We start from the raw sequence: 72,089 nt of genomic DNA, 5'->3' as shown, positions 1-72,089 counted from the left end.
AATGGGCACACATACATTATATAGTGTTTCCATACTCAATGTCCTAGGCATTGTTCCATCATGAATATAAAGCTTACATATATATTATTCCATTTATTCATTGGTGAATTCGCCAATTATATCCTCTTTTTTGCCCTTGAGTTATCTCCATATGAAGTTTGGTTACACTTTAATTATTTGAGTTTTCTTCCATTCTTGCATTTGATCATATATTGCCTCTTCTTTCTCCTCACTATTACGAGATATGATACAAAATTAGGACCTTTTCATTTTCACCTTTTAGAAGCTTGAGCATTTTGAGGTGAGCCTCGCATTCTTCATTGAACCAAATGTTACATCAAATACTAATCATTTGATCTCCACCTACACATGCACTGAAATTTGACACCCTTCCTTGAGAATAACATCCTTTAATGCTCCTAATTTATTTTGATATTTTTACTAAGGGAGAGTTTCATGACATGATGCGCAACCTCATTTGCATATAGATTAGTGTTTTGACATCTAGGTCACATGGTGTACCTAGCTATCAAAACAAGAACTATCATTTAGAAAGGTCTTTGGGTGCCTTAACTTTGTGGATACTTGTTATCCTCATTCTACCCTCTTTGCATCCACTACAAGCCATTTTCCTGTGTACCTTTTTCACCCTATTTAATCAAGATATACAAGCTTTTTTAATTAATAAAAACCGAATTAATTGAGACACTTCATAAAACAACCATATTTCTTTATTTTTGTAGTGATTAAGTGTTTGTTAATTTTAGATTAGCTTAAGAAGCCTTCAAGGCATCTATAGTTGTATGGAGTGGAGATGTAAATGTGTTTATGTGTTGATATATGTCGTGGTTGTTGCCATTGATGGATGATGTCCCCCAATCCCTTGACTAACCCATTGTTGCAAAGATGACCTCTCGGGACTCAGTAGTGACCCTTGGTAGTGCAACATTCCAAGGTATGAGTCATGATGGAAAACTCAATTCAATCCTCCCTAAATGTTTACTCATCTTAGTCATGTGAGTGTCTCTTTGAGGACTTCATAGCCTTGAGGTGGTGTGTAATTCACCTCACCCTCTCCTAAGCACAACCTTAAAATCTCTTGGAATGTAAGTTTGATGTGTTTGGTTAGATAACATGGCCCCGACCTTTGTATTCAAAATCAGAGAGGCTGATCATCATATATGCTTCCCTAATGGGAATTGAGCCCTAAGGGCATGAATTGTTGTAGGAGGGCCACATTAGCTATGCTTTTGCCTTGCCCAAGAGTTGTGGTGTGTGACCCTTCAGACGTGGATGTCTCTCCTTAACATAAAGAGTATATATGGGGCTTCACTATGTTTTGTTGGGGATTTGCCTTTGGGATTAGCTCTAACGCGACGTGGACTAGCAATAGGCAATTATTTCTTTTGCATTGTTCAAATGGAAGATAGTACTGATTGTTTCATACAATGTCTGATTGCTTGTCACATCTGGAGTTACATTTCTCGAATTTGGCAAGTTTTATCACAATGTTATTTGACGCTTAGACAGTGGGTGTTTGCACAATTTACACAAGTTGACCCAAAATCAGACACGGAGATTGTTTTTTAGTTATGAGGTATTGAGGATTGTGTCATAATTGGGATATGTGCAATGCTTTTATATTTTATGGTAGGCATAAGGTCAAAGCATATCTATGAAAGTTGAAGGGAATACTTATGAGGCAAATTTCTTTATTGGAGCAAGTGGCAATTTTTTCCTTAGTGGAGTGTTTGTCTTACCTACTGGCAATTCAACATGTTCCACTACCCATGTAGTTAGTGTGTGACCATACTCCATTATGAAACCCATTGTAAGTAGTCTTTTTCACACACATAAATTTAATATAATTGTGTTTTCACCGAGAGAGAGAGAGAGAGAGAGAGAGAGAGAGAGAGAGAGAGAGAGAGAGAGAGTGCGTGCGTGCACACATGTGTTTCTTACTAGATCCGTGCGGCAAGGATGTCCACTAAGACCATTGTTATTTGTTATTGTTACACATCCTTTGTTAGTAATGTTGTCAAATCTTGCAGCTAGTGGTGAGATTATGGGTTTGCATCTTCCTTCTAGTGGACAATTGGTGGCACAAGCATTGACAAGGATCAATTTATCGACATTTGGGTTATCAATTGGGTGTTGATGTTACAAATGTTCAATTGATTGATTGGATTGGTAGTAAATTGAAGGACAAATTTATGTATTGGAAGTTTCAATTATGGCCCTTTCATGTACGACTCAAAGTGGTGCAATGTATCTTGATACCCATGTTATTATATTTTTTGCCTTTACTACCTTGGACTAAGAAGGCATTACAAAACATGTTATAACCTATTCGGTTCATGTTGTGGCGAAAGGGAGAAATGATGGGAGTTACAGATTTCATGGGACCATTTGGCTACTCCTAAAAGGTTGGGTGGTGCAGCAATATTGGATTTGGAAAGACATTTGATGACTCATAGATTTGCATTATTATGAGATATATGTCAATAAGATCAACCATGGCTATCTATGATGCAATATTTTATTGAGCATGAAGGATTGGTGCATGGGAAAACAAAGATTCAAGTATCCTGGTGGTCATTACTCAATGGAAGTATTCCTCTAAAGATTCGACATTCTGTATGTCGATAACATTTGGTAAGATCGTGGCAAGCTGCATTACCTCTTTTTGAATGGGGACCATCAAGAGAATATTGTAATTTATTACAAAATGAATTGCTTGTTTCTTCTCAAGTGTTGTTTTGGTATGGGAAAGAGAAGTTGAGATCTCAATTCAATCATTCATTTCGATTGGGGATTTTGTACATTTGGAAGATGTGGTTGATAATGAATCTCAAAGGTTGTCGGATTTTGAAGATGCCAAACGATGGTAATGTATTCCCCCAAATTATGGATTTATTTGGGAGAAATTACAAGATATACCATTATTGAAAGGATCTTTGACATTGAAAACAAATTTTGTACCTTGGGTGGATTGGCGGTTACAAGAAGGTACATGCTTGATACAGGTCACAACAAATATATTGTATCATCATGCGATGTCATCATTATCTTGGCAATCTCCTAAAGCAGCGAATTTGTGGAATGTATGTAAGTCACATGCAAGGTGGTGGAAAATATTACAATGTGGTTGGCATTCCCATCTACCATGTCATGCAAAGGTATTCATATGGAGAGTCATGATTGGTGGGCCCCCATTAGGTTCAGCCTTAAACAGATGAGGACTAGGGTCTGACACTTGTTTCTTTTGCGGCGTTCCATTGGAGGATAATACACATAGGTTCATTAAATGTCATATAGCGTGTACCGTTTGGAGGTACTTATCGGACATTTGGCAAGTTTTAATCTGTTGTTGTTTGTGACCTCAACAATGGGTTTTTTCTCAATATGTTCAAAATGGTTCAAATGATGAGATAGAGATATTGTTCCAATTTTTACATTATTGGGGTCTACAACACAATTGGAATATGCGTAATGCTTTCATGTTTGATAATAGACATGGGGTGAAAGCCTATATAAAGAAGCTGAAAGGTATTCTCATGTGGAATTTTTGGATATTAGAGCACGTGGGGATCATTTCCTCAAATGCATATTCAGGTTTTTTAATAGCATTACAAGACATCCCTCTCCCTACATAGGCATATGATAGGTAGAGGAGACTAAGAAGTGTTGTAACCAAGTGGATTTTACATACAATTAATATAATTGTGTGCTTTTACCGAGAGAGAGAGAGAGAGAGAGAGAGAGAGAGAGAGAGAGAGAGAGAGATTAACATATTCTAAGGCCAAATTTTGGCCCATGAGACAATTGGTGTACAATAAAATAGGGTGTAATCAGGGGATTTATAAGTGCCATAATGATTTTAATCTCTCTCTCTCTCTCTCTCTCTCTCTCTCTCTCTCTCTCTCTCTCTACGTTGATAACAATGTTTCTAATATTCACCAACATGTAACAAATGAAGTTTTTTAGGGACAGGGGGAGACGACGAATGTGGACACACCTGCACCACTCAACCTCTTCCTTGATGAAGCAAAAAACCAAAGAAGAATCAAATGCCCTCGGATGTCGGGTTTCAAAGCAAATCGACGTGGTGTAGAAGCAATTAAGAAAATAAGGGAATATGGGCTACACCACCTAGAAGCCATGGTTAGGGTACCTTCTACACCGGGACCACAGGTCACACCCACATCGAAACCCTTTGACCTCCCGTGTCCACCTGCACCACTCAGCCTCTTCCTTGATGAAGCAGAAAACCAAAGAAGAACCAAATGCCCTCGAATGTCGGGTTTCAAAGCAACTCGAAGTGGTGTAGAAGCAATTAAGAAAATAAGAGAACATGAGCTACACCACCTAGAAGCCATGGTTAGGGTACCTTCTACACCGGGACCACTGGTCACACCCACACCGAAACCCTTTAACCTCCCTCTTCTTTTCAAGAGGCTTCGATGAGAATGAAACTAGGCCTAGTACAAAGTCATTTCCTTTATCGAATATGTTACACCATAACACGTTTTGTACAATATGAGAACTCTTTTAGCTTAAGTTCTATTTTTATTTTATTTTATTTTTTGATGATAGGGTAAATACCCTATTTTGTTGTACACCAATTGTCTCATTGGCCAAATTTTGGCCTTAGAAGACATTACTATATCTTTCTTTTCTCTCAGTTTCTTGATTCAAGGATGACATATTTTTAGAACAAAGTTTTTTGAAGTGGCTAAGGAACCATTGTCAAAACCATCGGTGAGCAATGGAGGAATTCTGCTACTAGTTTTTCCTTTGTCTAGCATTTTTAGGGTTCGCATGGTCAAATATGTAAATCAGAGTTAACAAATGTATTTCTCCACTATGTAATTGAAGGAAAACTGAAGGTTGGGCTCCGATCACTAGCTATGGTCGATTCTTAAGCCTAACTAAGGAATGAACTAAGAAACATTAACAAACAATAGCGAACGCAAACCAACACATACATCCATACACATTATATGTATGTTGCTCCAGGCCTCAACACCCGAGCCTCGACCCCCAATTAGCCGAACCTAGGTTTCACAGTCTCAGCCTTCCTTTGGTTCATACATACATGCATACATGAAAGCAAGATACATTACACACAATATGTACATACATATAAAACACACCCACATACACACCTCCCTCGAGTATAATATTTACATTTACACATACAGGTGCATAGGCATTTCTCCCAAACATACAACATATTATTAGCACACACAATATCTTGATTTACAAGTGCGCCTCAAGAACGGAAAAGGGAAAATAATGAGGAACCTAATCACATGCCAATTTAAATGCTTGTGCTCTCAGAAACCTACATGGCAACATCATCAAATCCATTTTCCCTACTTTAGGACCTGAGTTGGTTCCGTTCCTTATCTTTCACACCCTTCTTGTGGATTCTCATGACATTGACTAAAGCAAAAGTGGAACCAATGGAGAATGTAATGGGGTTGACTATCACACGAGTGTCACTAGCTCCACAGTCAAGTAAACAACTTATAATAGGCTCAATTGAGCAATGTAATGGAGAAAAGATGGTAAGAGGAAAGGTGTCAATAGATTGAGCATATGCTAGTTGTAGAAAAAAATTGTTTAAGATTTACATGAGGTCAACATCATTGTCTTAGAGTAGCTCCTAATTGAAAGGGCAATAAAGGGAGGGCCTTTTGATCTAGGTTCAATACCCCCCTCATCGTCTTATAATGTCCTTCCAAATATCTTAAGGGCATCAATCAATATGGTGTCCCTCAAGTTTAAATATAGGAAGAATGCTATAAATGATGTGAGGATGGGTTTTAGAAAATGATTTGACGCTAGTTAAATTGTGTTCAATACCCCCCTCATCGTCTTATAATGTCCTTCCAAATATCTTAAGGGCATTAATCAATATGGTGTCCCTTAAGTTTAAATATAGGAAGAATGCTATAAATGATGTGAGGATGGGTTTTAGAAAATGATTTGAAGCTAGTTAAATTGTGTTGTTGTCTCATTTAAATTAGTTAACATGTCCCTCCTAACTTGGTGCATTGAGACCCACAACAATACCCTCTAGCCATTATGAATACAAATATATTCTACAACGATTTTTATGAATACAAGTTTATCTATAGAATCTAGATGCATTATATTGGCATTAGAATGTACTCTTTAGAACAATACCCTCCCGCCATTATGAATACAAGTTTATGAATGCATGTGTTTCATCTTCAACCTAATCTTGCAAAAAAGGGTTGCATAATTGTATGTATTGATGAGAGAAAAAATAGTTTTAGCAACATTCCTATCATTACATAAGCCTAGAAATTTATAGATGCCCCACAAAAATTGAAATTTGTGATGGAAAATGTGCATGCAAGAAATTTTGATGTTGTAAATTTGTTTTCATCTTATGAGAAATACAAATAATGATGAGAAAAATGCTTCAACGATTAACATTTGACAGAAATACACTTGCATCCAAAAACTGTTGTTCCCTGGAGTATGTTCTTATGGAAATCATTGTATCAATAAATAATGGTAGAAAGGTCACTACAAATATTATCTTTTGATGGAAGTATCCATCAATGTACTTGTATGCATGAGTTATCTCCTGATTGAAACAGAAATATAAATGATAGAAATGTTGTTGGAAGTAAAATTTATCTTTACCATTGAACATACACGTTTGTGGTGCCTATGCATTTTCATTAGAACATGCATTTGAATGATTAAAAACTACTACTGGACAAAAGATTAATGTGTTACCTACTATATTGGGTTGATGTTTTCCCCCCCTTGTGTGTAATTGTAGGATTAAATCAACCAAAGTGTTTAGAATAGGAAATTGACTCTTCATCATATCTGTCAAATCCACTTATGAAGATCAAAGAATATCAAGAATAGTGCTACAATTGTTTATGTTCATTACCCAAATGTTGTGGGAGAACGATGGTTCACAATAATAAATAGTGATGGAGTATCTATCACTAATATTTATGCTTCAAAAGTTAGAATTCTTGCAACATAGATTTGTTGTTTAAATAGATTTGTTCAGACTTTGGTGTAATTCAGTTTTGCCAGGTTTGATTCTCATTCCTAAATCCATGTTTTTACTCTTTTTCTTCTTCTTTTTTCCAAAAAAGAATATCCTTCCATTAGATAAGAAAACCAAGTTTGCTACAACATACAAAGTATGTGGAAAGAAAGCCAAGATACTTCCTAAAGCCCTCTTGTAAAATTCAATGGGCAACCATAGATTTTTGCCTAAAGAGGCTAAGGAGATGGATCTATATACATCCCAACTTACAACGGAGAACAACCAACAAAGGGGGGGAAACTGCTAGATCATCTTACAATCTACTCATTGAAAAACTAGAATACAACTTCAAAGCTTCTGAAAAGAAATTTGTAAAAACAATGTAGAATCCATATGTGTAGCAATACTATCATTTTGTCTTTTATCCAAATTAGAGAAATGCCCATGCTTTGTATTTGTTCAAATGAATCGAGTGTTTTTACTCATTCCTATACTCATATTTGTTAATTGTTGAATGCTAACCTTGTTTGGTGCCTTTTGTAGGGTCCATGGATATGAGAAGAGCCTTTTTGCAACTAGTGTGGTCGAGATTCTTCTCATCTGATATTTGACTAAGCTATGTACGATTGCTCACAATAATAAATAGTGTCGGAATATTGTATCTTCACTTTTCAACATCAATAAAATTTTTACTCAAACAATATATCTTTTTTCAATATATGATTCTTGAGGAAACTAATGTTCCATTTGATCATGTGTGTCTCTTGATTGATTATGGTATTTTCCAAAAAGGTATATTATATAAGTGTCGAATTTTGTTGAATTAGCAATAAGGAAATTTGAATTAGCAAATTTGTTGGGTTTTTTCTATTCTTCCAACTCTATAATCATATGAAATTCCTTTTTGAAAACATGTAGTATTGTGGGATATATATGATGCATGGCTTGATGCTACATGAGTTAACAATTAGTGATGGGTTCGATAAAGATTGAGCTATATAAAATCCTAGTTTGAAATGCATCTAGAGTGAAAACATTAGAGACACAAAAGATATTTGTTCAGCTAACAAAACACAACGTGGTTTCATGGTCGACATTGTCATGTGAATTTGCACAATCTATTTTAAGCTTGATAAAGGCATCAAAAGGGGGTGGGCCATATAGATATGTTGAACACTTTTTGTAAAGCTAATATTGATAATATGCATAATTCTTATAATTCTATGTGCCATTGTTTTGTAATATAGACCTATGATTTTGGGGAAAGCTCAGATGCTTTTATTGGTATGTACGATTGAGAATTCATAAAATGAATGAAGTCGGAATTTTTCTATGGCATCTTCTAATGTAGTAATGTCTTGGTACATTGTGTGTGTATGTGTCTTATAATCTTTGCCATTCAATGTATGATCCCATGGCGCCAACCAAGATCAATGCATTTCAACTAATTTTTTCCTTCGAAGCTACCTTCTACAATCTCAACATGAATAAGTTTGCAAAAGATAAGGAAAAGGTTTCAAAAAAAGAGATTCAATTTCCCCCAAAAAAGGGGTTTTCTCTCTCTTCTTCTTATTTTTTTGTTTTTGTTTTTTTTTTTTTTCAAATATTTCTCTATTTTACTTTTAGGTTTTTTAGTATATGTAAATATAACTATGTGGGCAGTCCTGATCATCCGAGATTCCCCAACCACTTCAGGGCCGTCCAAAGCCATAGATTCAAGAGCTCTCACTATTTAATGTTTTTGTATCAAATATTTTATGAAGGACCATAACTCACAAGGGAAGTACACTTTCTAAATGGACTTGCCTTTAGATAAGCTGGATTCTTGAAGGAGTTACATGAGCATTCAATGTTCAATGACCCGCGGGCCACTCCCTTATTTTGTTTTTTTCCCAAAAAAACACTGCTTCGCATTAGTTAGCAAACTGAATACAACAAAGTTAAACTCGAATCCATAATGGGATCAATATATACAGCACGGAGGAACAACTCCAAAACCCCCAAAAAAAAACAGCAAAACTTACACAGTCCTTATCCCCAAAAAAACTAGCAACGCTCCCTTATTTTGTTGCTATATCTTTGGCAAAAAACTCACTAGCTTTAACTATCTAACACCTCTCCTTTGACATATGTATTCCAATCATGTTACCAAGTTAGCATACCATGCCACGTTAGCATATTATATGTAGTAAGGTCGAAATATAAATGAATTAGGAATGTGTACAATCTGTTATTGGCAATCCGTTACATCATGTAAAAGAATGTATTTGGTGAAGCACATGACAAAAAACCAAATTTTTGTATGAGTCCCCTTGGTAGCACTTTACCAACCATGAATATTGAGGTAGCACATATTAGAATACTTATTGCATCATGATTAAAGACCATTGTGAGCATTGAATGAAATTGTTTGTGGCATCGTGAAAGTAATGCTACATACATGTAGTATAATCTATTAGTTTCAAAAGTGTCTTGCATCATATCAAGGATATCATGTAAACAATGTGACGTATCAAGTAATGTTAACGAAGTCTTAATCTACTGTACCTTGCAAAAAAATGACTAATTTGTCATCTTGGTCCATAACAAAAATTTACTAGAATGATCATGACATGATTGTGACTTAAAAAATATGATGTCTGTAGCAATTCATCTAGTGGCATATTTCTTGAGAATAACTATGGCTTTATCACGACTTCTTACCTTGCTACATTAAACATTAACTATAATCCTCACGATCAATCTTTAGTATGTCAAGCTATATGACAATAATAAAATAAACATATTCCCAAAGAGATAAATAAATATATAATTAGATACAAAAATTTTAATCGCGAAAAAATAAAAATGAAACGATTAGAGGATTGAATAGGATTATTAAACATATGATTAATGTAAGGCCAAAATAGTAAATGTGTTGTTGAGTGGCACATTTGCATGGTAAGCATTCTAGTTAATGCCACCTAAAGATGCAAACAAGTGATACAATTAAGCAATATGACTCTTATCTTTCCACATCTATACGTCTTTAGTCCAATAGACTTGGTTTGATGGCCATTCATTCATGGTCCATCTCAAGCCTCAAGGACTTTGAATGTGATTTGAAGAATGTTAAGACGAAGAAGACCCAACAACAATGCTTTCCAATGCATCTTTGAGCTCAAAAACATCTCCATTCATTCTAGCGCATTGAATGAACTTTGATAGCAAGGCACAAGACAACTAATAAAAACTATGGACAAGTATTAAAATCCTTTGATAACACTCAGGAAATAGCAAAAGTATTCTCGCTAATTTTTAAAATATCAAATGTTCACTAGAGTTGGGACGATGAAAAGGGATTTCTAGAAAGATATAAAGAAATAAATACAAAGAACATGCATATTTACATCGAGTGGATGCTTTCTAGACATGTGTGTGTGTGTGTGTGTGTGTGTGAGAGAGAGAGAGAGAGAGAGAGAGAGAGAGAGAGAGAGAGAGAGAGAGAGAGAGAGAGAGAGAGAGATTAACCCTATGCTTTATCGGTCCATTTTTGCCTTTGCAACTTTTCTTGTTTGTATTTGATTCGGCGCTTTTGAAACAATTGGTGCACATGCAATGATGTTTTCCACATCAACAACGTGGTGATGTGAATCATAGTTGCCATTAGAAGAGTTTTTTGTATGTCAATTTTCCGTGTAGCAATTGATGTGCTATGATCTATTGGCACAGGAAGAAACCATTATTTGTTATATTGTTCTACAATAGTGTAAGGGTTCTAGCTAGGTCCTTGATGATATATATTGGCAACCAATTTTCTATTTTGTTGTCTCATGTTGTACTTTGACATGTTTTCCAAGAAAAAGAAATAGATGCTAGTGCTTATTGGAGTTTGACATGTTGTACTTAATAACAATGTTTTTGCAATATCCTAAAAGACATAACATAAATACATGCATAGGAAACTTTGTAGAAAACAACTATTGGGGGAATTCATTTCTAGTATGTTATATGAGACGCATGTAAAAGCATATTGTTTATTGCAATGATGAGAAAGAAAGAAGAAGTAAGGATATTAACGACTTCTAAGACCAAATTTGGCCCATGAGACAATTAATTACAATAATGGGTATATGTACCCAATCATCGAAAATAAAAAGACAAAAGATGAATATGTCTATTTTATACCAATCTCAAAGATTCCAATGTGGAATGTGAGTCCGAAATATGTTATATATCCAATTGTTTGGGCTTATGTGAGTTGTGGGCTATATGAGTGAGGCAAAGTAACGCCGATGGCCCAATGTTCTTCCAATTGGTGTGGGAGTCACACCATGTCTTTCAATATAGCTTATATATTGCGCCTTTCAAGTTCCATGATAGAGATACCCAAACATTGTTGATCCTCGACTTGGATGACACAATGCAATTTCCTAAATCCTTCTTGAAATAGAAAGAGTGGCATCTACCTTCGAAGTCATCGTTTACAATACATCAACAAACGCAATGTTACTCTCACCCCCCTCTCACATAATTGGTATAGCTCACTATATGTTGTCAAAGAAAATATTCAATTTCTTGAGAGAGAGAGAGAGAGAGAGAGAGAGAGAGAGAGAGAGAGAGAGAGAGAGAGAGAGAGAGAGAGATTAGAATGGTGATGATATTTATTTTATTCCCCGTTGTGTTGTATAGGAGAGAGAGTGTGTGTGTGTGTGTGTGTGTGTTTGAGATGGATAGGGGTCTTGAGTCTTGACTCTCACTCGTACTTAAAGACCACATGATATACATATTTTGAACAAGGGCGGCAACATCCAAAAAGCTGTTGTTGCCGAAAAGATTTTGCTTTTGGTGTCGACTAATCGTCATCGTACTATATAGACATCATCATCATGACCATACCAAAGAAGATAATAGTAACTTTAACGTAGCAATATCAAAGTAATAATAGAACAAGTATATATACACACATACATACATATGTTGCTAATACTTCATTGGGGAAATGATCAAAATGTGATTAGGTTTGATTATAAACTCAAAAAGCAAATTGACTTCTGAATGTTAGAGGGGATGGGGGAATAATATATTATACATATTGATAATCAAGAACTACATTACTACCAAATGCTAAATATAAGACTTAATAACTAATTAATTGTCGAAAAAAGATTCTTACTTTTCATGAATTGTGTTCCTCGTTAGAGTTTGGCATGTGGTTTGGAGCTCAAATTTTCATGCCATTAGGAGCTCAAGTTCCACTTGGCATTTATATATACGTGAAAAACCAAGGGTACATTTTCAAATTTTCTATGCACATAACAAATACTTTCTAGGTTAAAACTAAGATGGTTATATCATGTGAGGATGTTAAAGGTGTGCGATTGGATCTATATCACGAGACTTTATTTCCATGCCCCAATGATGTAACCCCACAATGTGAGTGAGTTCCATTGGGTTCCTCCCTACACCTTACCTTGTGAACCTCACGTCAAACAGTTTCTACATGGGGGTCTTGGTAGATGCCCTCTTTGGAAGCTCATGGTCCCATAACTCAATAAGGTTTTCTCACCCCAAGATGTGAGCCATGGCCACGTGCTTAGACTAGTCCATATTTTGGAACCAACGATGGAGGGCTGCGTGTCGTCAGCACGCCTCTCCACTATGTTTCGGGCCAGCTAGCGAGTGTGAACGCGGCCCGGGCTTAGAAGTATGATAGAGTTCCGGGGTACTATGCGATGGATCGGATCGCATTAAAAATGCTTACACATGTGGGTCAATGAGCAGGCGTCCGTGAAGCGTCATCATGGGGTGCCCAATGAGATGATGTCATGCCCATAATTCTTTAAGCAAAGGGTTTCCCTAGTACCTAGTACCCAGTACCTACCCACAAACAGTGAGAGAGTACGTGAAAGTGAGAGTGACAGTGACAGTGACAGAGTTCTCTACATTATACATTAATCTTGTTCGGTCCATGACTGTAATTGAAATTCCCCAATGGCATAGAGCCAATCGAATTCTGTATAATAAGCTGCTGCCTGATTGTCTGAGTATTCACGAGGGCAATCGATAGATCCATCATCAAGGATCTGCGAGGTCTGATTATAATTTGTTCAGCCAGGCCAATTGATCGTTATGACTAGGTCGTCCATCAATTATTAGATCGATCCTCCTCCTCACCTTTCCTATTGATCCATCATCATCATCATCATCATCATCCTCACCTCGATTCATACTGATCCATCATCATTGCCATCACCACCATTCATACTGATCCTTCATCATTGCCATCCATCAACACCATTCATACTCTAATTCTAACTCGCTCTGCCAGAAAATTATATCGCCTGATTCATCATCTTCACCAACTGGATCATTTCCAAAAAAGCTCCCCCCCCCCCGCCAATCTGAAAGAAATAAACCATTAAAAAAATTGTTCTTTTTTGGAAGAAAAGACACCAATCTTGGAGGATCAAAAATCCATGTCCTCAAACAAAAAGCTCGACGATCAGTTCAATAAATATGCAAAATTAAGCTCTCAACGCAGTCCAAAGGCTTTTAAAAAAAAAAGAAGGCTCAACAAAGGTAGGATTTTAACTCTTGAAGTCTGATTAATAGTCTGAGTTACACAAGAGTGAAGTAAACATCTGAGGCGAGAGAGAGAGAGAGAGAGATCTACGAAACGAGATATATGGAGGGAGGGAATTTCGTGAGGAGATGGACAGGGTTTGTGGCAGCCATGTGGCTCATGATATTCTCAGGTTCCTACGGATTTGCGAACTACTCCACAGCGCTGAAGGCGGTGATGGGGATAAGCCAGGCGCAGCTCAACCGCCTGAGCGTGGCCAAGGACTTGGGAGACTCGTTGGGCGTGGTGGCTGGGATCCTGTCCAACCATCTGCCACCGTCCGCCCTTCTCTGCATTGGGGCCACTGTCGCTCTCTTCGGCTATGGCCTCCTCTTCCTTGTCATCTCCCAAACCATCCAGCCCTTGCCCTATTGGATGGTAAATCAATCAACTCCACTGTTACAACAACACCACCACCAATTTTATCATTTCATATCCATCACACCACTTGATTCACTCTCTGCATTCCATATGTGGTACATACATTCATACATACATACATTCATTCATACATTCATACATACATATGTGATGGATATGAAATGATAAAAGTGTTGTTGTTGTTGTAACAGTTCACTCTCTGCATTCCATATGTGGTACATTCATTCATTCATACATACATATAAGTTAAATGGAGTTTGGATCGATGATGGATTCGATCGTTAGGAGAGGAAGGCAGATCAGATCCACTGGCTCAATCCCATGGATCCATTAGTTGAACATCCAGTCCATATAATTTGTGCTTATAAATCGATTCAATTATTATATGCACAATCATCTTACATCTGTGCTACAGTTCAGTAGAAATTACCAACTTATATTCTGGATCTATCATGCATTATCATCATGGATTGGTTCCATCATGCATCATGCATCATCATCCTGGATTGGTTCTATCATGCATCATGGATTGGTTCCATCATCATGCATCATCATGCATCCTCATAACAACTCATCTATGTCATCATCCTTGTGTTGGTTCAATGAACTGTACTGTATATGTATAACAATTGGATCTATCATCTTCATCTAATGTTATATATACCATGGCACTTTCTTTCCATAATGAACTTTTTTTTTTTTGACAGTAGTAGCTACATAATAAAACAATGTTGAATCAATAATTAGGACAATTTTGTGTAACTAACTGAAACAAACTAGTATGTATATAATTTGGGAATTGGATAATATAATGTGGATGAAAATTGCTGCTGCATCAGATGTTCTTGGTGAGCATGACGGCCGGCAATGCCATCTCGTGGATGAACGCGTCTGTGTTCACGGTGGCGGTCCGGAACTTCCCTCGCAACCGGGGTCCCGTGGTCGGCCTCTTCAAGGCCTACATGGGGCTGTCGGCCGCGCTCTACTCCAACCTGTGCGAGAGGTTCTTCGACAGCTCCTCCTCCATGTTCGTGCTCATGCTCCTCGTGCTCGTTCCGTCCTTCACCCTCGCAACCGCCCTCTTCTTCCAGACCGTGCCCCCCTCGGACACCGAGCGCGAGGAGAACCTCGAGCGCCGGGCCGTGGTCGCCTTCACGGGCATCGCCATGTGCCTCGCCTCCTACATCATCCTCCAAGCCTTCGTGCCCGTCCTCACCGACAACCCCATCCTCCAGAACCTACTCTTCGTGTTGCTCGCCGCCCCCGCCGCCGTCCCCTTCTTCTTGTACTTCCAAATGAAGAGGCTCACGAGCCAAGATCATGACCATTCCATCGATCATCATCAACATTATGTCCCGGCCGATCAAGGTGTGAAACCAAAACTTATCGGCGATGCTACTAGTAGTGATGGACCGGAAAGTCATCACGACGACAATGATCACGAAAAGAACGACAACATTAATAATAGTTACGTCGAATCGGATTTGGAGAAAGACAGATTGACAAAGCCTTTTTTGGACAATGACAATGATGATGGAAAGGCTAAAGGAAATGCATTAACTAGTGACATTAGCTATTACAAGTCAAGAGGGTGTTGTTGCCATATGATCGATTGTGCACATGAATTGTCCCTTGTGTCTCATGGGCTAGGAGAGGACATCTCCACTCTCTCCCTCCTCAAGACATGGCATTACTATGTGCTCTATTTTGCCCTCTTTTGTGGAGCAGGATCTGGCATGGCATTTGTCAACAACTTGGGTCAAGTCGCGCAATCCTTCGGGTATAGCACAACTACAACGTTCACTTCGCTCTTTAGCTTGGGCAACTTTATGGGCAGGATCCTTTCCGGCTACGTCTCCGAATACACGATAAGGTGCACCTCTTTTTCCTTTTCAATGTACCCTTTCAATATGCTATAATCTAAAGTGAATGTTTTCATTGTATTCCTACTGTCATGAAGAAAGCATCCTACTTAATGAAGAAAGTAAATGCACTTCACAAGAGAGAGAGAGAGATGGGTCAATGGATTCCATTTAATATCTCCCTTTTCTTTTTTCATTTTTCCAAAAACGAATATACTCCATTAGTTAAAATATACACAAACTCGATCCCTTTCTCGGGTAGGCCGTGCAAGACTATCCTATCCTACATAAGAGATCTCGCTTATTTATCTTACACTTTCACAAATGTCTCTAGCCATCCTTTCATACACTTTACCTACATTCACTATCCCACATGCCATGTTCTTGAACCCGACAAATGATAAAAATTGAGACAACTAATCTTCCATGCCCAATTTTGTGGAAGCGTTGTTCTTGAAGTGACAATCCAACTAGGCAACATCACTAGTAAATGTCCACATAACCTCACCAAGGGTAAAAAATTTGTGACAGTTAATCACTATTCCCCAAGCCCATTTTTGTAGATGCTTTTTTTGTGCAAACAATCCAATTGGGCAACTAACCATAGACCTAGTAAATGTCCTCGGAACCTCACAAAGAGTAAAAATTATGGCGGCTAATATTCAGTACTCCCCCAACCCATTTCGGTGGAAGCTTCTATCCCCCATGCCTAGTTTTTGTAGAAGCTTTTATGCACGGTCAATATACAAACACATACATTGTGGAATATGTTAGAAAATGGACATTTCGGGTAAGAATTGAAAAAGAAACCTCTCTATGAGCAATTGTTTATGTGAAACTTTTGAAGCCAATTTAATGGCTTTTCTTCTATTATATTTCTTCAAAATCATTTAGCTTTCTCTTATAGTCGAAAGATGGTCTTGAAAATTTGTCATTCCCAAATATTGTACCAAGACTCTTGGGTTGCCTTCAAACACTTGTCGGTGGCATAGAGTGTTATATGAAAGCATTTGCTTTACCTTGATGTGTAATGCGATCCATGTAAGATAACCCCTATCAGTTTCATGTCACAATTGGGATCTTCGAGTTTTGTATGAAACTATTTTATTTGTAGGTTGTGAAACATTCATTTGGAGAAGTGAAATTTTTACTGATCAATACACTAAAAGGAGTCGAAACTTGAGCCCATTCATAGCTTGTTGTGACCCTTTTTAAACGTGCTCTAAGACTTGCCACATGGCATCAAATGACCATTGAATCTCCTTCACCACTTTAGTATCCGAGAAATTTTGAGGCTTGTTTATCACTTTGTGATATTATCTAATGTCGAATCATGTCCTTGTCTTTTGCCACAACGAACAAACTTCATTTATAAAGCAACTTTTCAAGTAGTCATATAATAAATGCAAGTTGATTTGTAGAAGAACATTATTATTTTACGAAATACATACAAATTTTGGGCATCGTCTCACTATTTCCTATTATTTACACGAGGAGGAGAAGGACATTCAATTTTTTAGTGAATCAAAACTCTTCACGTATACAAGAGATGACAAACGTCTTGAATACTTATACATAAAGCACATGCAATAAGGCAACTTTTTCTATATTGTGACCTTTTCTAAATAAATAGAGTTACAATAGAGCTTGGAAATGTGATAACATCGACATTTAAGATATTGTTGCAAAGTACATTTTCCTTTGGGATGTGTGAATTTGTAAAGAGAGGCACATCTTATCATTCTAGCATATATTCGCACTTCCATAGCACTACCTAAGCATGAAACAATTGGCAATGGTTTGTAGTGCTCTAATAAAAAACATCAAAATGACCATAATGTAGCTATATAAAATGAGTAACATCAAGTAAATTGATCAAAAACATCAAAATGACCATAATGTAGCTCTATAAAATGAGTAAGATCAAGTAATTTTTTTTCCAAAAAAACCACTACTTCGCATTAGTTAGCAAACAAAGTACATCAAAGACCAACAAATTTCAACAAAACTCACTCTGGTTTTCTCACCAAAGTGATCATAGTCCCCACCCCCTCATTTACAACAAAAGTATCCCATCAACTCTTTTAACATGGTCACAATCCCCCAACCCCTCATTTACAACGAAAGTATCCCATCAACTCTTTTTACATGGTAACTACCTTGTAACTGTCATATATATATACGTCAAGTCAAGATACGTTTCGAACCTACGACTTTGTTTATGTAGTCAATTAGTAATGTCATATATACGCGTCAAGTCAAAATAGGTTTCAAACCCACAACTTTGTCTATGTGGTGAATGTCATATATATACGTCAAGTCATGATGGGTTTTGAACTCACAACTTTGTCTATGTAGTCAATTAGTCTAGTAGATTGATCAAACATAGAATCATGATGTAAACACGAATACATATAGTCTCTTTCTGTTGTTCCAGAAAGTTCTACAACTTTCTAGAAGCTTGTGCATGAAACTCCTTTTGCTTGCATGCAGAACTCCTAGAATTGTATAAATACAGGGGTTCACCTTGATCCCAATCAAGGTGAACAACCTCTTTTGTATGTCCCAAGCGGTCTGTGTCGGACCAGGGTGCTCCAAGAGTGTCACGATGATCCACTTGCTAGTCATTTTGGCGTTGCGAAAACCTTGGAGTTGATATCTCAAGGGTATTGGTGGGCACAACCATTTAAATTGGTCAAAGAGTTTGTTAAGTCATGCGACACTTGTGCTCGCTCCAAAGCATCTCATCATCGACCATATGGTCTCCTTCAACATCTCCCAATCCCCAAACGTTATTGGGCCTCTCTTTCCATGGATTTCATCACTGACCTTCCCTTTGTTGGTGGCTACAACTCGGTGTTCGTCATGGCCGATCACTTCACCAAGATGGCCCATTTTGCTCCATGTGCCAAAACCATTTACGGAGAGGAGACAACCGACTACATGGACTCCCGGACAATATCACTTCTGATTGGGGACCACAATTTGTTTCCAATTTCTGGCGGCGCATTCTGCAAACCTTAGGTTGTACTGTGAATCTGTCTTCAGCCTATCATCTGCAAACCGATGGATAAATGGAGCGGGTTAACCAAATCTTGGAACAGTACTTGTGGTGCTCTCTTAGCTACCAACAAGACGATTGGGTTGACCTTCTCCCACTTGCCGAGTTTGTCTACAACAACTCTCTACATGCGTCTACGTGAGTTACTCTATTTATCACAAACTATGGTCTCCACCCCCGTTTCAACATTTCTCTTCCCTTTGACTGTGTCAATCCTTTTGTGGAGGATCGGGCACGTCTCTTGGAGGATGTACATCGTGACCTTTCCTTGGAGATCACCCTTAGTGGCGAACGCTACAAGGTGCAAGCTAACCGTCTTCGTTCAGATGCCCCCCGATTTGAGGTGGGTGACTTTGTTTGGCTTCTCTGTCGCAATATTGCCACCACTCGTCCTTGTCCAGAGCTTGATTACAAGAAGTTAGGCCCTTTCAGAATCATTGAGAAAATTGGTTCCATGGTTGTCCACTTAGAGCTACCATCTTTCGTATTCATAATGTATTCCATGTCTCCCTTCTTGAACCTCACAATCTATCTGAAATCCCCGGTCGAAACCCTTCTCCTCCACCACCAATCTAGCTCTCAACCAGAGAAGAATATGAGGTTGACCAAATTCTCGACTCTCGTCTCTTCTATCGCTAGCATCAATACCATGTCCTTTGGAAAGGGTACTTGATCTCCGAAGCAACATGGGAGATGGCACAACATCTCAAACATTTGCCGGACGTAGTTCGGGCATTTCATGAACGATATCCACAGAAACCAGGGCAGAGTTTTCAAGGGCGGCCTTAAAGGGATGATAACATATATATATATGATGGGTTTTGAACCCACGACTTTGTCTATGTAGTCAATTAGTAATGTCATATATATACGTCAAGTCATGATGTGTTTCGAACCCACGACTTTGTCTATGTACTCAATTAGTCTAACCGATTGATGAAACATAAAATCAGATGTATGCCAATACATATAAGTTCAATATCTCTTTCTGATGTTCCAGAAAGTTCTAGAACTTTCTAAAAGCTCCTGCATGAAACTCCCTCTGCTTGCATGCAGAACTCCTGGAATTGTATAAATAAAGGGGTTCACCTTGATCCCAATCAAGGTGAACAATGCTAGTTACAGAGTCAAATATTCAGCTTCATCTATCTTCTGCTTCTCGCTCATCTCTCAATATTCCGTCGTCTGCCCTAGCTCTGCTCTACTTTGCTCTTGCCTACCTCTGTTCTGTTCTACCTTGCTCTACCCGTGTCCGGGATAGTAAAATAGGTATACATATTTATAACTCCTAGTCACTAATGGAAGCCATTGGCAGAAACAACCATCTAGGTGCTTGGAAGTTCCATTTAGGCCTTGATGATGATCTGACCACCATAGGAGAATTGTCGCATTTCAGTAGAAGCTTTGACCGAGCTCTTGTTGCTTCATCTGATTCCCCCTGAATCGAATTGTACTGTCCCTGCAACCAAGATACCAGGTCGAATAAGATGTTTAACAACACCTCACCACTTGGGAACTTGGGAGCTTGTGCTGTTGAAAAACAAACTTACAACACTTGGTCAAAATGTGCTAGACCGTTAAGCAAACCACCATCATCCATATCTCCTCAAAATATTCAGATTTTGTGCTAGGTCGAACTCCAACACATTGAAACACATTGTCAGCCTGCACTATAAATCCATGACCATGGGGGTTTAACTGTTCCGCCCAGCCTTCCCCCTGTTAACTTTAGCCCTTGGAAGGACCCCCCATACAACTCTCCCATTCACACCACATGTTGCCACGATCCTAAGACTTTGACCCGAAATGTTAATCGCCTCTACGCAATTCCAAAAACAGTGAGGAATCGATTCCAAAGAGTCTCCACATATCTCGCAACCAACCTCCCCACCACGATACCTCAACGACTCCCCGACAGGTATCGCCTTATGGCTAAGAAACCACAACCAAAGCTTTATTTTTTCTGGCATATTGAACACTCATAGTCTCCTCCAAAACGACTTCAACAAGTCATCAGATATGCCCTTATCCCTCCAACTATTGCGAGTTTGAGCAACGGTCATTGATTTAGGGCCAATGATTTGCCTTCCTAGCTTAGTATGGTACTCGAAAAACCCTTCCAGTTTGTTCGTTCCCGGTTTCTACCACCATACCTCTAGTGGATCCCACTCCAAATCACATAAGGGCTTGTTGTCAAATATCCAGAGTTTACAATTAGTTTCCAGCTTCCCGAGGTCCGAGTTTACTTGCCACTTCTTACCTTCCAACACTGCCACTTGCATTGCCAACCACTGGCCATTGTTTGTGAAAGCACTTAGGTTGCCCCACAAACGATACTCATTATATGGGCACCTACCACAAATAATTTGTGCATCACCATCACCTACAAACCACCCAAACCAGACCCACTCTTCGTCATTCAACCTAACTAGACCATCAACAACCTTATCTATCAACTAAGTCACCTTTTCCGGTCTGCCAATAAATAAAGTACTACCAACCTGACCCTCCCTCCTCTTCATTTTGAAAACTTCCCAGTCTCTTACTGAACTAACATTGTACCCTAACATCTACCCCCATGGCAAATATATTTTCTGGCTAAGAATCATACCGTCTTCACTTCTAATCCGCAGGTTCCAAAACAATGGTCATCGGAGTTGTTCCTCCATCGTTTTCGGTTGCATTAAGACCAACCCTTCTCTTAAACTCGACCCGGCCCTCATGATGGTGCATTTACTAACTATTGAATGTAATTTCATAGATAAACAAAGAAAAGGATCTCAATTTAAAATGGTTATTTAAGTTTGAAGTTCAATTTAATAATGATGTGTTTGCGAACTAAAATTTCTCAGAGTCAAAATTAAAACAAAAACAAACAGATCCAATGGAATCAGATTCTTTGGAGTGAACATATTGCCTTTTTTGTTTGAGGAATCAAATCCAATGGATTAAACTCTTGTTCCAAACTTAAACTACAAACAAGTGCATCTAACTCTTGTTAGTTAAGTGTAGGATACAACTAAGCTCCCCAAAAATGCAATGAATTGAGTGAGTGACATTGATTAAACCAACACACTACATTGTACTTGCAAGCTATAAAGAACATATTACATGAGAAGTAATACGAAAAGTGATTGCATCCTATGTTGGAAATTGAATACATAGACCTAGTCAGTGTTGGGCAAAGTCCCAGGAACAGTGTCAGCCTTCCTGTTGCATTGGGACTTTTGTCGGCCAAGGTGGGGGAATGCCGGAATTTATTCCGGCCAGGTTATCCTACCAACAGGAATCTAGCCGGTTGATATTTTTTCAACCGGCTAGTTATATAGTTTTTTAAAAATATAGGTATGTATATATAACAAAAATATAGTTTTAACTTTCCCCCTCTTTCCCCCTTTCTTCCCTCCTGAGAGTCAAGAGTCGAGACTCGAGACCTTACGTTTCTTGATCCCTGTTCGCTGCTCACAGTCGCTATTTGCTTATCCCTATTGTTGCTTCCCGTTCCCTGCTCCCTATTCCTTGGTCTCTACTCTTTGATCGATACTCCTTGTTCCCTGGTCACTGCTCCCTACTTGTTCTTCCCTGTGCACAAACCACCACTCTCAGGTATGGATTTTGCTCATTTTTCTTATGAGGTATGTATTTTGGCTTTCCTCTAGCTAAACAATGTCTTGTCTCTTGAGGTTGTGCTCATTATTGTTGGAGATGAGCTATAATAAAACATTCAATTATCTAATTCTTTCATAATTATATTGCATGTTGAGGTCTTTATGCATGGCTAATAAAAGCTCTATTTTTGTGCAAAAATGAAGAAATTAAATCCCCATTGTTGTATATATGGTAGTAGACTTCATAGGTTTTTTCATGTAAGAATAACAATCATATTGTTCCTTCTCTTCTTCTTCTTCTTCTTCTAGCATTACATCAAGGCCTTCACAAGATTTGAACCTCCTATGTTGATGGTGAGGATGCTGCATTTTAGGTTTTTGTCTTGTGAAGTCATTATAAGGTTTCCATAGAGGTGAATTAGCCTCTCGATCAAAGCAAGATTCCAGATCATGGATCCTATTAAAACATAAAGACCTTTCTATATTTAGAGGCTTTCCTCCTTCTTGACCAAGACCAAGACCATGACCATCCCAATGACCATGACCATCATCAATATCATCATCATCATCATCTAATCCTTCCATTAGCTCCCATGCATTAATAATTTCCAATTGATCTACACCATTATCAGCATGAATGCTATGTTGATCAGGGTGACCCATACCTTCTTGCTCTTCCTCTTGTTCTTCTTCAATGATCGGATTAAGCTCTGTTCTGAATGATTTGAGGTTATTATAAATGTGGCCCAAATCATCCTTTTTGTCACTGAGCTTGAGAAAACCATAGCTTGATCTAGAAGCAAGGGGAACGACATGATGCCTGTCTTTCACTTTGTTTCTCTCACTTTCTTCTTCTTTTTCTTCATCTTCTTCTTCAATATGATGATAATTTATGGGTTCTGATACAGTTCTTGAAACAGGGGCATACCAGCTTTTATTCATAACATTACTAGAGTTAGTACTAGTACTAGTACCATTAGTAATGGTTTTTTGTGGAAATTTTTTACTAGTACCATTAGAATTTTTTTTGGTAAATATATATCTTTAGTTTTTGGGTTCCAAAATTTTGTGATTGATTTGATTTGGTATTGTATTAGATTTTTTTTGGTTATGCGGCCAAAAAAAATTTCAACATGTTCCGGTTGACATTGTCGTTGGTAGGAACGTGGCCGGCCAAAATTTTAAAATTCCGGTTAGGTTCATGAGAAGCAGGAAAATTTCCGGTAGAGGCTACAAACTTTGCCCAACACTGGACCTAGTGTGTCTAGAAGCCCCACATTGTAATAATGGAGTTATACATTAAACGTTTTTAGACTCACACCATACTAATTGACCTAGGCTTCAAAAATAATTTTAATGTTCTCCCTCCATGTCCCAAATGGTGGTCCATAGAGAGAATTTGATGCAATATGTTGCATTCTTTCCTACAAAATCCCCATTAACTAGTGCACTTTCCAACAAAAACACGATGCACAATAATTTACATTTCCCACATCCATGTCCCAAGTGGTGGTCTATAACAAGAATTGAATGCAATAATTTGCCTTCTGTCATTCAAAATCCCCATCAACTAGCACATTTTGCAACAAGAATGTGATGCACAATATTGTACATTTCCCAGTATTTGGAAACACATCACAAATGTGCCATCTTATACTCACAAGAATATACAAAGCATTTGATGATATAGGCTACATATTACTTTCTCCTTTTCACTCTTGAAAATGATAGTATATCAGATGATCAAAGACCATCAATAGCATCTTCTAGAAAATCAATCATGGTGTCATTAATGGAGGTTGGGAGAGCTACATCCATCATGATTCATTAGTATCCATGTTCATTGAAAGGAGTTGTTGAGATGGGAGTTATAGTCGTAAAGGGATCTCTAATGTAGCAACAAATGCTTCACAAAATGTCCTAAACCCTCTTATATTGTGTGGATATTAGTATTTTGATTTCACAAGTTATTATAAGGAATCTCAAAGGTAGAACATTAGTGGTGCATCACTTTAGGGATCCATTATGTAGCAACAAATGAATCACAAAACACCAATACTCCTATATCGTGTGGGTATCTATATTTTGATGTCACAAACTAGTATAAGAAATCTCAAGGATAGAAAAATAATGGTGCATAACTTTAGGGTGAACATTTTGAGCACTCTACAAACTAGTGAATGAAGACAATGTTTGTCGTTAGTGCTATCCAATTAACTCGTAATTTTGTGATTCTGACCTTCAAAGAAATGCATTTGATATACATTGCAATTTTTCTATTTGCAAATTGAACATTGATCAAGTTACTAGAAGTTACATACTTAGACATAAATATGTTTGACATAAAAATGTTGTAATTGGTTATAGTTCAGGTTTGGATTATATTCCCAAAATTAATGGAGATTAGAGTTTGCAAAAGGCCTTTAAAATTCTGAAAGCTTTGTGATTAGAGGTCTATTGGCTTTCTACCATAGAAGTTGCTCCTACCTTATGCTAGTATGTTGACAAATATAAATTAATTTATGGTCTATCAAGTATATATCATTTGAACTAAGCCTTTAATAAATCATTACTCAAGTGATCATTAATCTCCACATTTAACAAGCATTGTAACATAATATAGGGACTTATTTTTTACTTGGGTCCTTTCCCAACACGGCTTAACCAAGTTCTCTATTTTACGCTTTTTAATTGCATGTATGCCTTAGGGTATTAATCTGAAAATTGTTTATAAGCAATCTACACTTTGATCAATAATTAACTTGTCTACTTGCAAATTAGATAACTTATTATGTGTTTAAATGTTTGAATGTTTAGGCAAGCTTATTATATATGACTTGGCAACCAAAGATTGTGTTCTTAAAAGCACAATTTTAAAAATTATTCTTAAATACAACATGCGAGTGAGTGTTTAGACAACCCTAAATTGTCAATAATGCATTGGGAGGGTGTCTTATAAAATCCCATGGTACCTTTGGTTGCCAATAACAGATCTATCTTGTTTGCATCTTTGTTCAACTCGTATTTCACATCAATGTCAAGTCATAAATCCGCATTGAAATTTTTGCCAAGTTCAAGTCTTAACCACTTCTATTCTTTACCAATATTACTTGTTTAGGTTGATACTCAATCTTTCATTCTCTAGAGTAAATAGCCTTGTGGGACTAGTTTTATGTTGGCCTCAATAATATGGTAAGATTCAATATAGATCAAAAGAATAACGAGAATCCTTTCATTAACAAACTCAAAATTGTGTAATACGACACATGAACTAGGACAAACGAAAACCATGAATAACATGATGAAAATTCAATGAATATTTCATCAAAGCACGTGCAATAAGAATGACTTAAATAGAAATACGTAATATTTGAAGATTGATGACAAACCTAATAAACTAGATTTTGTTCTAAATGTAACATTATAATGGATGTATATTTACAGGAGGTTTGGTGTGCCAAGACCAACATGGATGGGGGTGTCAAAGTTACCGATGATAGCTATGTTTTTATGGTTAGCAATGGGAAAATTGGGAGGATCATTATATGTGGGCTCATTCTTTGTGGGTCTTTGTCATGGCTCCCTTATTTCCTTAACTATCCCAACCGTGTCAGAATTATATGGCCTTAAGTTCTTTGGCACCAACTTCATGCTCACTAACACACATCTCCTTGCGGGTTCATCCATTCTTTCTGGAGTCCTTGCAGGCTATCTTTATGATCTCCATGCTTCTTCCGACACACTCGTATGTTATGGTTCCGATTGTTTTGGGACAACATTCTTCATCTATGCTTCCCTCCTCACCTTCGCACTCTTCCTTGATGCTCTCATTGCTTTCTTGAGTCGTCCCCTTTATCGCAAGGTCCAAAATTTCATCATCAACTTCATTGATAGATCATAGAAGTCCATCATAAGTACAAGATGAAGGCCTTGTTATTCTTTCAAATGCAATGATCTTCGCTGTCTCAAATAGATATCATATTTATTTTGCACAATAGATCAAGAATAAGCTTGTCTAAGAAGAAGTCATTTCTTTTAAGTTTCTATAGCTTGTAGTTTATTGGTGGATCCACTTATTTAGTTTTTTAGTTTGACCTCGCAATGTATCATTTGAAGTACCCCAACTTTGAAAAGAGTTTGTAAAGGCTAAATTTTACGGGAGAATCTAAATTTTGACTAGAATCATAACATTCTAGCATAGACTTAAAATTTTGCGGATAAATGTAATAAGTGCACTTTCGAGCAAACATTTTCGCTTTCTTCATAGGACAATAAATTTACAACATCATTATTTTGACTCATTATGTTTCAATCTCTGTCTTAAATGTCATCTCATACATTATCCATATGTCAACACTTCGTGTTTTTGTATCATATTTGCAATAGTACACCATGTCCCTTTGTCTCTCTTTTGTAAAAGTAGCATGTATGCAAAAATAAATAAGCACCACAAGAGATCGATCGAATCAATATTCTAGTTAGCCTAGGTATATGTAGTTGTACTTGATGGGGAACCATCAAATAATAACTTGTTTCTCATACTCTTATGAAAAGGTATCGGTAGAGCTCAATAATGAGATCTGCCAAATCAATTTTTGATTGAACCTAGGTGTATTCAGAGAACCACCAAATAATGTATTCTTTCTCGTACTTCAATTACTTTTACCATATCACGACAACTAGACAATACCAACGAACCTTGTGCGAGCGCCGAGCACCACTATAATATAAAGAATCTTCATGGCAAGATAAGCACTCTAAGGACAATAAAACTAGATTATATGAAGAAAACTCGCCTCCTTGAGCAATGAGAACATGACGAAGAACCCGATTGCGAGACATTGCTGAAATCATATCTTCTGGTTCAACTTGGGGAAAGCAACAAAAAAGCTTTGGGAGTTCACACTTACCATGGTGTCAATGTTGTTGTGACCCCCCCCTTTCCATGATCGCACATAAAAGGTTCTCTCTTTTGTCTCCACTTTGTACCTGGTGTATTGTTGGTTGGCCTTTTCTATGGGTTGGGAATGAGTTTTTAAGTAGTTGTCTAGTATGCTTGTCCTCCCAAAACAATGGGAATCACCCCAAGCTGCCACCAACCCATGGATTGATCGATCAGTCAGTTGGGGGATTGCAGGCTATAGGGTTTCTCATTCATGGTGGTCCTTAGTTCTTGTTCCACTCCGCCTCAATCCTGCACGAGTCGTGTTCCTTGATCATGTGCTTGCATGTGAACTTGTCGGGCCCGATGCTCATTCGTGGTCTAAAATGGAGGTTTGTGCGATATTTTCTCTGGCCTCCCTACCTCCTGTGTAGCCCTTGCTAGCTGAGATGGAGGAGTTGTTACTTCTGTTCCTCCACTCCTAGGTTAGGGACACAAAGCATGATCATGTCATGGCACTCAAGACTGCCTCATTCTTATATATATATATGTATGGTTTCTACCCCCACTTGGAGAGGCCACATTTCTACCTCAGCCATGCATTGAGACAAGACAAAGACGTGCCCTCGGTTCTATCTAGGAGCCCATGTTGCTTCAAATGGCATGGCGACTTTGTTTTCGCCTCTACCTCGTAGACTAGCCTTTTGCCATGTGACTCGATGAGCATACAAATCGGATCTACTATGGGTGCCACCAATGGGGGTGTGGAGTTGGTCCTTCCTCCTTTCACACACACACATAGTGTAGAGCATGTTCTGTTGTGCAAAACTACTCTCGCCCCACCCTGCTCAAGACGTGATATGGGTCTGCTTGTTCACACCTACTCGTGGAAACTCATGATATCTTTTTCATGAACCTGGTGTGAACAAGGGAATGAGGGGAGATGGCAAACAACCCAACCATCACAAAACAACAACAACAACAACAACAAAAGACACTACAAGAATTACAATAACAACCACAAAAAGCATCAACAACGACAACATTGTCATTGTCATTGTCATTGAACAAGGGAATGAGGGGAGATGGAAAACAACCCAACCATCACAAAACAACAACAACAAAAGATACTACAAGAATTACAATAATAACAACAAAAAGCATCAACAATGACAACATTGTCATTGTCAATCGGATTTGCTCCTATACTAAAAACAATCTACAATTTTGAATTTGCCTTACAATATTCATATTTACTTATAAGATGGTTACTAGCTCCCTCTTTAGAATGCCATTTTTTGTTTTTGAAGTGGTGTATTAATATCCTTCTCGCTTAAAGCTCCTAATAAGAGTTACTCTTCTATTAAGTAGAAGGGTGCCATGTGACCACAACCACTAAGAAAAAAATGGACAAGCTTTTGGAAGACAATTGTAGATTTTTGCCTAAGTAGAAAGCTTTCATAATACCATAATTATGACTCGTCTTAAGATAATAATGCACATTGAAAACTAAGTTACAAAGCTTTTAACACCACCATTGGTTGACACTCTTGCGAAAGAAGACGATGACATACTATCCAAGAAGACATCTAAGAGAGTGGCAAGGATGAACGAGCCTCAAATTTACTCTTGAATCTACAAGCTTTTTTGCTCACATAACCACATAATAAATTGAAGTATAAACATTAATGCCAATGGCTTGGGATTCTTAAGCAACTTCCTCTTGAATATATAAGCTCTTTTGCTCACATAACCACAATAAGATGATGTATAAGCACAAATGCCATAAAAACAAGTTTGTGGGTTCATTTGGGATCATGCACACAAACATTTAGACTCCTGATAAGATGGGCTTACACCATCTTTAGTTGCCCAAGTATTTTCTAGATATTTGACATGCATTTGGTGGGAGTGGAAATAAATCGAACTTGATTTTCATTAGCCATCGATTGCTCACCTAGTTTACAATGTTATCTACTAGTTTGTAATTATTTTGATAATGTGAAGATGCACTTTCTAGTAGCCCGTCAATATATTCTTCCAAACCTAATAATAAGGTGATGTCTATTTAGTTCTCCATTCTTGAAATCTCTCAATTTTCTCACAATCTTGCTCTCAAGTTCTATTATTATCGATCAACACCTTCCATTTGGTGGGAAAGATTCACACTCAAGTTTTCGTCCTTAATAATTTGCAAATATCATTCGGCAATCACTTATGAGCAACTATATTGTGGTTTAGTGAAGCTACATAATATATATGGGTCTTCGTTTAGAACTGGTATGATCAATTCATCCCCCATTTCTAAGTTATATTAGCTAGTTAAGTAACTTTATGTTGTACCCCCCATTTTCGTTTTGTATTCCACGTGGTTAACGAAATTGTTGATAACAAAACTTAGAGGGAACGTGATTTCGGAGTTCCCCAAGTATCAAATGGCCAAACCATATTTATATTTATAATTTTATTGCTTACTTTGAGTAAAATATAAATGATATATTTTTTTATGGGAGTGGTGCTTTAGACATTGAACAATGTTAAATCATTACATAGCTAAATGCAAAGAATGTCCCGAGATCTCCCCATTGACTTCCGAGTGAAGCACGACGCTATGTTGTATGTATGGACATGCATTAACAGCTAGAGTGACTACTATCTCGATGAGTTACTCGACGATCCAATCTTGTTAGTGCATGTTCATTTCACAATTTCATCGTGGTGGGTAAGGTGTTGGGCTTCACCAAATCATGTGACCAGATGCATGTATCAGTATGTATATATATAAAAATGAAGGCAGAAGCAAAGAGAAGACAAGGCAGTGAAGTGTGTATATTTACATATTTGCTCTAAATGTTTTGCTTTTGAAGAAAGAAAAAGCAAAAAGCAAAAAGCAAAAAGCAAAAAGGAAGGAAGACGTATGGATCCACGGAAAAGAAAAAGAAAAAGGAAAAGAAAAAGAGAAAAGCGAAAATGAAAAAGAAAACGAAAAACAGGAAAGCAAAAGCAAAAGCAAAAGAGAAACGCAAAAGCAAAAGAAAAAGGAAAAGAAAAAAAAGCAAAGCCAAAATAGCAGAAGAAGAATAAAAATAAAATTAGAAGATCAGAAATGCAAAATATATTTAGATCGAGAGATGGTGGAAAAGAAGAAGAAGAAGAAGAAGAAGAAGAATATCTGCTTCCCAACCTCAGTCAGCATCGATGGCGTTAAATCAGAAACCCTAATCCCGATCCTTCTGCAACAAGCAAAACTGATCTTACATCCTTTTGTATCCACCTACTAATGGCGCTATCTCAGACACCCTGACCCTGATCCTAATCCTAATCAGTCTGCAACAGGCAAGCTTTGCTTCTCTATCCTCATGTATGTATGACTTTATTGATTGTCTATCTTATTTTCCACCGTTCTGCTTTTCCTTCTTCTGATCGTTTTTTTATCTGTTTTTATATTAATTCCAACGATGATGATGATGATGATGATGATGATGATGATGATGATGATGATGATGATGATGATGATGATGGATGGATCGTCTTCTTGTTAATCTTGGGTTTTTCCCCTGTTATCTTGTTTTTATGCAGTAATGATTTGATCGTACTATAGAGAGATTTTGGAGGCGTTTTGAGTGCATGTAAAAGAAGAAGATTAATAATAGAAGGAAAAGAAAAGCGATTTTTGTGCTGATTGTTCCAAGAGCTCAGAAGGTGTGGAGAAATACAGGGATACTATCAGGAGGAGAAGTACAGTGAAGTGCTTAAGAACGACAAGACGGTGAAGAATTTAGGAGGAGAAGAGGGCGAAGAGTTTTAAAGGAAAAGAGAATAACAGTGTGAAGAAGAGCAAAATCTTTTGGGGTTTTAGACAGAGGTAGGCAGAGAGAGAGAGAGACATAGAGGGATTATGCTGGGGAGCATGGTTAAGAAGAATGCTGGCACTGGCCCAGGCACAGTGGCCGTTGAGGCGGACAGCGTGATGGAGGCAGTTGCGAATGCGCACTTCTCTGGCCTCCGCCTTGATGAGGTCACCCAGGCCCCCTTCATTGAACAAGTCCCCCGACAGCCATTTGTTATTGGTATGTCCAAGCCCTCTCATATATTTCCCTTGTATGCTTTTTCTCTTGTGACATGTGACAGAGAAGAGCTCCTTGGTCATTACCAAGCAGCCTTTTTTGTGATTGGTATGTTTTAACTTATTATCATATCCCACAAATAGAATTTTGGTTAATGTTTTGCTTCCTCGTGGTTTTCTTTCAACTCAAAGATAGTTCATTCAACTTCAAACTCTTGGTTTTTGTCTTATGACCACATCCGTTAATAGCTTTTTGTTATCAATATGTTCCTCATTTCTTTCTCTATTGATGGTTTTAACTCAAAATGTGAGATAAAGACTCTCCTATAGTAATTTATTTTAGTGACCAGGTTTATAAAGCACACAGAGTTCTTTGCTGTTGCCTTTTTTGTGATTATTGTCTTCATTAGGTTTGAGCTCAAATTTTATAGCTGTATCTATGATCATGTCGATGAGCAGCTTTTCGTTACTGGCTTATTTCCTTACTTCCTTTTATTTGGAGTAATCTTAACTTAAATGTGAGACAGAAGATAGTTCAAAAATCTTGGTTTTATCTTATGATAATTTTCAAATCATTGATATGTGTATTCAAATCCCTCTATTGGTAATTTAACCCGAACATGTGACACTCGTAGTCTTATCTTGATTCTTATGATCAAGTCTCAAAGTATCCTTTTGTTATTTGTATGTGCTTATGTATTGATCTAGTTTGATAATATCAACTCAAACATGAGATAAAAGATAGCTCAACCTTTTGGTTTTATTTTATGAGTGGAAATCCATATTACATAAACAGTCTTGTGTTATTGTCATGTTTACTCATTCCTGATTTATTTGTGCACTTGTTTCTGATTTATGTTTTCATTATTTCTAGTCTAAGATGTGAAATAAAAGACCATCATCTTCAGAAATTCCAGTTGCATCGTTTAACCAAAGAAGACACTCCCCATGAGGATCCAGTTTACGTCGTATATTTGTACCCACCCTTCAGATTCATAAGCATTTTGAATGCCTGAATCCGTTTGTAGAGAATATCCTCTACCTATGTAATTTCAAATTTCTTCCTGTTGGTTATTTTACATTAATTGTGAGAATCTCTGGATGGTAGCTGTTGTGTAGGTATTGAATTCCAAATTCCTTTCTCTGGTAGTTCTTTTACTTCAAAATTGAGAATATTGGATCGTAGTTCCAGCTCATTAGGTATGACAGATGTACGAGCAGATTTTGTAATTGGTATTTGTTTTTTCTTCTCTTTGTGTGTGTTGGTTTTCTTAGCTCAAATTTAAATTGAAAAGAATGTTCTGATGGATCAAACTATTGGCACAATCTTATGAAGTGGACGTTTTGTCTGCATATTGGTTAAAAATGTTCAAATATATATTAAGAATGTTTACATATTGGTTAAGAATATCTATGTATATCAAGGGTTATCATCCTCTCTCAAAATATCAAGTGTCTATATGTGCGTGTGTGTATGTAACATATTGATTAAGAATGGTCTCTCTCTCTCTATATATATCAAGAGTTAACGTCATGTCTCTATGTAGCAAGAAAGTTCATATGTAATATACACATGTTAACAATGTAGATTGATGCTTAATTTAGTTTTGCTCAGAAGAGTAGAATGGTCATGCTGTAGGTGTTGCTGGGGGTACAGCCTCTGGGAAAACGACTGTTTGTGACATGATCATTCAGCAGTTGCATGATCACCGTGTAGTTCTTGTCAATCAGGTAGTTCTCACTGATTAGTTAGAGCTTGATTGTGATATGAATGCTTGAAGTTCTATGAAAATTCCTGTGCTAGAGAACTCTGGCTGAAATTCTTCTTACAGCTGTTATTCATTTTTATAGGACTCATTCTACCGTGGATTAACCCCAGAAGAGCTCCAGCATGTCCAGGAATACAATTTTGATCATCCAGGTGATTTTCTTGATTATTTCTCCTCTTACCAGGAGGATTTTTTATGCTTTTACTTGTTTGATACTATTAGACTAAGCGAGGCTTAAGAGTTTGTAAATGCAAAGGTTTAGAGCTAGAACAAGAAACATTGTTGATGTCATGTATTAAAGTGGCTTGAAATATCTCCAAAATACCAAATACAGTGATAGGTTCATGATATTCATGATATTAAAAGGAGTGCATGCAACTTTCTGGTTCGTAATTTGAATAGACATTGGGATCTATCAGTACAGGTTGGTATTCTATACAGTGTGGTATTCAAGTGATCATTTCCTAAATCTGTCTGATAGGTATGTAATTGTGTTAAATCTTTATCATATGTGGGAGAATTGGCAATGAGCCTTTATTGTCACTCAAGGAGGTGGCCTTATTGACTGAAAATATGAAGCAGCTAGAAGCTAGATCTTAATTTGGATATCTGGTCTTAGAGTGGACAAGTATCATACACTACTGAAGAGTTTTTCTTGGATCACTACATTGAGAAGGTAAGTGAAGTAAAAGAGAATGAAAGGAAAACGGATATATGTTGCTGTAGCTGGATTGTAGTAAACACCTTTTATTGTATACTCATTCGTACTGATGGATTACCTTAAAACTTACTGATGAATCACTTCAGACTATGAGTCAGCGTTCAAGGTGAATTATGTGGGTGATGATCAACAAATTACAAAGCTGATCTAGATGATGCAGTGGAGGGTGGGAAACAATCAAGGGAATGTCTGTGTATGAGTACAATACTAGGTGTAATGAAAAACTTACAAGGACTTGAGCAGATCACATTGCAAGTGCTGTTCTGAAACTATAGGGTGTCTGATGTGTTCTAAATCATTCTGTACAGCCATTTCACTATTTCTGCTTTCATTGCACCCATCAATTTTATCTGTGAAGATTAATTTATTTTTAAGGGCTCATATGAGGGTCCTATGGTGGTGTCATGCAGATGCATTTGATACAGAGCAACTTCTTGAGTGTGTTCATACACTTCGACGAGGAGAATCTGTTCAGATACCTATTTATGATTTCAAGACACATCAGCGGTACACAGATACTTTCCGCAAGGTTCAGTATTGCTGTTCAAGCTCTCCTTTTAGTATGCAGGGCATAATTGTTCTCACTGTCAAAACATAAGGAATCTGAACCAACATGTTTGTATGCTCATGTTTCTACTTGTCTCTTAAGTTCTTGAAACTGATTATTGCATGTGCTTTTCCAGGTCAATGCGGCTGATGTTGTAATTTTGGAAGGAATTTTGATATTTCATGATCCTCGACTTAATAGCCTGATGAACATGAAGATCTTTGTAGATACAGGTTAATCTCTTCTAGTTCTGGGTCACTTGGATAAAATCGATTACTATGTTTCTTGTGGTGCTATACTAGGTTTGAGCCTATTGATCACATTTATCTGCTATTGGTGGCATATAGTCGAAAACATGTGCTACTTAACTAGGAGTAGCTGATATAGCATTTATATGTTCTTTTAATAAGTCAATGTACAGTCTACAGAATGTAGTTATGATTATAATCCATGTACAGCGCAGATGCAGATGTAAGACTAGCGAGAAGAATAAGGCGAGACACAGTACAAAGAGGAAGAGATGTGAACAATGTGCTTGAGCAGGTGACCTTTACAAAACTCGTAGCATTTGTCTTCTCTGAGAATATAATACTCTAACTGCGTAATGGATATAGATGTTTATGCATGCATTTGATTCTATAGGAGGCTACTTAAAGTGACAATTTCATATTGATGTGTTAGTAGTATATATTCTGAGATTGGGCCATCTTACAAATGTATTAAGTGAATTAGTTATCAGAAAGATGAAAGGGTATTTTGGTTTTTGACAAGTGTGACATCCCTGGAATTTGTTGCAGTATGCCAAATTCGTAAAGCCATCATTTGATGACTTTGTGCTTCCAACAAAGAAATATGCAGATGTTATAATCCCTCGTGGAGGGGATAATCATGTTGCCATTGACCTCATTGTGCAGCACATCAGAACAAAACTAGGGCAGCATGACCTCTGTAAAATATATTCAAATGTTTATGTCATCCAAACAACATACCAGGCAATCATTTTATTTGATCAAACTTTCCATTCATGCCTTCGTTTCCACCTTCCGATAACGACTATTAATATGATGTCTTGACTATCCAGATTCGAGGTATGCACACGCTAATACGAGACCAGGAAACAACAAAACATGATTTTGTGTTTTATGCTGATCGATTGATACGGCTGGTAATTCTTGCACGTGTTTAATTTTTTATTTTGCTCATTTACTTTGTAAATTGAACTAGACTGGTTGTCTAAATTCAAGTTCACTTTGTTACTTGTTTTTTTAACACAAATTTACGTTTGTAGGTTGTGGAACATGGTCTTGGTCATTTGCCTTTTACAGAAAAACAAGTTGTCACTCCCACTGGTGAGTTTTCCATTCTAAACTATCCTATATTGATTGGTGACTAAACAAAGCAAAGCATACAAGGTTTTGACTTCTTCATGTGTAATCAACCCTTCCTTTTGATTGACTTGATTGAGTTTTCAGATAAATAAGTAATCATAGAACTCCATTGACTTTACCTGTGGATCTTAGCTCTGCTTATATCTGTTTGTTGCATAACAAGAAAGAAGACCTTCCAATAGAAGATCAGGAAACTTATCTGTTTATTCTCTGGGAGTTGGGGATCAAGCCAAATAAATTATATTTATGGGCGATTATTTTGTATTACAGAAGACAATTTAGTGAGGCCGGACTGACATTGGAACGGGGATACTAACTTATGAATCTGACAGGAGTATCCAAAATGAACTACTTTTATTGTTAGTGTTTTGCTGGACAAATGTTGCTTGCTTTTTATGCAAATGCTTGTTTCCATTTCGTCTGTTTTGTGTGTACAATATGCAAAATACTGAAATGTCCCTTTGTTTTATCGAGTCAACTTTTATCTTAAAATCCATTACTTTATACATTAAAGTATATTAATGGCAAAGTCTTCTGCCTAAATACAGGTTCTATCTACACTGGAGTAGACTTTTGCAAGCAACTTTGCGGCGTTTCGATTATTAGAAGGTTAAAATGCGTGTAATTTTTGTGTGCCTTCCGTTTCTGTCTGTGTTATATGTCTTTGAAATCTATTTTGATTCTAATCGATAAGATCAGATGCATATAGAATCTGTCCATGAGTGTGTTAAAAATATATTGGGAAAAGCAATGGCCACTTACCTTGTAATATGCGTGCATCTATGCTCTTGCCATGACTCATCTGTCCTTGTGTTATTAATCTATGTTTTAGGAAATCCATGACGTTAGTATATGTAATTTGTATTTGAACATCTTCTAAATTGAAGAAACAGCCATTGCCTGCTGGTTGTAGGAATGTTCTGTAAGCAAGGGCTATGTACCTCATAATATGCATGCATCTACTATCTTGCACGTACTCATCTGTCCATGTGTTATTCATCTATCTTTTTAGGAAGTCCCTAACATAAGTGTATGTGAAATGCTTTGGAACATCTTCTAGATTGTAGAAGTTGCCAATTGGTGCTAGTTGTAGGACTGCCCTTTCTGCTTCACAGCATGTGTTAGTGTTGCGAATCTTGCTAGGTTGTTTGGACATCTTCTAAATTGTCGAAGACAGCCATTGGCTTCTGGTTCTATGAATTTTCTGTCTGCTTCACAGCATGTGTTAATGTACCGAACCTTGCTAGGTTCTTGGTGTGACATAATGATAACGGCATTAAAATAAGATTCTTACCTAATTATGGAGATCTTGAAAAAGTTTAATATCCATTAGGTTGATGGGCAATGTACATAGAATGTTGTTTCAAAAACATTATTTTCATATCTTCTCTGTTAGTGGGGTGTATGTGGGAGGGTGAGATTTGTTGTACATGTTAGTCTTAGGACTATGTTTTTGGTGGTGTAGTGTTTTGTGCTCACATAATATTAATGGCAGTGGTGAAAGTATGGAAAATGCATTGCGTGCTTGTTGCAAAGGAATCAAAATAGGGAAAATTCTTATCTATCGCGATGGAGATAATGGTAAACAGGTGAGAATCTCATACCAATTATCTGTGCACTTGTTCTGAGTGATGCAATATTTCTCTCTAAAATCTGGTGCCACAGTTGATCTATGAGAAGCTACCTCGAGATATTGCGAAGCGTCATGTGTTGCTGTTGGATCCTGTACTTGCAACAGGTATATATAGTAACAAGTGATTCCAGATAACTTATATACTTGAGTATTTCATGTTTCACTTCACTTATTCAAAAAGTAAATTGCATTTCTACTAGTCCACTAATGAAGCATTTCTCTATATTATTAATAAAATCAATTTTCATTTCTAATTAATCCACCATATTAAGGTTTGGAAACATATTTTGGTAGTTGTGAATCTATGATGTACCCATATAATTATGTTTATAGCCATATCCGTGTATATACAATGTATAGTGTACATTCATGTATATAATATAATATACATATTTTAGATGTATTTATTAAAGGTTACTGTTGCAGGGCATTCAGCAGCTCAAGCTATTGAGTTATTGGTGCGAAAGGGGGTACCAGAGGATCACATAATTTTCTTAAACCTAATCTCTGTAAATTCCTTGCAATCCCTACAATATTTTGCTGGTTCTCAATGTTTTCAATACACTCAAATTAAATGCATTTTTTCCTGGAGGATCAGATAATGTTCTTAAGCCCAACGTCTGTAGATCCCTCATAATCTCTTTACTTTTTTGCTTCTCCTCCAATTTTTCATTTAAAAATATTACACTCAAAGTAAATTTTATTTTTCTTTATATACATAGGCGTGGATCCACCTATGATTATCAACCAATATACATAATGGTGTTCTTACCATTAAAACCAATACACGCTTCATTTAATGAAAATATTTGGTCTGTTTTGCTCTTCTGACAGTCTCCTGAAGGCATCCATGCTGTTTGTAAGCGATTCCCATTTTTGAAGATTGTGACATCGGAGATTGACTCTGGTTTGAATGAAGACTATCGAGTTGTTCCTGGAATGGGAGAGTTTGGTGATCGTTATTTCGGAACTGATGATGATGCACCTGATGTTCCTTATGCTATTGCTACTACGTTGCGAAAATCCCATAACAAAAACTCGACGACAAAATTTTGATTCCCCAATTAAGTTTCAATATTTCTTCAGGATAAGAGCTTCAATAATTTCTTCAGTTCTTACTAAAATCCTCTGAAAGAGGGATAAAAAATGTATCGAATGAGAAAATCTGATATTAATTTTGATTTGTAGGTTCATTCAATGCCAAATGTTCCGGTCAATTTGCTAGACATGGGAATAAGAGTTTTTTCTTTGTTTCTTCCTTCGGCAAGAAGGGATAGAGAATCCATTGTTGGATGTTAATTGCATTTATATGATTATTCTATGAGTTTTTATTCAGTGGCCGCCCACCCACTAGTTTTATGCTGAGTTTTTTAGTCTGTCTGATAGGGAAGAGGCATATCTAAATGGATAACGAGCTAACCTTCATCAAGGGGAATGTTTGCCAACTTGGTAAATTTTGTATATTGTTTATGAGAGTTTTGATAGAATATAGGAAATTGGGTTGAAATTGAAATCGTTTGTGGGAGTTGATAGAATATAGGTAGACTTTTCCTCTTTAATTGATTGAATGATAAATCCTTTGCTTTTGTTATTTGTGAGTTGTTTCGTGTCATGAGGTATATGTTTCATGAACTAAAAATAAACCTCACTGTCTTTCTATCCATCTATATACTTTTTGAAGGTATTTTTCTTTTGCCAAAAATGAGGTTCCCAGGAAAGGATTTAAGAAATTTTTGTGCCTTATTTCTCGCTGTAGAGTTGTATCCTTAGTTGTGGAAAGATCCATATTTAGCCTATGAATCTAATGCTCCTACTCATGTTCCAGTTAATTAAATCTTGGTCGACTTAAATGAAGGGCTATGAGCATGCTTGATATTCTCAAGTACAACATTAGAATAATTGCTATTTTCAAGGGCCGAGCTATTCAAGATGTTCCTTGTCATCATTGATTCGTTGTGCTCCCAATGAAGTGTGTTGGATTTTCTGTGATTGTTCCATTTGTATCTTTGTATTTGGTGGCCAATGTTTTATGTCATTGGAGATCAATAGGTTACATATTAATATTCCAAAGCATCTGATCCTTTTGAACTTTGTTAACTAAAATTGGCGTTGAATATTGATCGGGATCTGAAATGATTTGCATGGGTAATGGATACAAACAAGTACAGAGTGATAAATTTAACATAAATGCAAATGCTTGAGCCGTAAACGCAATGGCTAGTTACTCATCTGCTACTACCAAATAAGCTTGTCACTATTTTGGGTAGTGCATTAAAATACTTGCCCACTTTACATTAAGTATATCCAATGGATCCAACGAATTGCTGACATTTGAGTGATTTGACTTTATTGACTAAACAACTAGCAATTTACTTTGAGCCATTTACTTGGTGCATTTAAGTATATTGTTGTAATGGTCTTTGCACAATAGTGAAATTTATTATCATTACCTAGACTAATGGGACGCATGTTCGAAAAGTCTGTTGTATCTTACTCTTAATGATTTTCAATAACTTTCATGCACCTAAATGTATTGGTTGTTGATTTGTGCATGTGTGTTGTGAGATATATTCTTGAACATCATAAGATCAAAATGCATCCGTCTTAGTTGATGTAATCCAAAAATCAATAGAATGCTGTAATATGGATGTTGGAATAGTAATAGAATGAAATGTATATAATGGTGGCTGCACACTCAATGTTATCTATACCTATCACTCTTGATGGTAAACTCATTGAATTCATAGGTATAGTGCCCTTGCAACCCAAAACATCTAAGGGTTTTCACATACCTCTTAGTGCTTTAAACTTCCATGGGCTAAATGGCCACACTCCCTCTAAGAAGTTGGCCGCGAAAAGGATCCTTCTAGTTGGTCTCGTTTTTAAGGTAACTAACATGACAAATCACTCCACTAGCTAAAAGAATGGGGTTATATTTTTAAAAGAAGGTTGATCAAACATAAATAGAGAAGGATCTTAACATCAGATTGACATATTGTCAATCCACTTGTGTTTCTTAATGCCCAATTTACATCACGATGTAACAACAAGGACAATGTATTGTTGGTAATAGTATACATCAAGCCAAAGATGATCTTGTCTTTGACATATTGATATATCCTTTTGAACTACAACCATGTGTGCATGTGTAGGTGCTTGCATGGATTTGATGACAATGCTAACAACATATGCAATATCTCGAGTTCAAATGATAAGATCAATAAACTTTCCTACTATTTGTTAATATCTCTTTGCAAAATCAATAAAACATTAATACCTCAGGATTTCCAATTATTTCCATTGGGGTTTTAATGGGTTTACAATCATGCATGCCAAATGTCATGCACTATCAGTACATAATGACATGCATATGCCCAAAACACCTTTATAACATTCATTTCAAATATCATGGCTCTCATAAAACCTTAAGAAATGTGGATTTTCTGTTTAGTTACTCCATCCAATTCAGGTGTATACCTCAATGTTATGTATCTCATTATTTTGGATTCTCATAAAGTTTGTGTCAAAGACATTCACCACCACCACCACCACCAATTCTAAAAGCTTTTAATTTTCTTTTTTCCAAATAAAAAAACTACTTCCTTTAGTTAAGGCAATGTACATAGGATAATTTACAACTCATATCTTACAAGCCATCTTGCATGTCAAAAGAAAACAATATGTGTAGAGGAAACAACAAAAACAACTCCAAAACACCACATCATTCGATGCGCATAGCATTACCCAAACGCATACTCTCCATGTGAGCCTCATACAACCCTAATTCAACATATACGTCCTCCATTCACTTCTCATGGCAACACCCATCTAGATGTTAGGTACACTCGGAGGGAACAACCACTGTGGTGGTTGATAATTCCACTTCGCTTTACCATCCACCATCTGCAACATTGATGAACTGCTCCATTTTAGAAGGAACCGAACTCTAGCTTCTTCACTTGCGTCAGAGGGCCCTTGAAGACTTTCAAACTCTCCTTGTAACGTAGAAATAAGATTAAACCAGATCATCATTAAATTCTCAGCCGGTGGGGTTCGCTTACCTGCGAAAGTCTCCTTGCACCTAGATACCCACACTTGCCAAACCGTAAGGCCGACCACTAATAACCACATGTCCACGTAGCATTCATGTAAGAAGAATGAACCTCCTTGCGCTGGTTGTACAGTTCCTTGCATCACCTTTAAAGAAGGACTATTTCCATTCCTTCCTTGAAACCATGAAGCCGATTCAGTGGCCAAAGAAGGATTATCTCCCGTTGGAACAACTCGATGGGTGATTAACCAAAAGAACACTTTGACCCGCTCGAGAAGGGATGAGTTCCATATCATGCTCTTGGTTCTATCCACGAAGATTGAATTGACAACTACATGGGCCAACTTGTTGGCACACTTCTCACTGTCATGATATGGCAAGAGTCGAGTACGTAGCATATTATTTTGATTTAAGTTTTAATATAGGAAATTAATGTATATTCCAGATTTCTCTGGAACATTCTAGAAGCTTCAGGATTTCTCCTGAGAACACTATAAAAGAAGGCACTAGGCATTATGTTGAACCAAATTGGTTCAACGCCAGTCTTAAGCCTCATAGTCATCTTGTACTTACTCTTCCTATAATATATCATCTGTTATCATCATCTCTCTCTCTCTCTCTCTCTCTCTCTTCTCGTCTCTTTCCTCCCTCTGGGGAGTCTTACGCAGTCCCGTCCCCTTAGTACTAATAATACTTCCCTTCTCTAGTACTAATTCTCTCTCTGTTTTAGTACTATTCCTAACAGTTTGAACCAATTTTGCCTCTCTAGTCTTTCTTTTGTTTCCCTCATCCTCTTATCCTTTTTCTATACAATGGCTTCTGTTAGCGCCCAAGAATACCAATCCGTTTTCTCCGAGCTACAGTGTCTAAAAGAAAATTTTGTTGCCTTGGAACAAGAAAACCAACGGTTGTTAGGGGATCTTCAACAAATCGCCCTAGAAAAACAGTAAACGCAGCAACAACATGGGGAGTTGCAACAGCAACATGGGGAGTTAGCGGTACATGTGCAACAACTCGAAGCAACATTGCAACAATAAGGATCAAGTCCCCAAGGATTTCATAAAGAGCCCAAGATTGGACTTCCTGTGAAATTTGATGGAATGTGATCGCAATTTAGGGGATTCCTCAATCAGGTACGCTTAGTCATTCAAATGCATCCTTCTCGATACCCCACTGATGCATCCCGAGTTGGCCTAATAGGCACGTTGCTTAGCGGCTCAACTTTGGCATGGTTTGCTCTGCTTCTGGAAAAGCAATCGCCCTTACTTAATAACTTTGAAGACTTTATTAGTGAGTTTAAAGCTTGCTTTGGAGATACAGACAACATCCGGACGGTGATCAACAAAATCCGACGATTGCGTCAAGGCGATCGTCCAGCCTCTGCCTACGCGACGGATTTCCGTCTACTCGCTTCAGATATCCCCTGGGATGATCAGGCACTAATGGAGTAGTTTCGCTACAGCCTGCGAAACGATGTCAAAGGTCTACTTCTAGCCTTCCCCGAAGAACCAAAGTCTCTTACGGAGGCAATCAGTCGAGCGGTCCGATGCGACAACCGCCTTTTCGAACGGCGTTCGGAAGGTCAATTACAAATACCACGCTCTAGGCCGGAGCCCACTTATGCCTCAGTCGCGGCTAAACCGTTTGCACGAGACATACCTCAAGCAAATACTCTGACACCGATGGAGATCGACACCATGCCTCAACGTGGCCCGTTATCGGAAGAAGAAAAGCAACAACGACGTGAAAATCGATTATGTCTTTATTGCGGTGGACCAGGGCATATCGCAATCAATTGTTCCCATAGGCCAAGAAGATAGGTAAATCAAATCGTAGCCTGTACTAAACCTGAGTCAATTCTTCCCTTAGGAGTGTATGATAGTATTAATAGTACTAATAGCCCAAGTATCTCAAACAAATTTGAAATCCTTAGTCAATTAGATGAAGAGTTAAACGATTGAGTCCAGCCAAAATAGGAGCCGTTTGGTTGGACAGCCCTAGATCTGTACAACCCATTAGTGGTTCCATTCCCTCCAAGCAAGTTAGCTATGTGTTCCTAGCCCAAGTCATGGTTAGTACTAAAAGTACTCCCCCAGTACACGTCCTAGGACTTCTAGATTCCGGAGCTAATTCCTGTTTCATGGATCGAAATTTTGCCCGAGCTTCTCAGATATCCTTAAGAAAACTTCCTTGCCCCACATCTATAGTAGTCATTGATGGTCGTCCCATTGCTTCCGGGAATATTGTAGAAGAGTCAGAACCCATTCAAGTTGTCCTAGGTAGTTTTGTGTGTGTAGTAGCATTTAATATAATTAGTAGTCCAGAGCATCCCATTGTCATGGGATTACCTTGGTTTGAATTACATAATCCAGACATAGATTGGAGAACAAGAGAAGTCGGACATCGACAACCCCAAGAATCTACTCATCGAGTTTCGACCATTTCACTACGTCAATTACGCGAAGAAGGACACAAGGAGGCAATGTTCCTATTTGCAATATTAGTACATCCTTCCATCACTATTAAGGAGGAATCCTTAGTGCAACTTCCGACGAAATATCATCCTTATGCCGATGTATTTGACAAGGTAAAAGCCGGTACTCTTCCTCATCATCGTCCCTATGATTGTCCCATCGATTTACAACCAGGAGCAGAGCCACCATGGGGACCGATTTACAACTTGTCACCCACCGAGTTAGAAGTCCTTCGAGCCTACATAGAGGAGAACTTGGCAAGCGGGTTTATTCGTCATTCGAAATCTCTGGCTGGTGCACCCATCTTCTTTGTCAAGAAGAAAGATGGCTCACTTCGTCTCGTCGTTGATTACTGCGGCTTGAATAGGTATGCACTTCCTCTTATATCAAGTCTTTTAGAGCGAGTTAATGGTGCCAAGTTTTTTACAAAAATCGATCTACGAGGAGCATATAACCTCGTGCGGATCCGACCGGGAGATGAATGGAAGACCGCCTTTCGCGCGCGGTATGGGCATTTCGAATATACTGTCATGCCGTTCGGTCTAACCAATGCACCCGCAGTCTTCCAACACATGGCAAATGTTATATTCAGAGACCTCTTGGATATTTGTTTGATCATCTATCTGGATGATCTATTGATTGATTCGAAGACCCAGGAAGAGCATGATTCTCATGTACTATTAGTACGAAAACGACTCCGCGAGAATGGTCTTTATGCCAAGCTAGAAAAATGTAGCTTTGATTGCAAGCAAGTGGAATTTCTAGGCTACGTCATCTCCTCAAAGGGCATCTCCATGGATCCAGCTAAAGTCCAAACTGTGCTAGAGTGGCAAATTCCACGGTCGGTACGAGATGTACAATGTTTTCTAGGTTTTGCTAACTTCTACCGCAAGTTTATACAAGATTACTCGAAGTTTATTTTACCTCTCACACAACTTACAAAGAAGGGACAAGCATTTCTTTGGTCCAATGAAGCGGACATGGCTTTTCGACATCTTAAGAAAGCCTTTACATCAACTCCTATTCTAGCTCATGTGGATACAAACAAACCATTCATCATGGAGGCCGACGCATCGGATTTCGCCCTCGGTAGCATCCTTTCTCAACAAGGAGATAAAGAAGAGTTACATCCTGTGGCTTTCCATTCACGCAAATTTGATGCAACGGAAATCAACTACGAAATACATGACAAGGAGTTATTAGCCATCGTGGATTCCTTTGTGCAATGGCGGCATTTCTTAGAGGGCTCTCCACATCAGGTCATCGTCTTTAGTGATCACAAGAATCTTGCTTATTTCCAGAATGCTCGGGTGCTAAATCGATGACAAGCTCGGTGGGCTCAATTCCTCACGCGTTTTGACTTCAAAATCACATATTGACCGGGGAAGTAGCAAGGAAAAGCAGATGCGTTATCACGGCGTTCATATCTTGCACCTCGTCCTCGTGATCCAGTGTTTCATAATCAAAAGCAAGTAATCTTGGGACCAACACGATTGCACACAACGCGGATTTTTCACACCCTAATGGATTCCCGGATTACCGATTACATATGTGCGAACTTGAAGACAGACATCAAGACATTTTGGCGCACATTGATACCTCTCGGGCATCCTGTTCGCAATCTCAACAACCAGACCTATGGACTACCGACAATTCGAATATCATGATGGTTTGTTATTCTTTAAAAAGCTTGTATATGTCCCCGATTGCTCCTGTCGCCTTCAAATTGTCCAAAATTGTCATGACACCCATACGTCGGGACATTTCGTTTGGATCTTGTTCAACGATCTTTTTGGTGGCCCCATATGCGACGTTTTGTCGAAGACTACGTTCGGACTTGTGATGCTTGCTGCCGAGCAAAGATGCCCCGACACCATCCATATGGCTTGTTGGAACCCTTATCGATTCCAAGTAAGTCGTGGCAGTCTATTTGTCTTGATTTTATCACTGATCTGCCGGTCTCGAAGGGGTTCGATGTTATCTTAACCGTCGTCGATCGATATACTAAGATGGCACATTTTGTGTCGTGTACTAAGGCCATCACTAGCGAGGACACCGCCGCCCTTGGCATGCGTGAGGTATTTCGGCATCATGGCATGCCAGACAGTATCATTAGTGACCAAGGACCTCAATTCGTCTCCAAATTTTGGCAACATCTTTTCAAGATGCTCAAGGTCTCTTGCAACCTCTCCTCCGGCTACCATTCCCAGAGCGATGGGCAGGCGGAACGAACAAACCAAACGCTGGAACAATATCTCCGGTGTTTTCTGAGTTAACAAGACGATTGGGCCGAGATTCTCCACTTTATGGAGATAATGTCATGATATGGCAAGACTCGAACCCATGACCTTATGTTATATGGGTCGAGCTCTTGACCATTATACCATCTATTGTAATATGTAAAATATTATTTTGATTTAAGTTTTATTATAGGAAATTAATGTATATTCCAAATTTCTCTGGAACATTCTAGAAGCTTCAGGATTTCTCCTGAGAACACTATAAAAGAAGGCACTAGGCATTATGTTGAACCAAATTGGTTCAACGCCAGTCTTAAGCCTCATAGCCATCTTGTACTTACTCTTCCTATAATATATCATCTATTATCATCATCTCTCTCTCTCTCTCTCTCTCTCTCTCTCTCTCTCTCTCTTCTCTTCTCTTTCCTCCCTTTCGGGAGTCTTACGTAGTCCTGTCCCCTTAGTACCAATAGTACTTCCCTTCTCTAGTACTAATTCTTTCTCTGTTTTAGTACTATTCCTGAAACTCATGATACCAACCTAACTTTCTCCCCAAGTGCTTCGAGTATTCGAAGAAACCTAATGATTTAACTTGTTCTCCCTTCCACATGTATTCAGCGGGATCCCATTCTAAGCACTCGAGAGGCTTGCCTTCAACCACATACAAGATCCAGTCCTCCTCAACCTCTTCAATTGGTGGATTCACCTTCCATTTCTTCTATATTGATTCTCACCTATGGATATGAACTCAAGAGATTTTTGGAAACACGTTACCTTTATTTTTCATCAAGTATATCCAAATCACGCAAGAAAAATCATCAATAAAGAGAGCGAAATACATGCATCTTACATTTGCTGGCTCTTGTGATAGTCATCAAATATCCATATTCACAAAAACTTAGGAGGATACTAAGATGTCTCTTAATAGCTTTATAGGTCTTATGAGTTTAGTTTTGCAACACAAGCCACATATTTATAATTTTGGTTTTTCTAAAACACAAACAAATTTCTCACATTTCATTTACACTCATATCAAATTGACCTAAATGATTAACATGGCCAACCAAATATTTTATGTCACGATTGAAAATAACTTATGTTTATTATCCAAAACAAACATATAACTAACTTTACTTGGAGTCCCAACTAATTTATTATTCAAGAGTTTCACAACTATTATTTGTAAATAACTCATTGATTTGTTTTTTGAGAAGTTGAGCAATTGTATCATGATTTTAGTGGCTGAACGCACACGTGACACATATTTTAAGCTCTTCATTTTCTCATTTGGCATTTGGCATAAAATAACTTCATATTATTTGTCAAATACAATGTCACTCATGATATGCTTTTATTGATATTTCTCACATTTTCGATGTGAGTTCCTTATATAAAATTATCTGTTTAGTGCATGCATGACCATTGATAACGTGGAAATGGCACTTATAAAGCTATCTAAGTACATGTAGAAATTATATCAAGTCATTATAAATGATTCAGCGTACATTAAATTTATTTGAGTAATGACTACATTTAATGTAAGAAGTGTAGGAGAGATTTCCTCTTAATATTTTTTATTTATTTTTGTTTTCTACCAAAACAATATGAATTTTATTTTTACTTACTAGTACTACATATGTATATGGTTGTATACTTTAATTCAACCCCAAACCAAATACAATATGAGCATTGAGCATATGCAATTGATAACGTGGGTCCAAATAGTGAAGTTGATTATATATATAGTCAGAGGATTTCAATGCTCTAGATCGAAGTCAATCCTGATGTGTATTCCTTGGCACTTGCAATAATAGAACAAGGATATGCTGATTGATTGACTGATTGATACTTCCATGTGCATTTTTATTTATTTATTATAGGATTGATGGAGAAATCTTCTGAATTGTTATCACATATTTTTCTCCTTTCCTCTTCACTAGATATCACGTCAGAATATGATCGAGTTTGTGACACAAATTACAATGTAGGTTAGTTACTTCGCAATGGAGAATCAAACCTTCTTCATATGCAAGGTAACTGTTGCTTTCAAAGAGGTATATACCATTATAATGCACTAGTCAGTTTCATTGCTAGATAGATCACATTGTTATATTGGAATCAACTGTATTCTGACCATTAATTGAGTGCACATGTTTGGGCGTTCACAACTTTTATTTTAGATTATATTTTGATTAAAAACATCATTTAATAAGGTACATTGATACTTCTTCATAAATTTACAGTTAAACTTTCAACCCTCAATCAACTCGACATGCCTTCTATGGTTATGGAAACTGGTGATTATAAAGCTGCATTAAAAACTGTATTTAAAATATTTTTTTCATCACGATGAAGTGACAAGGAGAAGGATCAGGTACCAGATCTCTATGCCAATTAATAATTTGTAAATTGGATCACATTTTGCAAAACAGTTCAATTTCTGGATCAATTATCTTCACCAGATCATTTGCTCTCTTTTTATCTGTTTTTCATTGAGGAGATATGGAAAGACCGATTTTAGGTAATACCCTTCACATTTGTTTTTTAGTATTACAGCCAAGGCTACTTTATACGTTACGGAACATCTATTGAATGCATGCTGTAAAACTGGAAAGAAATGATTTTCCTTGCATAATTGATTATCCGGATGATGAAAGCAGAAAGGAATGAATGATTTTCTTTCTTTTCGAAATGAATGAATGATCGAGCTTTCACACATCCAGAATAATATTGCCATTCGGAATTTAATCTCCTCCGTCCCAGAACCCTAAATCACCATACATATTTCCATCCTCTAAGAAGGGTGCTGGTAAAGTGGGATATTGCTTTATTGTAGCAATCCTCTCATGATCTTCATCAGTAAGCTTCCAATCGAAAATCTGCGAGTTCTCAATAATTCTCTCTTTGTTATAGCTCTTTGCAATCACACTGACGCCTTTCTCCAATGCCCATCTCAATAACACCTATCAGAAGGTAGCAAAATATGTGAATCCATTCATCACATTCATGGTGATTGATTATAAGCGATATAAATTAGATTATAGAGGAAGGCTTCCTCTATAGTCTAATTTATATCACTTAGGATCATTACATTATAATAACACACCATGTTCAATTCTTTTAAAAGCGAGAATTTGCCTAGATATAGCTGTGTGTGCTAATTTAGACATTTAAAAAGAACTGTTACATTTACTGTAAAAACCGCAAGTAGATACTTCCGTTAGAATCTAATCAAAGCTTCTAATCATATTCAGAAGTATATTCGATGAAAGAGATTATATATCGAATTATCATAATTAAGGAATGAAGGGAAATTTTAGAACCGTAATTGTTCAGTAAAATTAGAAAGTCGTCTAATTATCCTAACCAGGATTGTCAGAATCTTATTTGTTGTAATTAGAAAACATGCCTGCTTCCACGGATGCGAACATTATTACCTTTCTTTGCATGTGATTTAAGAGCCTCAAATTTGATCCGAGAACATGCATTTTAAGGATTTAAAAGTGAGAATTCGCTAACTCTTTGCAATCTGTTTTCGTTTCCGTCATTCTACATCTTAATCATATTGCCAGCATTAACCGATAATTCCAGAGTTTTCGGCCACAAATAATTACCCTGGACTTATAAATGCAACCATAATGATTCCTCTACTACAAGGTCTGCTAGTAAAAAATTTGGAAAAAACACAGTAAAACCACGGCTCGTTTTAGGGTTTCTGTACATTTTCTCCGCATTTTTAATGGTTCCAACGGTTTCTTTCATCCATTATATCTGTCCACATGTTTAGGGTCAAACCTGAGCTGGGGTTTTGCCATGCTTGATCGATATTTCCTCGATGACAGGGTCTTCCAGCAATTCATGAGAGCCCCAATTTTGCTTTGGAGCTCCCAGGGGCGCCCAAGCACTGACATGAATATTGGCTTCACTGCAAGTCTTTCTGAGATGCGTTTGATGCCGCCTAGGGTTCATTTGGATCTGCACATTACATATATTTGTATAGTATCCTTAGCAGAATGAAAACCCTAAACCAGACTTACAGCAGAAGAAAATGCTTAGCATTAGCGATGGAAACGTGGCGCAGTAGTAGTAGTAGTAGTAGATCACCTGATTTACTGCAGGAACGATTTTGGCTGTTTTCAGTAGATCCCGGATTTTCTTGGAGGAGAAATTGCTGACGCCGATCGCTTTCGCTAACCCTAATTCCACACATTCTTCCATCGCTCGCCATGTACTGTGGATATCCAAAGGTTGTATTTCCTCTGGCTTAGGCCTCTTCAGGACCCGTATGGTGTACCTCAGAGGCCAGTGTATGAGGTACAGATCCAAGTACTCCAGCCCTAAAGATCTGCTGTAACGAAAGATGATTAAATTATACCAGGTATTATACTATACAACGAACGATTGATGAGCCATGGAATTTATTTCACTGAAAAACCCTAAGACGCCTCCATAATCTGCAGATATCCTCAGGATATGTCGTCACAATGTGAGTTTGAAAAAGAAAGAAAAAACCCTAAGACGCCTCTATAATCTGCAGATATCCTCAGGATATGTAGTCACAATGTGAGTTTGAAAAAGAAAGAAAAAACCCTAAGACGCCTCCATAGTCTACAGATATTCTCAGGATATGTAGTTACAATGTGAGTTTGAAAAAGAAAAGAAAAACCCTAAGACGCCTCCATAATCTACAGATATCCTCAGGATATGTAGTCACAATGTGAGTTTGAAAAAGAAAAGAAAAACCCTAAGACGCCTCCTCCATATATGTTGCTTCTTTGAAAGCTAGATTATTAAGCGAAAGGCCTTTTAAAGATTAAAACCTAATTAATGAGCTCCATTTCCATATTATAAAAGGAAATAACAAGGAAATCGAGCTAAACTGATTTTCAGAAGTGAATTGATGTCTGACAAGCAGGCAGTGATGGATTGTAAGCATAATCAATGAGTCTCTCCAACCCTTCAATTCTCAGGAGTAAAATCTCTCTAGGACAATGAAACAGACGATTGAATCTCCATCTCATGACAGTACCTCAAACTCCTCTTAATTGCAGAGAGCACATCATCCACCTCAGAGCACCAGACTTTAGATGTAATGAACATTTCTTCACGTCGGACCAGACCTGATTGAAATGCTTCAGATAGGGCTTCGCCAATGGCTGCCTCGCTTCCATAGGCGCTTGCTGTGTCGATGTGTCGATAGCCCACCTACACATACAAAACCCAGAAATTTAGACGTACAGTCAGTCAGTCACACACACACACAAGCGTATATGTAAGATTAGATTTTAGGGTTAGGTTTGGTGAGAATCAGTTAGGCCTGGCAATATATAGGGTTTTTATGTTGACCTAGCGTTAGGGTTGGGGTTTGTTTCGCATTAGGCCTAAGCTTTTAGGGTTACAAAGGTTACCTAGGGAGAGTGGATGGCTTAGGACTTGGATTGGCATATTATACGGAGGTTAAGGGATTCATTCGGGTGAGGATTAGGATTAGGGTTAGGGTTAATCTTGGGCATGGGAGTGGAGGGAAGATTGCTTCATTTAAGGTCCATGAGTGTCGTTGAAGTTAGGAGGGTTTTAGTTTTAGGGATTGTTGAGGGCGAACGAGATGATGTATGTAGGGTTAGGGTTAGGGTTAGGGTTAGGGTTAGGGTTAGGGTTATGTATGTAATGTATGTCATTTTATGTAGGTAATGTATGTGTAATGTGTAATGTATGTGTATGGATGGTATGTGTTGTACCTGAATGGCAGTTGTGATGGAAGATTTGATGAGGGTATGATGGGTGCTAGAAGAAGAAGAAGAAGAAGAAGAGGCAGCAGTTCCCAAGCCAAGCAATGGGATTGTAGTAGACCCATTGTTCAGAAGTTGGGTGGCAACCGCCATAGCTGCTCCTTCTTCTTCTAAATTCTTCTTCTAACACTGAATCTTCTTTCTTCTTCTCCTTCTTCTCACACAATTCTATTCTATTCAATTCTGATGGTGGTGGTGGAGGTGATGACGATGATGAACAGATTCTCTCTCTCTCTCTCTCTCTCAATCAAACTAAACTACGTAGGTTATCTCGAATACAATAGAGGTAGAGGATGAGTATCACTTTACATGTTACATGCAAGTAACTGTCCAACTTAACTTATATGCAGAGATAAGGGCGGAATAACAAGACATATTAGGACCCCCTCCGAACTATTATTAGATACCCCCACCCCAGTATAAAGAGCCTAGGTATGTATATCTTAGAGCTAAAACAACATAGGGAGAATAAATTACAAATTGTTAACCATTAACCCTTTTACTATTCATCAACTTGTAACTAGTGCGATTCTTCTGGAACACACCGGGGGAGACGTTGAATGTGGGATACATTTACGCCACTCGGCCTCTCCCTTGAGGAAGCAGAAAAATGCAAAGAACAACCAAACGCCCTCGGACGTTGGGCTTTGAAACAACTCGACGTGACGTGGAGTAGAAACGATTAAGAAAATAAGGGAATATGAGCTACACCGACTAGAAGCTACGGTTGGGGTACCTTTTACATTAGGACCACAGACCACATCCACATCGAAAACTTTTGACCTCCCACTTCTTTTCCAGAGACTTGGATGGAAATGAAACTAGGCCTAGTATAAAGCCATGTTTTTTATAGAACATAATTGTTATTTTACTAGAACTATTTAGATTAAGCTCTATTTTTATTTTATTTTATTTTATTTTTTATTTTTACTTTTGATAAATGGGTAAATATCCCATTTTTGTTGTAAACCAATTGTCTCATCGGCCAATTTTGGCCTTAGAAGAACGTTAATATTTCTTTCTTTCTATATATGTATGTGTATATGGATATGTATATGCATATGGACATGTATATGTATATGGATGTGTATGCCGAGAGAAAGAAAGGAAGATATACATTTATCTTATAATGTCTTTAAAGAGGCCAGAATTGATATACATACATACATTATTGTATGTATGTATATCAATACCAATATAATGTATTGAGTGAATAGCATACAAACTTTTGTTGTAATGTATAACACACATGTAAGAATACATACGCAAACCTATTCACTCAATACATCTCCAGAAGAAGAAGAAGAAGAAGAAGAAGGGCACCATAGCGGCTTACTTGTGCTTTTGATGGGGTAAACAATGGTGCCACAAAGCGAAAACTTCTTCATTTTTTGCATCTTTACAAATGTATGTACTTATATCCATCCATGTGCTCATGCCTAACAAATTCTTAAATACAAGTATACCACGTATCTATCTACAGCTAACACTAAATAACATGGAAGGATAACTTGGATATATTGGTCCTATTTGATATTTCAAAGGTCACAAGAGCAAAATGTCATCTAGAAATTAGTTGTGAAACCAACAATCAACACACAAATATATCACCCACATCAAGTGATCGACAAATACAACATTGATTGAACTTAATCTTGACTTTCGTCTAGAACAAATGCAATGCAGCTAATGCATTCCACATGGCATCAACTTCATCCACCACCAAATCTTTAAAACTTTAGCTCCACACAATTGATTTTAAAAAACTATAATCTAAATACATTGTAGGATTGTCTAAGAGCATCGTGGATTTGTAATCTAAATTTACAACATTGTTATTTGCCAGAGATGTGAAGAAGAAGAACAAGAAGAAGAAGAATGAATACGTTTTGGACATCAACTTGTCCCAACTCCCCCCACCCCCCCCACACACAAAAAAGGAGGGTGGTGGGTCTTGATCTTCATTAAAATTGATGTCTCCTTTTTGCTTGTCTATCTCCCTCTCCATGATAACCCTCGCCATCTATCACACGAAGAATCCATGCATATTATTGCTTCCCTATTGTCTCGACAAGGAGCAACTTGTTGTTTCAAGTCAATGCTTACTACGTCTAGTTTTGGACAGTTCATGCATTTTCTCCCTCTATTATCGGTATCGTCCCTTTGTAGCTTCCATGAGGGGCCTAGTTTAATGAAAAGCTTCTTGACCTCTTGGTTTTGTTTCGATTATAATAAGCTACTCAATCTTCATCTTTTCGTGAGTTATGGTTATATAGACCTCTTTTCACTACAAGTAATTATCTTCTTTTGTTTTTATTTCACCTTCACCTCATTGTATGAAACTTCACAAATTCCACTAAGTAATGAGAGAGTGGCATATCACACAAATGCTTGACACTTTGGTATCTTTGTGAAACTTTAGTGTAGTACTTTGTAAGTTAGTAAAATTACTAAATATATTCCTCAGCTCTTATTTATTCCATCATTGTTTGTGAGGGTCATGTGATGGATACAAATAACTAGACAAAAGCTCAATTACTTAGAGGGACAAATTCATATCCTTGGAATCTCTCTCTCTCTCTCTCTCACCCTTTAAGAAACACTCAAATTGTGAATCTACTTTTTTGAAGAGTAGTGTGATAACTAACATGTTTACCTCCACATTACCTTGCATTCCTTCTGTCATCTCGGGCAGTTGAAAAAAGTTAATGTCAATGCACCAAAACTTGGGTATAGTAAATTTAGACCATATTTTAATGTAATAATACAAACTATTCGTTCATGGGCGAATGTATATCATTTACAAATTGAGATATCGCAAGAAACAATATGGCAACAATTACACTTTTGGTACATGGATGAACACAGTTCACATACAATATATTATATGTATCCATTCCCCAATACTAGATGCCATGTGAATCCAAGTCGATGTTAAATGTAGGTCTTGGCGTGCCCAATATTACATGCATATTCCAACTTGTTATATTTTATACAAGCCATACCCAAAATATGTCTAGCTTGGTATTACCGTACACATACTCCCCTCCCCAAGAGCCTAGTTAATACTAAATGCCACGATCACCAACATGGCCTAGCCAACCCAGTATTCGAAGTGTTGGTTCCCCACATTGCAATCGCTCCTCGTTACCCAACAAGCCATATCTGAAATTAATCTAAAATATCATACAGATACATCTAGGTCCATATCATAGCCTACCTTATTGACATGGAAGATACATTTACAGAATCACTTCCCAATGCAATGTTTAGAGTGTATTTAGATAATGGGCGGCCACGTTGTCATGATGTGGTGCGCTTAGTGTGGGAAAAACCGATGGACAAGGGCTGCAGTGCGAATGTGCAATGTGCGTGCACGAAAGGGCAATTGTTTGTGCACATGCACAAATAAAATGGTGCAAAAGAAATGGAAAATGAAGGGTGCACATGAGGCACAGAAAATCGTGACGGTGGGAAAAGTAAGAGAGAGGAGAAATGAAAAGTAGGAGAGAGCAGGAGACACCATGTATTTATAAATATAGAGTTAACCATTATTTAAGAGAGGGTTATAGTTAAGTGGTTAGAGCCATTAATCTTGAGCTAGAGGTGCACAATTTGAATCAAATTTGATGGTTCAGCATAATTTTAGGAGACTTACTCCTTTTCTTGCATTAAATACAAAGGTGCCCCCCCCCCCCCTTTTTTCCTATAAAAGGAGGTCGAGGGGGCTCATTTTAGGGGAGGACTTTTTTCGGAGGAGGAGACTATCGCCATTTTCGTTTGACAGCTCTTCATCTTCATCTTCGTCGTTGTGGGGAGAAACTCTTACTTTAACTTTTTTCATACCCTTTAATCCCCTCTTTGTCATGGTGCTCATCTTCTTCGTGTTGGTGGTGGTGTTTGCGTGCCCGTGTGCTCGTCGTGCTTGTCTTCTTCATGTTTGTGCTCGGTGTTTCAATTTACTCTCGTCTCAAAGGGCATTCACTATTTGTGTTTTGTTGAGCTTGTGACTAACTAGAAGTTGCCACTTTGTAACCCCCCCCCTTCTTCCTAACTTCTTTCTTGTAATCCAATCCTATTTTATAAAGGGCACTCTTGTGTTGGAATGGAACACACCTTTATTTTTTTCTTTCTTTAGCCAATATCATTCGTGTTTTCTTTCTTTATTCTCGTCCCCTTGTACGTTCAGCCGTCTAGTGACGAGGGCGCGTTTCGGGCATGCCCATGCACCTCTCCTCCTCATAAAGGCTCACGAGCATTTGTGTGTGTGTTTTGTGTCTTCTTTGTATGTTCGACCGCCTTCTGACGAGGGAGCATTTCGTATATGCCCATGCACCTCCTTTCCACATAAAGGTGTATGAGCATTCGTTTGTGTTTTTTTTTTCGTGTTTGCAATCTCGTTCACTCGTGTACCCATCTGTTCACTCGTTCGGTGAACTCAAAAGCCCGACGAGTCGTTGTCAACGAAAGCCACGCCCACAAAAGGGGCAACGAACCCTTGCATGGCAAGTAGTCTTAATCGATTAGCAAAACTCCATCCTTCTCCATCCCTTCTTGCTCCCTAGACTGGGACCCCTATGGTCCCGCTCGAGTAACACGCGCACGAAACTTCGTGACAACGTTTTGACTTCCAAATCAGAAAAGATCTGACGGTAAATTGTATAAGAATATTGCCTAGGGATAGGTGAGGCACAATTCCCAATATTACATGCTTGCCTAAATTAGTTGGCCATCTAAACCAACTACATATATTACAAGTATTAAAACATTAATCTAACCGATATTTCTAATAATTCAAAGTCATGCCAATTACTTCATTAAATAGCTAACATTAAATTTGTATTACATATTTGGTAAGAAAAGAAAATTTTACAAAACAAGAAGAATCCAATTCCAAAATATGTAGATGACCCACCCTTACCCAAGGAAAGATGAGTCATGCAAGGTTAGTGCTATGGCTGACAGTTTAACAGATATAGGTTGTTTGTAGGGTTTATAATTGTTGGGGTTTCTGGGAACAATATCAGTCACCAGTACCACACTTTGCTTTCTCGTAAAAATATTAATGCTATACAATACATAAATATACCACTTTCATTAATATATCATTCCACACACAAATGTGAAAAAACTTTGCACAACTACAAAATATAACTATGATTAAAGCTTTGTGAATATTTATTGATCACGAGATATAATTGAATAAGCCTATTAAGAGCACGATTAAAATTTAAAACCTTCATTGAACTTTTACTGAATTTGATATAAATAGAGCCCCCATCCTGCCCACTTCATTCAACCATATAAAAGAGGGAGATGAAATGTATTTGGACAAAGCTTTGGAGATCTGCATTCACGAGATCAATAGAACCCCTTTCAAACAATTGTAAAAAGAAAATTACAAGGTGCAGTTGAATAGCAGAAAACCCTCTTGTGCTCATTTGAGTGTCTGGATATGACGCGTACATGCATGTGCCACTAAACACCAAACATGTATTAAAGAGATGTAAAATTCTCCCATGAGGAAAAGGGAAAACGATATGCCCACAAATATTATTATGTCACCTAAATGCACATAAGACTGGACCTTAGCTCAAGCATGAACACTAAGAAGAAATAAATGCATGATCTCAACTGGATTGATACTTGTGTGACATTAACATTCCAAATATACTATTTATGTATGGTAGAAATTGTTACAGCCATCTAGGCCTGACCTCGAAGGGATATTCATTAATTATTTGACATTTAGGTGAAGACATACCAATCATTTAGATTATGAATTATTGCCTAAAGTTAAGACTAAAGATTTCTATTGCATCATTCCAATTACAAAGGATTATCAAATAGCATATTCTTCATCCCAAAGTCCAACATTGTAAGTACTCCCATCTTCCAAAAATATACCCGGTGCATTATGTTTTTGGTCTATTGTTGCAATTTTCTTGTGATCTTCACTAGTTAGTTCCCAATCAAAAATCTGGGAGTTTTCAAGAATCCTTGCCTCATTATAGCTTTTTGGAAGAACGCTAGATCCTTGCTCAATTACCCATCTTAGTGCCACCTAAAACCACCCAAACAAATAGAAAAAGACAACAGGTTAAAAAAGCCTAGGTTATAACATTTGCAACAAGAGGGGAATGGAAATTTTATACTCGGAAAGAACACTAATTGTCGTATATTTACAACAATACCTTTTCTTTCCAAAATTTGGAAAGGACTGTTCAAAAATGACTTAACTACACTCAATCTTCAAAACACTACCAAAATACCCCTATGCTTTTCAAAAACAATTACTCAAGATCCCCAAAGATGGGGAATCTCTACAAACCTGCGCAGGGCTTTTCCCATGTTTTATGGATATCTCGTTGATGGTGGGGTGTTCAAGCACATCAAAAGAACCCCACTTTTGTTTTGGAGCTCCAAGTGGGGCCCAAGCACTAACATGAATATTGGCTTCCTTGCAAATCTTTCTTAGAAAATTTTGTTGGAATATTGGGCTCATCCGTACCTAAATATATATGTTGAGATCAGACAAGAAAGAATTCTTAAAGACATTAAAAAACAAATACATCTTCTAAGCAAAATGAAATGAACAATCTGGTTCACCTCCACAGACAATACACATAGAACAAATACATCTTTTAAGCAAAATGAAACGATTGATCCGTTATATGCGCATGCACGTGCGCAGACATACACATAGAAACACTATAGCTACCATCATTATATAAAGACATAAAGTACAACCTAGTGTACACATAGGAGAAACCCATATCTTGCCAAAATAGAAAATGGCATTTATTACACATACGCATAAATAGATAAACGTACATACTATATATGCATGTGTCTTAGTGTATATGCATTCATAAATAGTGTATGCATATGATTGTGTCTCTATAACATTTGCATATGCACAAATGCACGTGTCTTTATGACATATGTGTATATGCATAGGTGTGTATGTCTATGAATGTTTGCATGCACGTGTATGTGAATATGGTGTACACATGTGTAGATGTGTAGATGTGTATGTGTCTATACGTACCTGCATGCATGTGTTTGCACACAATGTGGTGTCTGTATATGCATGCATGCTTGCAGTTTTCCTTTTTAGTGTACATACATAGACCGAAACAATTCACAACTTGCTATGAAATGTAAATAGGGCATGCCATGACTGCCTGCATATGTATATGTCTATGAATGTGTGACCCTCTATGCATGTAGGTCTTTGTGCATGCATGTACATGCATGTGTCCTTAAGGCCATGCATCTATGCATGTGTTTATGTATCCCTAAACCCACTTGATTCACTGCAGGCACAATATTAGCTATCTGAAGCAGGTCCAGGATTTTCTTGGAGGAGAAATTGCTGACGCCAATAGCTTTGGTCAACCCTAACTGTACACATTCCTCCATAGCTGTCCATGTCTTAGGGATGTCCAAAGGTTGTACCTGCTCTACCTTAGGCGACATTATAACCCCTGTAGAGAACTTCAGAGGCCAGTGTATGAGGTACAAATCCAAGTACTCAAGCTTCAAAGCACTGTTCAATAAGATAATGTCTGTTACGAAGTATATTACAATGCATCCATCACTTGGCAGTCATAGGAGAAAATGCGTAAAAGATTCCTGATAACTGAAAACCTGAGATGCACTTCAAACAATGTTCGAGATCTCCATTTCAATAGAATCCAGAATAAATGGAAAAGAAGCTTTATTTTCATGAAAAACCATTTCACGCAGAATTGAGAATTCAATACTAGAACAAACATGATAAATAACCATTTTACTCTGAATCAAGAGTTCAATACTAGAACAAACATGATCGGTAACCATTTTACACTGGATTGTGAGTTCAATACTAGAACAAACGTGATAAGCATTACCTCAGACATGCTTCAAAGGAACTGACAACATGAAAATGTCAATGAATTTGCATCAGAACAAGGAAACAAGATTGCAATTCCTTACAAAATATTCCACATGCACACGGTAAACATATTTGAAAGGATTGATAATAGATAGCCCTACATCCATAAGGATAAGCATTGAATTATGTACTTAAGGTACTTACATGAAATCCAGAAAGCAGAAACGAAAGACCAAACATCTAAAGCCACTAAATTGTATGCTTAAAACTTCACATTATTTGCATCAAATCCAGACACTAAGCAAGGATTAAAGTTTGTGGTTAGTTGGCCTTATTACTAGATGAAACCAACAAGAAGATTTTGCTCAAAGATACTTGATGAAATCCAGAAACCAGAAACAAAACAACAACATCTAAATTCATTAAATTGTATTTTTAAAAGTTCGCATTATTTCCATCAAATTTAGGCACTAGGCAAGGACATGAAAATGCATTCAAATTTATGGTTAGTTGGTATTATTACTAGCTGAAACAAACAAGAAAACGAAAAACATATGAAAGGAAAGCAAAAACATGAGGAAAATTTAAATTGTGTGCTTAACATTGGTTCTTAGATGAAATCTAGAAATAAAAGAATCGAGAGTTTTTCTCCACATTCAAAAATCTGTACTCAACCATGAAATCAAGCTCAAAACCACCATAAGCAGCAATGGATAAAGCAAGCACTCCTCTTAAACCACCATAAAAGAAAGTACCTCAAACTCCTCTTGATGGCGGAAAGCACATCATCCACCTCAGAGCACCATACTTTGGATGTAACAAACATTTCCTCACGCCGAATGAGACCCGAATCAAATGCCTCGGACAGGGCTTCGCCGATCGCTGTCTCACTTCTGTAAAGGCTTGCAGTGTCGATATGACGATAGCCCATCTACTCAAGAAAGAAGATTTAGAGAAAGGGAGAATGGAGTGACATATGTACGCAATAATAAAAAAATCCACCACACACATAGGGTTAGGGTTATGATTTGGAGTTTGGGTGTGGGGTTTAGAACTACGATTTACTGTTCATAGTTTTAAATCAAGCTTTAGGGTTTGGGGCTTCAAGTTTTGGAATTTTCGGGTTTTTGGTATTAAGGTTTCGTCTGTATGCATCACCTGGATGGCAGCGGTGACGGAAGACTTGATAATGTCATGGTTAGCAGCACCTGCAGTTCCAAAGCCAAGCAATGGCATTGAAGCTCCATTGTTCAGTTGTGTTGTTGTTGCCATGGCCCTCGCCTCTTCTTCTTCTTCTTCTGCTTCTGCTTCTTCTGTGTCTTTCTCGTATATTTGTGTGGCTCTGGAAGAGATACATAATATGCAACTACATTTATAGCAGTCATCTGATGTGTGTAGAAAAAAAAACACAATAGTGCAAAATGGGCACCACTTTTGTGGGCAGTTTAGAATGGGCACCACATATGGGGGTAGTTTAGAATGGGCACCATCTGTGGGCAGTTTAGAATGGGTACCACATTTGAGGGAAGTTTAGAATGGGCACCATTTGGGGCCAGTTTAGAATGGGTACCACATTTGGGGGAAGTTTAGAATGGGCACCATTTGGGGCCAGTTCAGAATGGGGACCACATTTGGGGGAAGTTTAGAATGGGCACCACTTGGGGCCAATTTAGAATGGGCTTTTGTTAGATAGAGAGGCAGTGGCCAAATTGCAGTTTAACTATGTACATCTGATAATCTTTAAGGTCACAACTCAACTACATATCCCACTTCTTTGAGCCCCAAATGAAACAAGAATTAAATTGAGGGCCCGATCTCACCTTCCCATGTTGGCCATCATCATAATTGAGGAGGTGTGAGGGATTACAATGCTTTCTACTAAGTGATTCACGTCCATAATAATAAGGAGAACACTTTTGTGTGGTGAGACAACCAAGTGTTGAGCTCATGACACATTGCCCTCCTATGAGTTACACCCTTCTTCTCGATGAAATATTAAACAATAAATATCCACGGTTGTGACAGTAGATGAATCCGATATTGCAACTTCCTATTAGCACTTACGAGTTGTTATATGGTTCTATGTAATCCATGTGATCCCTATATTATCCCTCTTTCTCTAAAACAAGCAATGACAAGACTGCAAAATGGAATGCAAAGCCTTCTTGGTCCATACTAGCATAAGACGCTTTGTACAACTCCCAAGGCATACATGAAATGGCCAATTTGGCGAATTCAACTACATGAACTTATCCTTCAACTTGTTAATCATCCATTCAATTAGTTTGTCATTTGTTATATTCACTCCCAATTGATACCAACTACATATACTTCTCGCCCATCTAGACATTTGAAGTCCCTAAGATGTGACTTCTTCTAATTGAAATGCAATTTGTATGCCAAGGAAAATAGTCTTGTATGCGCATTCCCTTCTCAAGATTCTCATGTGAGGCTTGTAGAAACATGAAATAAGCATCTACCAATTGTCCCTACGCGGAACGTGTAGACCCACAATATAATCATTAGTTGCAAGCCTCAATAAGGCAATCACCAACTAGGGATGAATAACTATAACAAACAACAATGGACCAAGTGAGCCCACTTGACTAGAACATCTCACGAAGGAAATATCTAATGTAACGATAATTCGTCACGATACAATATATTGCCCTAATGAAAATATAAGGCGACACATGATCCAAAACCCACTATATACATAGATCATAAGCTTTCTTAAAATCTAACTCATTCTTGACCAACCCCTTCATTTGGGATCTCCATAGACGGAGGATGATGTTGGTATTCAAACATAAAGTGGCCCCATTCACCACATCCAAACCAATGACTTGTAAATGTCTCCCACTTCACAAGAAGATATGTATATACATAAATATATATATGACAAGCATGGTATGAATCATACGTACCATGCTTGCATTCGCATTCGTGAATGGTTCAATCATTCACGTAAGAAAAACACCCTCAAAGAATGATAAATACCATACTTTTGGATTAACTATTTTTTATGAGGTAAATAAGCCTAAAAAAAGGAAAAAAAACACAAGAATGTTTGAATAACATTCGCATTCGTTTTCCAACGGAAAACGAATGTTATGCTAGACGAACACGAATTTTACGTACTATGATCACAAGCGAGGGTAAATGGCCCTAATCTTTGCAAGCACGCGTATTAAGGAACTATTCTCATTTTGTATTTCTAAAGAAAAAAGGCAATAAAAGCATTAAATGTCGAAATTAGGTGCCTCTTTTTCTATAAAAGGAAGAGAAGAGGGCTTATTTCGGGTCACGCATTTTGTGTTTCAAGAGTGCACCATTAGGGTTTTATGAAATTTTCTTAATCAACTTCTTCTCCACTCCACTTCCTTCCACTTACTTGGGGTTTTAGGGGTCTCTTGTGGACATTAAGAAAATGTTTTATCTATCTATGTGAAAAAGACATAAAAGCAATTTTTGTGTTCTAATTGGATGCAAGATATAAAAAATTGGTTTGGAAGATGGGATGCAATACACTTGCTTTGTGATGCATATCTGTAAATGAGACATTTTTGCGAAGCTAATGTATCACGACATAGGAAAAATGTGGAGGCTCATGCTTCACAATTATACTACCTATTTTGCACGTAGTCACAAAACCATATTCTTTATTAAATAAGGAAATTGTACACTATTACATGTTAGAGCCCATCTCATTGTGTGCCATTTGAACCGTTGCCTCCATATGACTTAGTAATGTGATTGTTCCCATGGTTTTGACTCCCCGTAGAATTTCAAGAGGATTTGCCCTCTCTTGCCCTTTTTGTCCTTATATTTTCTCCCTTTTTTATTTTGAATGATTAACATTAGGACCCCATTTGATCGGAGGTCCATCCTCATTCATTAAATCTAGTCACTTTTCTTCAACAACTTTGGCTTTTTGTTCCAAAATAACTACACCCTTCCCTTTTCCTACATCCAAATGTTCCATTATAATATGTATTATGGGCCACAAAAACTATTATTTACATTCAACCTCAGCCCATATTGGGCAATCTTGTTTCAAATCTATTGAAACTCGGCCAATGGTCTCTAAAGGAAAATTTAAACCAAATTGTAGTTGAAGAAGACGGAATACAAGACAACAATCTATTGTGTTGTTCCTCAGTTCAAAATATAACCTTACAAAATGCTCTTAGACCTTTGTAAACATCTTCCACATTGTTTCTACCCACCATAGCATTTTACCATTAACAAGCCCAATTTATCATAAGGACTTCTGCCAATAAAAATGTGAATTAAAACTCACTCATGGAACATGGAAAACACCTTCAAGATGTCCTTGCACAACATCATTGACATCATATCTTTATTGTTGGGTAGAACAACTTGCAGTGCTTCGTTTGCAACTACATGGATTTTTCCCATAACTATGGGTTCTTCATATCCTCCCCTCCTCGCTTTCCTTCATAATCAGTGCATATGATTGTTTTGCCATCATTTTATATCAACCTATTGGATGTTAGTAGTTCAACTATCTTTTGTTTGTTACTCCTAGGGCCGGACAACAACCTAACACAGGGTGTTCACTTAAGACACTTCACCAAAGGGTGGTACAGCAGAATGACTTACGGCACAACGCTTAATTAGACATTAATCGATTACTTAGCAACACATCATTAACACGCGTAAGATATAACAATGAGTACAGAACGGTAATCAATGCTGAAAGATTAAAGCAATAAGTTCTATTAATTATCCGCTCCTAATCACATTGTCACCGGGCCTTTATATAGGTCTCTGGTGCGAAATACAAAACAGTGCCAACCGGCACCTTTACGGGATCGTTCCGGATCCGGATCGGCATACCGATTCCGGTCCGTCTGTCCACATCTTCTCATATATTACTATATATTTTAAGATTACTAATTACAATAGTTCCCGAATAAACTATTCCTTTTCACACTCTGATTTGGACCTCCTTAAGCCTTCTTGCCAGCCGGTAACACATGGCACGCCCGTGGGACAGTACCTTGTACGTCAAACCCATTATCCGGCCCTTTTATGCTTCGTCCAAAATGTCCAGAATGCTTTGCTCCAAAATGTCCAATGGCTCGTCGGGAATCTGTTGTGGTTGCTGTTGTTGTGTCTGTTGTTCTGTTTGTGGCTGTGGTTACTCCGTTTGTGCCTTCTCTGTTTGGGGCGGTTCCGTTTGTCGCTCTGGCACCGACGTTTCCTTCGTTGGTTCCTCCGTCGGAGTTGTTTGTGGCTGACTAACCCTGGCCTGGTCCCCGTCTGGTCCTTGCACCGGCAACGGTTCCTCATCACTAAGGTTGACCGTTGCCGCCTTTCTCGCTTTTTCTTCCCACAGCCAGGACCACTCATAGCTCTCGAACTGGATTTGAGCCTCCAACCGATCGTCGTCCAGTTGAGCTACGAGTTGCCAGACCTGCACCAATTGTTCATCCGCCAGGGCTGTGAAATCTTCGACCAGCTCATCCCTTATGGCGGTGAAGTCCTCTGAGGTCAGCGTATAACAGTCGTCACCCTCCTTTCGTCGGTTTGCTACGTCCGCCCTGAGCAATTGGAGTTCCGTCGTATTCTGCGCCCATTTCGCCCACCAACGCACAGAGCTGTCGTCAATCAAGCTTTTGGTCTTAGTGAGCCATGACCGGAGGATGCACTGGATCCGTTCGACTCCCATCAGTGATTTATTTTCTGCGGCTTGTCGCTCCTCTTTCAATTGCTTGATGATTCGGACCGTGTCCGCCTCCTGCTCCCTATAATGCGACAATTGATTTTGATAGGTTGTTTGCAACCTTTGTAATACCATTGTCGCTCTTTCCTTGTCTTCATGGTTCTATTTGTGGAGCGCCATCCAGTCATTCGCCGCTTCCTCTAATAGCTTGGAACTCTCAGCTCGTTCTTCGGCGAGTGCCGTTGTGGCCCTATCAACTTCTTGCCGGAGCTCGGCCATCCGTTCCTGCTGTTGCTTATACTCCGTCTCCAGCTGCTTGTAGTCCCGATGCAGATGATCAAAATCATCGGTCTTCTGTTTCAACCTTTGGTTGATCTGCCGGCGCGCACGGTCCTCCCGGTCCTTTTGTTGACGGAGCTCTTCCTTTAGCCTCTCGATTTCCGTCTTCGCCATCCATCGCAGCTTGTCTTTTTCCTACAACAATTTCTCTTTTTCCTCCTTCAGCCGGTCGTAAGCATGATGTCCTTTACGCAGGTTTTCCTCTGCTTGGCAGAGGTTCTCAGCAGTCTTTTTTAATTCTTCTTCGGCCGCCTTCTTCAAGTCGCGTTCGCGGCTCCGTAATGCTTCTTGTGTGGCAAGCTCATCTCGTAATTCCGCAAGCTCTTGGGCTTGTGCCACAGCTTTCTCCGGGACAGTTTGTGTCTCCGGGGTCTTATTCCTCTATACATTAATCGGAGTCACCGGTGCTTGGATCTGCATCGCGGTTAGGCCCATTTTGGCCATGTCTTCGGTAATCCGATCCAAGTCTTGTTCGAGGCACCGGATCCTTGACCGGGTCGTCTCCAGTTCATCGGTTGTGACGAGCAACCGTTCCGTTTGCGCTTTTTCCTCCGCCTCTATGCATCTGACTACTTCGGCAATTTGTTCTCCTATCCACCGCAGCCATTGGCTGCCGGTGCATTGTTGTTGCGCTTGCACAGAGAGTTGGCTGATGGGTTCACTCGTCGGTGGTTGGTCCCGCCTTACTGCGTCAAGCTGCGCTTCTGGTTCTGCCAGCTTACCACTTTGTCGTTCCGGCTCTGAGTGTGTTTCGGCTAGCCGCCCCTTGTCTGCTTGTTCTTGGCTGGTTGGGAAGGTTGGTCTTTGTATATCCGGCTCTTGAGTTACGGGGCTTGTCGGTGTTGCCTGTTGTGTCGGGACTTCTGTGACCGGTTCCATCCGAACCGGTTCCGGTGCCTCCCTTGGCGTTGTCGTGAAGATCCGTCACTACGCGCGGATCGTGAGGCGGAACCGCCGGGGTTCTGGACCAGAAGGATTTAGAGTCGATACAAGCTTTGGCGAGAAAGTATTTAAGATAGATTGGGAAAGAGAGAAGATGAGATTACACGATTGATTTCAAAACGAATTTCTTCCTCTTAATTTTCATAAAAAAAACCATGTTTTTCTCCTCCCCCTTCCCTCTTTTATAGATGCTCTCATGCATATGATGCATGTGAGGGTACAAGACATGCATAAATTGCATGTTTGCCATTTGGCGCTTAAGTATTACATGTGGTGCATGCTAACCATGTCACTCATTTTAGCACTCATGGATGAGAATTTACATGTAAAAGTATAATGATAGAAATATAATTTCAACTAAATACTATGGCTTAATGGCAAGCCATTTGACTCCTAACTTGGAGGTGCAAGGTTCGAATCTGGTGCCGGATGCCGACGCCGGATGCCGCCGTCGAATACCGGTCGGATGCCGTCGGATCACCGGCTCCATCGTCGGTCCGGTTTTGGTTGGCCAAAACCCTTTTCGAGTAGCTAGCCACCTCCACTCTAAGTTCAAGTTACCTTGAACTCTCTATGCTCCACACATAGACACAAAGATAATATCTTTTGCTCCACCTTATATATGATGAGAGTCGTATTTGTCGTGCCTATGTGGGATATCTCACAAATTTCTCTTTTCTTTTCACAAACTTTATACCCTCATATCTTGACATTTAGTTGTCCATTTCTCGTGTAATAAAGTGCATTCGAAACCTCCATCATTTTGTACTTAGATATTAAAAATGTTATCTTCACAATTATTGTATTACATGATTCATACTCGATTTTGTACGTTTTATGGGATTTTCACACTATTGCCGAAAATCTTCACGTCCTCCGGTACGTGCCAAGAAGAGAAGAAGTGAGATTTCGGCTACGATGATCAATTAGATTCCTCCATGTCTTCATTTTCATCCGGCGTATTATGTTCATCGTCGAGGTAATCGAGGTCAGGATCCTTGTCTTGTCTTTTCTTGAAAAGCTTTACTCTTTTTCCCACAATGGGTACGGCCAACCTTGATCCGTCTAGTTCCGCAAGGTGGTATGTGGCATTATCGTTGGCACTTGTCACCACATACGGCCCGAACCATCTTCTTGCGAACTTCCTTGTTGTACTATGTTGATTGTCAAGGGTGCTGTCGTAGACCAAAACCCAATCCCCTTCTTCAATCTTCTTGGAACGAAGTCGATGCGTGTTGTCGAACCGAACTTTGTTCTTTACTCGGGCTGCCTTCATCATCTTTCGCGCTTTTTCTAAATCTTCAGGTCTTCTTTCAAGTTGCCTTATCCGCGCCGCTAATAACTCTTCTCGGCTCATCTCGTTCTCCCACGGTATCGCTACCCATGAGGCGATCGTCCTTTCGATGGGCATAATCGGCTTTTGTCCATACATAAGCTCCGTCGGCATATACCCTGTCACCGAGCTATGTGTCGTTCTATCGGCCCACAAGGCATAGGGTAATAGTCGTGGCCAATTCCCGACTCGACCGTTGCATGCCCGTACGATGGCTTTAACGATAGGTCCATGCCCTCGCTCGATCTTCCCATTTGCTTCCGGATTGTAGGCAGTCGTGAGGGAGAGCTTCACGCCTAGTCTTTCGAAGAGCTCCGTCGCTTCGTGCGCGTCCAACTCCCCTCGGTCGGCCACTATCTTCCCTACACATCCATATCGGCAAACAACATCTTCAAGTAAAAATTTACAAACGGCTGAAGTCGTCTTATTTGTCAAGGCTCGTCCTTCCACTTGATTTGTCAAGTCTTCCCTTGCGAGCGCTAAGTACTTCATTTGTCCCACTCCCATTGGCATCGAGACCAGATCCACCATCCATTTGAAGTGAATGGTGAGTGGGTATGTCGGCTTTAACTCATCACGATGACGTATATTTGAATATACTTGGCAAGTTTCGCATGTGGACACGAAATGGAGTACATCTTTGTACATGCTTGGCCACCAGTACTTCTCCTTCAACTTTTCGAACGTCGCCCATGTTCCTCTATGACCTACTCAAGCACTCTCGTGGAATTCGGTCATCAGCGTCTCTTGCTCTTCTTTCTTTACCACCACTCGACGTGGTATTCCTGTCCTTCTTTTTGGATGTCGCCAAAGGAATCCTCCCTTCAAGAAGTATCGATAAGCTTTCTTCCGGATTCGTAGGGCCTCCTCCTTTGTCAACGAAGCATCGGTCGTCAATGTTCTTAGGAATCTACCGATGAGTAACCACTCTCCTTCGTACTCGTTCTTGTTGAAGGCGTGGAGGGTTTGCGTGTCCTGGTCTTCCGCCGACAATCGAGCCATCTTGAAGAAGTCGAGGGCGACATCTTCATCTTCCGAAACCATGTTACTTCCATTTGAAAATCTTGCCCTCGACAGCATGTCAGCCATGGCGTTCTTCTTCCCTGCGATGTGACGGATCTCTGGGTTTAAAGACTTGATGTAGGCGATCCACCTTAGCATAGCAAGATCTGGGGTCGCACATCCCGAGACCATTCCGAGAATTGGGAGACAATCTGTCTCTATTATCACTTCTGATCCGATCAGGTAATCTTTGTCCGTCTTCACTGCCGACACAATACCCCAAAGTTCCCGCTTGACTTGGGCATATCTTTGTTGCCGTTCGCTGAGAACCTTTGCTTCGAACCGGACGGCATATCGCGCATTATCTTCACCTTCTTGATTGATGACCCACCCGATTCCGGTTGGGCTCATATCTACGGTCACATAAATTGGTTTCCCTTCGGCATAGTCGGCCTTCCTTAGTGCCGAAGCTTCAAGAAGCAGTTTCTTTAATCTTCGCATCGCCTCTGTGTGCTCGTCTCGCCATTCGAACTTTATTCTTTTCTTTAGTAGTCCATATAACGGTTCGGCGACATGAGCGTAGTGAGGAATCCATATATGATAAAACGCGCACGCTCCAAGGAACCTTCGAACCTCCGTTTGGTTTTCGCATTCTTCTTTCATGTCTTGGATTGCGTTCACTTTGGATGGCGAGGGCTTCCGGCCGTATGCTCCACACAAGTGACCTACCACCAAGATCTCTGGTTGCCCGAATGCGGATTTTTCTCCCGAAAATGTCAAATTCGCATCTTCGAGCCTTTGAAGCACCTTCTCGCAATCTTTCATATGATCCGCAACGAACTTTCTACAACCTTCCTTATCTTTCGATTCATCTTTCTCCTCATCCGAACATCCTTTTATCGGAATATCATCCAAGAATGGCATCGTGATGTCCGGAATGCAATCCTTCAAGACTTTATTCATGGCATTCACCATATGAGCCACCGAGTTCGTTGCGCCTTGGGGTAAGGTACACATCCGCACAAGCCCGATCGGAGTCCTCATGGTTGTAATGTCCCGACTGTCGATCGCCAACTGGAATTGGTCATATCCGGAGTAGAGATCGCCAATGGAGTAGATGGACCGGCCCGCAAACGCTTCGGCAAATTCGTCCACGCTCGGACCGATTCCGGCATTTCGAATTGTCACCTTGTTGACGGGTTGAAGATCTTGGATGAATCGCAATGATCCATTCTTTTTCGGCACCGTGAACCACCTATTGGAATAAGGAGCATTCGACGGTTCTAGAATTCCCATACTCACCTTCTCCTTTAAGAGCTCGATCAGCTTTGGAAGGTGTGCTCTCGGAACCGGTTTCGGTTTCAAATTCCAAGGCACATGAGGCACTGTGAAGATCACCATTGGCTCTATAACCTTTGGGTCGGCGCATCCGATTTCTCGTGGGAAGAATGCGAAAGCCTTCCCATGTCTCTCAAGCATATCGCGAAACATTCGCTCCTCTTCAGGGAGAAGGAAATCCTCCTTTCCAACTCGTAGCTTCCCCTTCGTCTCTTTGGTGAAGTCATCACCTATCTTCTTCGGATCTCTTAAGCTTGGATCGTTAGCGACTTCCTTCATCTTTTGCCAGCTATCTTCCGGTAGTGGAACCGCAACTGGCTTGATCTTCTTATCCACTGTTTTATATTTCGTGTTGATGTCAGCTTCATTCATCGAGATGCCACGAAGGTATTCATCGATGATAGCGTACATGTTGACGGAGTTAACCGAAATCACACGTTGGTTGTGAAGATAGCTCAAGTCCACGACGTCCTCGATTTCGCCGATGGTGTCGTTAAATGAGGCTTCTTCCATAATATGAGTCACAAACTCTCCTTCTTCTATTATGTTCTCTTCTTTCAGCATCTTCTCGAATTCTTGTATCCGGCGCTTGTGCTTCTTGTCGAGTAGTACTAGTTTACATGCGCCACTAGGTGTGACACATGTTGCTTCTCCTTGCAATCCACGCGCTCTTCTTTCTTGTGGGGTCTTGTGATTGATCGGACTATTTGTGCCCCATGCTTCAATAGTCCGCTCTAAAACTCCGAGGATTCGCCTCCGAGACTATCTCGATTCCTTTCATGATTGGCTCGCACCGTTAGGAATTGGACCGATCTTTGGTTGTCAAGACTCTTTATTCGTGCGAAGGCTGCTCCATTATCGAACACTTTGGTCTCCATCCGAGATGATGTGATATAAGGTTGCCCTAGGATGACAGGATGCGATGCCGATTCTTGTACGAAGAAGTGTTGATCCATCTCCACATCCCCGATCGTGACTTTGACATTGGGACAAGCTCCGTACAAGTCCTCCGTAGACTTTGTTGCCGCGCGAATCTTCCATCCATGGTTTGTATTGATTGGCCATCTTCCCTTTTTGTAGAAGTCGGTTGACATGAGGTTGATCTCCGAGCCGTGGTCGATCAAGGCTACGACTGTCTCTTTCTTCTCCCCGATCTTCACCGGCGTCTCCGTTGTCGCTCGTGCCCAATGAGGTCGAGTGTAGTGGCTGTCCACCATATCTTCATCGATTTCGTCTCTTGCCATCGTTATGGCATTTGTTTTTGCTTTCTGCGGCTTCTCTTCTTCCTCGTCCGATTGTTGTCTCTTTCTCTTTACAAGGTCCACGATCGTGTCATGGAACTCCTTCTTCGTAATGCCAAGCAATTCCCTCAAGGACAAAGTTACGTGGCTATCAAGAACTCGTTCTTCGAGAATCTTCTTTAGGTCCGTCGTTTGC

The 72,089-nt window shown here is 38.7% G+C and overlaps 4 protein-coding genes across 5 annotated transcripts; 2 read left to right on the top strand and 2 right to left on the bottom strand.

Annotated features, from left to right (window-relative positions):
• The first annotated feature begins 13,700 nt into the window (after positions 1 to 13,700).
• Positions 13,701 to 26,862, top strand: LOC147864766 (protein NUCLEAR FUSION DEFECTIVE 4-like). Its single transcript, XM_087318918.1, has 3 exons — positions 13,701 to 14,033; positions 14,876 to 15,909; positions 26,012 to 26,862. Exons 1-3 carry the CDS (start codon positions 13,719 to 13,721, stop codon positions 26,466 to 26,468), a joined length of 1,806 nt encoding a protein of 601 aa, XP_087175044.1. The 5' UTR covers positions 13,701 to 13,718; the 3' UTR covers positions 26,469 to 26,862.
• Positions 26,863 to 30,592: 3,730 nt separating this feature from the next.
• LOC147864765 (uridine/cytidine kinase UKL1, chloroplastic-like) lies at positions 30,593 to 38,831 on the top strand. Its single transcript, XM_087318920.1, has 15 exons — positions 30,593 to 30,785; positions 31,029 to 31,519; positions 33,155 to 33,246; positions 33,367 to 33,436; positions 34,416 to 34,534; positions 34,689 to 34,785; positions 35,016 to 35,095; positions 35,350 to 35,544; positions 35,634 to 35,717; positions 35,841 to 35,901; positions 36,489 to 36,549; positions 37,436 to 37,529; positions 37,606 to 37,678; positions 38,000 to 38,082; positions 38,408 to 38,831. The coding sequence occupies exons 2-15, from the start codon at positions 31,348 to 31,350 to the stop codon at positions 38,627 to 38,629; spliced, it is 1,503 nt and encodes a 500-aa protein (XP_087175046.1). The 5' UTR covers positions 30,593 to 30,785; positions 31,029 to 31,347; the 3' UTR covers positions 38,630 to 38,831.
• Positions 38,832 to 49,049: 10,218 nt separating this feature from the next.
• On the bottom strand, positions 49,050 to 52,235 carry LOC147864764 (7-acetyl-epi-neemfruitin B aldo-keto reductase-like). Its single transcript, XM_087317621.1, has 5 exons — positions 52,077 to 52,235; positions 51,368 to 51,543; positions 50,443 to 50,683; positions 50,134 to 50,313; positions 49,050 to 49,301 (listed from the first exon to the last, which is right to left on the bottom strand). The coding sequence occupies exons 1-5, from the start codon at positions 52,218 to 52,220 to the stop codon at positions 49,083 to 49,085; spliced, it is 960 nt and encodes a 319-aa protein (XP_087173747.1). The 5' UTR covers positions 52,221 to 52,235; the 3' UTR covers positions 49,050 to 49,082.
• Positions 52,236 to 57,740: 5,505 nt separating this feature from the next.
• Positions 57,741 to 61,337, bottom strand: LOC147864763 (non-functional NADPH-dependent codeinone reductase 2-like). 2 transcript variants are annotated; one of them, XM_087318917.1, is made up of 6 exons: positions 61,165 to 61,337; positions 60,762 to 60,937; positions 59,439 to 59,679; positions 58,459 to 58,638; positions 57,931 to 58,191; positions 57,741 to 57,844 (listed from the first exon to the last, which is right to left on the bottom strand). In XM_087318917.1, the coding sequence occupies exons 1-5, from the start codon at positions 61,276 to 61,278 to the stop codon at positions 57,970 to 57,972; spliced, it is 933 nt and encodes a 310-aa protein (XP_087175043.1). In that variant the 5' UTR covers positions 61,279 to 61,337; the 3' UTR covers positions 57,741 to 57,844; positions 57,931 to 57,969. The 2 variants fall into 2 exon arrangements, with proteins under 2 accessions (XP_087175043.1, XP_087175042.1); XM_087318916.1 differs by having other exon boundaries at positions 57,741 to 58,191.
• Between the last annotated feature and the right edge of the window lie 10,752 nt (positions 61,338 to 72,089).

This window comes from Azolla caroliniana, unplaced genomic scaffold (genome assembly GCF_043228905.1).
Source record: "Azolla caroliniana isolate FFs.n. ecotype wild unplaced genomic scaffold, voAzoCaro1.0.p SCAF_4, whole genome shotgun sequence".
NCBI classification, from domain to species: domain Eukaryota; kingdom Viridiplantae; phylum Streptophyta; class Polypodiopsida; order Salviniales; family Salviniaceae; genus Azolla; species Azolla caroliniana.
This window is presented reverse-complemented; position numbering and strand designations above follow the sequence as displayed.

Excerpts from the sequence above, each read along its gene's own strand:
- LOC147864766 (XM_087318918.1), top strand. The coding sequence starts at position 13,719 with ATGGAGGGAGGGAATTTCGTGAGGAGATGGACAGGGTTTGTGGCAGCC. Across the intron at positions 14,034-14,875 it reads AGCCCTTGCCCTATTGGATG|ATGTTCTTGGTGAGCATGAC; the intron begins GTAAATCAATCA and ends CTGCTGCATCAG. Across the intron at positions 15,910-26,011 it reads GTCTCCGAATACACGATAAG|GAGGTTTGGTGTGCCAAGAC; the intron begins GTGCACCTCTTT and ends GTATATTTACAG.
- LOC147864765 (XM_087318920.1), top strand. The coding sequence starts at position 31,348 with ATGCTGGGGAGCATGGTTAAGAAGAATGCTGGCACTGGCCCAGGCACA. Across the intron at positions 34,786-35,015 it reads GAAGATCTTTGTAGATACAG|ATGCAGATGTAAGACTAGCG; the intron begins GTTAATCTCTTC and ends TGTACAGCGCAG. Across the intron at positions 35,902-36,488 it reads ACAAGTTGTCACTCCCACTG|GTTCTATCTACACTGGAGTA; the intron begins GTGAGTTTTCCA and ends GCCTAAATACAG.
- LOC147864764 (XM_087317621.1), bottom strand. The coding sequence starts at position 52,220 with ATGGCGGTTGCCACCCAACTTCTGAACAATGGGTCTACTACAATCCCA. Across the intron at positions 50,684-51,367 it reads GCAATTAAGAGGAGTTTGAG|ATCTTTAGGGCTGGAGTACT; the intron begins GTACTGTCATGA and ends TCGTTACAGCAG. Across the intron at positions 50,314-50,442 it reads TCGTTCCTGCAGTAAATCAG|ATCCAAATGAACCCTAGGCG; the intron begins GTGATCTACTAC and ends TGTAATGTGCAG.
- LOC147864763 (XM_087318916.1), bottom strand. The coding sequence starts at position 61,278 with ATGGCAACAACAACACAACTGAACAATGGAGCTTCAATGCCATTGCTT. Across the intron at positions 60,938-61,164 it reads CCGTCACCGCTGCCATCCAG|ATGGGCTATCGTCATATCGA; the intron begins GTGATGCATACA and ends TTTCTTGAGTAG. Across the intron at positions 59,680-60,761 it reads GCCATCAAGAGGAGTTTGAG|TGCTTTGAAGCTTGAGTACT; the intron begins GTACTTTCTTTT and ends CTTATTGAACAG.